Source organism: Taudactylus pleione, unplaced genomic scaffold, assembly GCF_031769625.1.
Source record: "Taudactylus pleione unplaced genomic scaffold, aTauple2 ptg000065l, whole genome shotgun sequence".
Taxonomy (NCBI): Eukaryota; Metazoa; Chordata; class Amphibia; order Anura; family Myobatrachidae; genus Taudactylus; species Taudactylus pleione.
The window spans coordinates 15,462,581-15,534,669 of NW_028284467.1; the positions used below are offsets into that span (position 1 = coordinate 15,462,581).

Below are 72,089 nucleotides of genomic sequence, written 5' to 3' on the forward strand. Positions count from 1 at the left end.
AATGGCAAATGTAAGCCCTGTAATGGTAAACTTAAAAAACGGTAGGCAAGCTCCAAAAATTCCCCAGTACCCACTAAAACAGGAGGTAGAATTAGGGGTGTTTCCAATAATTGAGCGATTGTTACAACAAGGAATTTTAGTCCGTACAGCTAGTGTAGCCAACAGTCCCATCTTTCCAGTGAAGAAGAGTGGTGGGAGGGGCTATAGGCTGGTACAAGACCTTAGAGGTGTTAATAAGGTAGTAGAGAGCCAATTCCACGTAGTGCCAAATCCAGCTGTCATTTTGATGCAGATCCCACCAAATGCAACCCATTTCACTGTCATTGACCTCTGTTCTGCTTTTTTCTCTGTGCCTCTCCATCCTGACTGTCAGTATCTATTCGCATTTACATACAGATGTTTACAATACACATGGACACGATTACCCCAAGGTTTTATAGACAGCCCCAGTATCTTCTCCCAGGCATTGCACGACTGTTTACAATCTTTTCAACCTGCCAATGGATCTGTTCTAATTCAATATGTGGATGATTTATTGCTATGTTCTGACTCGTTTATTTCATGTTTGAATGATACTAAACTTTTATTACTTCATCTCTCACAAACAGGACACAAGGTGGCTAAGGACAAACTACAGCCGTGCCAAACCAGAGTAAAATATTTGGGACACTGCCTAACCCAGGGCTTACGACACCTTACAACAGATAGAATACAAGCCATACAAAACATGACACTGCCGCAGAATCAACAGCAAATTCGTACCTTCTTAGGAATGTGTGGATATTGCCGAATGTGGATCCCAGGTTTTTCTATTTTGGCCTTACCTTTACAGGAATTAGTCTCTTCCTCAAAGCCCGATCGTGTCATACACACAGAGGAATCAGAACAGGCTTTCCTTAATCTTAAGGATAGTCTGACAAGAGCTCCTGCATTGGGAATACCTGATTATGAAAAACCTTTTGATTTGTATTGTACGGAAGCCGATGGTTGTGCTGCAGGTGTCCTTACACAAAAACATGGTGATGCCAGTAGGCCCGTAGCATACTACAGTGCCCAATTGGACATGGTAGCAAGATCACTCCCCACTTGTTTGAGAAGTGTAGCAGCTACCGCTCTATTGGTGAGTAAAAGTGAGGACGTAGTATTGGGCCATGATATGATTGTCTACACTCCCCATGCTGTATCTGCTCTGTTGAACTCAGCTCAAACCAGACACATCTCCTCAGCTAGGTTCACCAAATGGGAACTAGCCCTAATCGCTCCTGCAAATGTTACTGTTAAACGTTGCAGTACGCTGAATCCAGCAACATACCTACCATATGTACAACATGATGTACAAAGGGTGGAAGGAGAAGAGTTGCTGGCGGGAGGTGAGTTCGGCAGACATAATGATACGCACGATTGTATGACATATCTGAATCAGACCTTTACTGCTAGACCTGACATACATGACACACCTTTAGAGAATGTGGATGTAACTTTTTATACGGATGGGAGTTGTCATAGACAAACAGACACAGGTGAGTTATGTACAGGTTATGCTGTTGTAAATGACACAGACATCATGGAAGCTAAACCTCTCGGCCCTCCTCACTCGGCCCAGGTGGCAGAGTTAGTAGCACTGACTAGAGCATGTGAACTGGCAGCAGGCAAATCTGCTAACATTTACACTGATTCGAGGTACGCGTTCGGGGTAGTGCATGATTTTGGGGCTCTATGGCGTCTGAGAAATTTATGACAGCAGCAGGCACACCAGTTGCACACTCCCGACACATAAAACATCTCTTAGAAGCAATCCAACTGCCCAAGGCAGTGGCAGTAATTAAATGTAAAGCCCACACATGTGAGGATGACCCGGTGTCACTGGGCAACAACAGAGCCGATGAAGCTGCAAAATGGGCAGCAGGATTAAAAAAGTTTTCTCCAACTGAAACAATTATGTCATTCCAAACCGTTGACATGCTAAAATTAATTGCGATGCAAAATTTGTGTTCAATTCAGGAAAAATCCATTTGGAAGTCCAAGGGGTGTGGGCAAGAGTCCTCTGGGCTCTGGAGGGACGGACATGGTAAACCAGTAGCCCCCAAGGCATATTACCCCAGCATGGCTGAGGCAGCACACGGTCTGACTCACCTGGGTAAACAGGGTATGTGCAAGTTGGTGAGGGCATACTGGTGCGCACCAGGTTTTTCTTCACAAGCAGAGAAGATAGCAATGTCCTGTCTGACCTGCTTGAGAAAGAACATAGGGAAAGCGATCCCTACCGAACCGTCCCACATTCCACCGACTGATGGACCTTTCCAGGTGATACAAGTTGATTTCATCCAATTACCACCCTGCAGGAACCTTAAGTATGTACTAGTGTGCACAGACGTATTTTCTAACTGGGTTGAGGCCTACCCAGCGGCCACTAATACTGCTGCATTTACTGCCAAGAAAATAGTTCAGGAATTTGTATGCAGGTATGGTATCCCTAGAATCATCGAGAGTGATAGGGGTACCCATTTCAGAGGTGATGTTTTCCAAAATATGTGTAAGCTGATGGGTATTAATAGCCGACTTCACACCCCCTACCGACCGCAAGCCAGTGCCAAGGTAGAGAGGATGAACGGGACTATTAAAAATAAGCGAAGTAAAATCATGGCAGAGACTGGACTAGGATGGCCAGAAGCATTACCCTTGGTCCTACATAGCATAAGGACCACTCCTAGACCTCCTCTGAATCTGTCCCCATTTGAAATATTGTTCGGTAGACAACCTCATTTGATTATAAGTCCACAGGAAGATCTAAAGGGTAACAACGAGGTAACTGTAAAGTATCTTATATCAATGAGTAGGCAGTTAAAGCAACAGCAGCAGAAACTGAAATTGTTGTCTAATGATATGCCTGAAACTAACTGTCATGATGTTGAACCAGGAGAATATGTAATGATCAGAAATTTCTTGCGTTCAGGTTGTTTGACTGACCGGTGGGAAGGTCCATACCAGGTGCTGCTGACGAGTACTACATCTTTGAAGGTGGCCGAGAGAGATACCTGGGTCCATTCGACTCACTGCAAAAAGGTCAATCAACCGGTGGAGAAACAAGTCGGAGACAAGGCTGATAGTGTGAACCTGTCACTCGCGAGCTTGTTCCGGGTGGATTGAAAAGGTCGTAGTGAGATAACTGAACCGAGAGAAATTTTGCAGGACTTGTTGTTAAAATGGACAGGCCTGCTGTGTTAATTTTCATATTCTCTTTTAGAGTGTTCACCATTCTGGTCAGTCCAGGGATATCCAGTGTCTGTGATGGGGGACCGATTGAGGAAATGGGAGCTGATGGCAGTGCCGATGGAGTGGAGACAGGAGGAGTGCAATGCCAATCAGGGGAGTGTCTTTCCAATCTTAGTACTGTTATTGTTAAAAGAGCTATCATTCCGGATACTCGGGGAAGGTGTGGAGGGTTATCGTCTGAGGATTCCTGTATTTGTGAGCTTTGTGGGTCCCTAGTTGATGAGAACTGTATCCAACGGTGCCAACCAAAATATAATCCGTACTGGGGAGGGTATCCTTTAGAGGATTATCACAGCATGGTAGGCAAAGTGTTAAATCAAACCGATTGCTGGGTGTGTTCACATGTGCCACAGGGACAGCATAATGTAGGGTTGGTGCCATTTCCGCTGAATATCACAGAAATTTTAGAATTGCAAAAAGGGAAAACATTGGATGGAAAATTCCTCTCATCCAAACCACCTCATTTCAAACTCTATCAATTCCAAGTAGATAGATCACTTTTGTGTTTGAACATAACCAACCCCAATAAACCCGGAGGTTGGGAAGTGATGGGGAATAATCAGACGATGACCTTCTCACAAAGAGCTGATAATGAGTCCATAAACTATGATCTGCTACGCTCAATTAAATCAAGTGGGAAATATTTTAGGTACCGGTATACATTGAGTTCCACCAAAGAAATGATTGGTAAAGTACCAGATGGTTATTGTGCTAAAATAATACAACCAGAAACTTGCATATACCAGATGGAAGAGCCTGAGATAGGATTGTTTGCAAGAGAAATGTGTTTAATGATAATGATGCATACCATTCCTTATGTTCTCCCTGATAATGTATATTTTATATGTGGAAGAACAGCGTATAAATGGCTCTCCCCGAGTTCCGATGGTTTGTGTTACCTGGGAAGAGTAGTCCCAGAAGTTATGACCCTCACACATGTTGAAATGCTGAGTATACATAAAAACACACCGTCACCATATCTTCACACTCAATATGAACACAGAGGCAAGAGAAATATGATACCTGGTGATATGCATAAAGCCGCTCAGTTAATCAGTGAGACAACTGGCTTCCAAGTTTTAGTCGCCCTGGATCCCACCAGAATTGCAAGGGGTACATTAAATTTTAGATATATCCAAGAACTTGCTAAATTAATAGATAATATCACCGAGATGTACGATGACACATTCAGGTACACAGGGAGAGAATTGCAAGCGTACAAGAAAGAACTGGTGCAACACAGGCTAGTGTTGAATTATTTAACAGCTGTTACTGGAGGGTATTGCATAACATTGGCCACTCAATTTGGAGTAAAATGTTGCACCTATGTCACCAATGATACCAGCGACCCTAAGGAGGTGATAGACCGGAAGATGGATGAAATTCTGCAGCTAAAGTGGGAATTTCGCAAGAACCATAACGCTTCAGTGGCTGAAGTAGGGGAAAAGATAGAAGGATGGGTGTCATGGCTGAACCCAGTGAAATGGTTCTCGGGTCTAGGGGAATGGGTCCAGGAAGTGATCGCCAGCATAGGCAAATTCTTGATCCTTATACTGATTATCATCATAGTAATTGGCATTTGCGTCCGGTGTGTTCCTATTGTGTCGAAGTGTGGAAAATGTAAAAACAGAGTGGAACGAAGGAATGAAACTGTGATGGTGGTTAGAAATGATAATATGTATACCGAGGTAGATACAGAACTGCATTACAACCCTGAGCTAGGAAGTACCATCATTTAAATGTGTAATATTTTAGACATGCATAGAGGATATTATTGAAATGTTATTTATAGAACACCCAGAAAATGTAAAGTCTCAAATTCCCCTTCAAAACTGCTGTTATAAGACTGGTGCATTCCCACACCTGTCACATGATCTCCCAAGATCCATGTGCGTATAATAGTAGTTTTATGTCCCCACCCAGAGACACATTATTGATGGATTAAGAACCACCTTGTGCCATCCCATAATAACACTAAATAATATATAAATGTAAGCCTAAATTAAATCCTAATAGCAGATTGTGATAGCATGTTGTTTGCTATCAAAGGGTGGACTGTCGAAGCTGAATAATTGTCTGAGACAAGTTCAGTTTAAAATTTAATCACAACGACGCCATTTTGCGACTGGCCTCAAGACACCATCTTGTGAATGGCAGCAAGATTCCAATTTAGAAAAGAAAGCTTACACAAGAGCCATTTTGTCAAAAATACATAGTACACAATCCACAGTGCAAAATTGCTAAAAGTAGCAATTTTGCTACTCACAACGCAAAGTTGCTAAAAAGTAGCATGAACAGCTTTTTCACAATCTTCCCCAAACACCTACCGACGGTGTTTAGCAGACATAAAATAACTTTCCAACACATTAAAATCATCACAGACTTATATGTGAAAAGTAGCAAATTAGTGGTGTTTTCCCTGCACTTCATGTTAAACATAGGACAACGCAAAATAGCTATTTAGACGCACAGCCAGCTTTTTAGTGATCTTTCCCAAACCCATACTGGCATGCTCACACACATACACAGAAGCCTTTCCAACTTAGTGCTGGTCGCTAAGTGCCCCACAGACCGTCAAACGCACAACACAATTTAATGTCATTTCTCCCCGCATACACATTTAAAAGCAATGGTCACGCAGCACGAAAGGAATGATTATTATTTGGTTTAATCGCAATGTCAGCATATGAAGAAATGAATGTTTTCTGTAACTATGGTTTAGTAAATGGCAAATGGACCGTGATTGGTGCCGTACTGATCTACTCTTTTCCCACAGCGTTCCGGTGGCATCGGTGAGGAGATCAGAACATGCGGCTATGAAATATGAATGATAGAGAGAATAACTCCTTGAAATGTTGTATGCCATAGTTTAGACTAGATTTATTATGCAGCGGGAAAGTGGACACAATCAGGCTGTTGGAGGCTGGTTTGAGTCTTTGCACTGACCTATGAATTGTACCGTAACGGAAGAAGCAAGAAGAGGAACCAATGAGAACCTTCCAACGTATTCTATTGTATTGCTTATCCCAGTACGGGTATATATGTGAGTGCTCTGAAACGAGATGCCAGTCTGCGGTGGTCCTGTTATGCTGTTTCGACGAAGGTTTCATTACTGATGCCGGTATCTGGTCCCAGAGCGCACGCGTATGTATTGACTGTACCTCATGAACTAAATGTTGTACAATTTAGTTTGCGCTCATTGTTAGATCATAGCGTGGTAACATCTGTACTTTTACCTGAATAATAATCTTTAGCGCGTTGGACCGCTATTCCACTGTCTTAGAGTCTTATTAATGGTATATTTAAAACACAGCGCTAAATAGCGACACCTTATGGTTTTAGGAGGTATAGGCAGGTTTTGTCTTAGAGGTTCTAGGCAGGTTAATCTTAGAGGTTTATAGGCAGGAATGTACTAAAGGTTCAGTTGCACGATTCAACAGGGCATTACTATGTGGCATAATGTGTAAGGGCATTAATACTAGGTGGCATAATTTGTACTACAAATTTTGTATAGGGCATTACTGTGTGGCATCACTTGTAAAGATCATGAAATGTGATAGTGGCTAGAGACAGGTAGAAGAGGTGAGTTAGATGCGGGCAGGCTGTGAGAGAGAAGAAGCTAAGAAGGTGGGAGGCAATGGGGCTGAGGAGAACAGGTTCTGCAATATCGCTCTCAGTGCCCCCAAAGCTGCAGCATGAATGTCATCCCTGTTTTCTGAGAGTGCAGAGGCGAGGGTCTGCGTCTTACGACACAGATTTCCTAGCCCAAGGGCCGTATTTACCCATGGCGGGCCCCTAGGCTTTTAGGTATTTTGGGCCTCCTCTGGCACTTCAATCTTCCACCCCACTACAGCTGACAGCCTGACCCTGGTACGGTAAGTACTAGACCATAGTACATTGCACTATTTCCATTTTGAGAGTCTCCTGAAGAATTCTATTAACAATTTTTTTTAGTTTTTTATTGCACGAGTAGAACTTTTCAAAAAAGCACATTTTGAGGGTATAATTGTTCAATACTGTAATATTTTGAAGTGGATAAATGTTTTTCTAATTTATTAACAAAATGTATTTAATTTATAAACAAAATAATTTATGGATAATTGTATTAATGTAAAAGCCAATTTGTTTCACTGCAATAAGGGATCAGTTAATTGTCTTATTAATAGAGGTTATATAAGAGAACCAATTAATTGTAATTCAAATGGGGTGTTAAAACGAATAAAAGAAAATAAACTAGGAAGCGAAACAAAATTCTTACATATTTGTTTGCGGTATCCTTGTTCTGTACTTGGTGGTGGTTCTCTAGTGGGTCGGCCGGAATCCCCGCAAGTCCTGTGGAATCTTCTGTCCCTGTGTGCGCTGAGGTTCTGGAGGAGAGAGAACTTCCTCCAGGTAGTGGCGGTGACAACAGCTGTGATGGCGGTGGTCACATGTCCTCTCATGGAGGTGTAACAACCCTGACGCAAGTGCACTATTGGTCCCCTGTCTCTCCCCCACCATTGTCTTAAAACAACCTTCAGCTGACTATGAGTGTGCCTTGCAGCTTCTCCCTGTGGGGGCCTTAGGCTTCTGCCTAGTCAGTCTTGTGATTAATATGGCCCTGCCTGCTTAAGCTTACTCAGATGGGTAATGACTACAGCCGTCATGATGGTGATCCGATGCTATGTCTTCGGACACAGCACTCGGATCTGTGATGATGGCAGGAGGTGTCTCTTGTCATCAGGCACCTCCTGCTGCATTAGCATATTTTAGCATTCTCAAAAGCCAAAGCAGCGATGCTAACGCCCAAAATCAGCAGATGGGGAACGAAAGGAGTAAGATGTGGTAAAACGCATGTGGGGTCAGATGGCTGTGTGTGTGGATATAGGGATATAGGATATATAAGAGAAGAGAAGTATGTTTGCTTAGTAAGATAAAGGGCACTGCTGTGAGATGAAAGCATGAATTTATAGTAAAGGACATATGCATACAGTACAGTAGGCAGGGCCGGATTAAGGCCCACATGGGCCTGGAGCTGAAAATGTTCAAGGGCCTATACTGAGAAGGGGAAGAGCTGTGATCGGTGCTTTGTGGGTATGGTCAAAGTCACCTTGGTGTGTACACCCCCTACACTATGAGCCACAATGTCTCCCTAAGTACATAAAAATAGAAAAATTGCATAATTTTTTTTAGGGGGAAAACTAGAAAAACTATTTATGGCCAGTTAGGTAATCATGTTGTCATCTTGATAGGCCTATTTTTATGTGGAGGCCTGGAGCTGTAGCTGTAGTTGTTAATCTGGCCCTGACAGTAGGAGCACGAGTACATGCAGTGACACACAGCACATCATATATAAGACGTTGGTGTTATGTACTTACATTGTTAAAATATGCAGCCAATTTCCTTGAATTCTTATCATAATGGATCATGGAATCTGATTTGACTTGTACAATTTCACAACACATGTGTGGCCATAATGTTCACAGACCACATACTGTATGATTATAATGATCCAACATATTGTAAAATGGGCAGCAGCGGGAGCACTGAGCAAGCCCCCCACATGGCGAGAATGGGGGCATGACACATGATCATGCCCCAAAATGTCATACCCCAGGGGGCATGGCATTACGAACATGAGGTCATGCCCCCTTGAGGCTCTGGGTGGCACCACTCCTAGTGACACCAGTGATGGCAGACAATTTTCCTTTGCATTCTAATAATACTGGACCATTTATACTGAGCTTGGATTAATGCAATTTGATCTTCCATGTATATGGCTAAATTGCTTTCACATCTGTTTGTGATGGTTCTTTACGATTGTTCTTCAGCATCACTGCAATGGGAAAGACGTACCTGCTCTATGGGAAGTAGACATACAGGTAGTGATAAGGTAATGGAGGTTTGCATACATTACATGTTTGGGTTTTCTCTCGCTTAATTTATAAAACAATACTTTAGTAGAGAATAATCCTCATGAAACAGTAATATAGGCAAAAGTATTTGTGGAGACAGGACATTGCCCAAGGACATCAGATTTGTTGCATTTTCAGCACAATAAGGTCCTGGATTAGCACATTGCATTGGGAAAATGCACATTGTAGGCAAAGACTCAGGCTTACAAGCAGACAAACACATATAACTGACCATTATAAACTATCCTACTTAGAGATGAAGCGTTTGTGTATTTTGGGCCTAAGAACATGAACCAATGTCTGTGCACATTGACAAAATGAAAATCATTAACAGGAGTAAACAGCTTTATCAGCTACAGTATTAGACTAATATGAACAAAGGTCTTAAATAATTAACGGAGCAGAGACAATGTATAGCTGTGCAAATTAGCTTACTGCAGCAAGACATATACTTTTGCTGAATAGAGGATGTTGGCACAAATTAACTTTATATAATGATTCCTCTAGACAACTATTTTTTACAGTATCAGCTTTGCTACCTGTATGATAGTGACATGTACTGTATGCATACGTGTAAAATAAATTTTCACAATAATGTATTCTCATTTTTATAGTTAATTTTCCCCATATCACCCATATGTACTATTACTCACCCGCAGGGACAGGGGCTCCGAAAGGACCCCGACCGACCCTACGATATGTAAAAAGTAAAATTATTGCAAGTCAATCATTTCACTTCTACTGCGGGAGCGGGGCCGTTTTGTGCATGCACAATCTGTCCAAAATTTCATTCCCATCCTTTCTATCTGATATATGGTCTATTTAATTGTTAGTGGTGTCTTTTTATTGCCTCTTATTGCAACAATAGAAAACCTTCTACCGCCACTATTATTTAGCACTGCCCAGAGATGCAGGGGCGCCGAGAGGGGGGGGGAGCGGGTACAGATTACCTGGGCCCGGGCTTCCTGAGCAGCCACAGCAGTCTCCTATGCCTGTGGGGGGAAGCGATCATACTGATCACGCCCCCCCTTACTTTGAGCAGGGCTGTAAAGATTTTTTTTTTGGGGAAGGGGGTGTGGCCACGCCTCCCACAATTAGGCCACGCCCCCTGCTACCCAGGCCCGCCACGGCTCCTGGCGGGCCTGCAGAGATGTTGACTCTTTCCGCTTCTTAAATCATTCCTGGTAGCTTTGCTTATTCATGCATTTGCAGTGAACTGGAAGCCCAGTATCCATAAAAATAAAGACAAAGTAAAATAAATACTATAAAAAAGGAAACAACTCTGGTGGGCAGTGGGGCATGTAAGAAAAAAAAGTGGTGTCCAGAGGTGCAGGGAACACTGGTGGGAAAAGCTGGTGGGAAGAGGAATGGGAGGAAAGGCTTTAGGGCAGAGAGGCAAATGAGGGAAAAGTTGGCAGGTAGGTGTGAATTGTTGGGTATTGGATGCCGGTGTTTAAGATACCGGTGGTCAGAATCTCGATGCCGACATCCTGACAGGGTTAGGATACCGACACCTGTCGGTAAGTATCCTAACCCTCTCCGTACCCCTAACCCTCCCTCCCCGCAGCCTAAACATAACATCCCCCCCTCCGCAGCCTTACCCTAACCCTCCCCTCCTGCGGCCTAACCCTAACCCTCCCCCTAGTTCCTAACCCCAATACTAACCGTCGGGATGCTGGCGCCGGGATTCTGACTGTTGTTGGGATTCTGGTGCCGGCATTCTGAGTGCCGGCATCCCGACAGCTGAGATATAAACTACAGCCAGGTGTGATGTCATGTGTATTGCATTATGGGGAGAGGAGAGGTAGGCTTTGCCTAAGGTGTTGAAAGCCATATAGACATGACTTTTATACAGTTTCTCAAACACATTTTCCTGGTTAAATACAGACAATAGGCCACTTTACCATATACTGAATACTGTAATTATGAATCATGCTTCCCTATCTGACACCTCCAATTTATGCTTTCTCATTAATCTCCTACAGTATATTAAACCCTGTTGTAGACCCACTTTCACTTTACCCACTACAGATATAAAAGACCACGCCCATATTTTACAATGATTTTTCTTTTTGTTATCTTGTCTGTGGTTTCTTAATTCTATTGTCTATGTTGGCATACAGGCAGCAGCACTGCCAACGGTTCTCTAAAGGATGTGATGACTGTGGAACGTGCCATCATTTCACAGACCAAAGTCATTTACTTCCACTCTGACATTCTTTTAAAACAGATGTTTAGATTTACACTACACAAACACCCAAACAGTGTCCATTTGGCTTCTTCATGTAGAATACAATTAAGCTAGTGGATAATGATAATTTATATGAAAACCTGCCAAGATGCATGAGAGTATTTGCATTATAAAGTGTGACATTTATAACAAACCCTAAGCTTGGTTTGGCCTTATGAAATATCCTGCAGGTACAGTATATAATTTACTATGCAATGCTAATTTTCACAAATGTAATTAACCTTTTGCAAGACGGTTTAGAATGAATATTCTGGCCTACGGTGATAGCTGTCTGATAGAGCCAAAAGCACTCCAGGGCTTGCGGCAGCGAGACCCTAACGCAAGGGTCTCGTCGCAAGACCATCGTGACCATCATTTTGGCCGCTCGCTATAGCTGTGGGTGGTCACCAACAGCTATGCGAGCGGCCAGGAGTCCGCTCCAAAAGGTAGGAGGGACTGCCCTGATTCAGAGCGAGCACTCTGTCAGAGCGTCCGGCTCTGAATCAGGGCCACAGTCCCGATTGGAGTGGAGTAATCACGCACGGGTACTGCAATGCATGCGCAGAATGCTACAATTGGCCGATTGCGTTCGTGATCGCAGTTGCAATCCTACCTGAATCAGGCCCTAAAGACATTGCACTGGATGCTGGACAAAGCGCGGAAGATGAGATTAGCTTGTGACGTTGTACCTGGTTTCGCATACATTTATATATTTAAAAGTGTAGTATACCAGGTTTTAAGGTGCGCTAGCTGGCGGGTTCACTATCTTCTTCTTGGAACCAGCAGCAGAGGCACACTGTGACAGAGAGGGAAGTTGGTGGGATTTGCCCGTTTGCAGTACAAGGACTGAAAGCAGTAATTCTTCGAAAACAAAGTTGTTTATTTGAAGAATAAAATGTACAAACCCAGAGACGAAAATGATTCAGAGTCAATATTGGCAATTCAGCTGAAAATATATATTCAAGAAATACAGAAGTACATGACCAGTGCTTAAATAAAGGTTATACAGTTTGCACTTTCCAGACTCCAAGCTGAGATGAAAAACTGATTGCTATTCACCACTGGTGTAGCTATAGAGGGTACAAGGGGTGCTCTTGCTATGCAGCCCGGCAGCAAACTTTCACATACATATATATATAGCATAGGATGTCACGGTGGGCATAGATGTACACATAAATACTATTAGACTTCAGCAACAAGTCATCTACAAAATTTCACATACATAAATGATAGTAAGCGCCACAGTGGGCAGAAATAGCAAGTTAAATTGCATAGGGGCCTTCCAGGAAAAAATATACAATTACAAGCTCAGCATTTGCAGGCAAAAGATAATCCAAATACACATTTTAGGCTATGCAAAACCTTCAGGTAAATGGATAATTACAATGGCTGCCCGTAAAAGTAGTTAAGTAATGCACCAGTTAGTGGGATAAATACAATCACTCGATCATTGGGCCTGATTCAGACCAGTTCGCTAAGCTGCGAACTAAGCTGCGAACGCACGCTATGGGCGATTATCGCACATTTGCCCATGCATATGCGTCAAAGTATGCATGCGCGAACCAGTCACTGCGGCCAGGAATTGTGCGCTCGTAGTACACAGACTGGACGCTGCTTTGAGTGACAGATAGCGCCATTTGTGGGTGGTAACAGGGGAAGGTGCTTGTGAACGGGGGAGTGATGCTGTGAACGCAGGCGTGTTTGGCCGTCAAAACAGAGTTTTATGGGCGTGCATAATTAGCAAAGAAGCTTCATTGTACATGTCACTTGGTTGTATTTCAGTCTGCAGTGATCGCAGTGCTTGCGGTGGGGTAGGGTCAACCTCAAGCGCTGTGTGCAGCTCTGATGGCTCTCGATGTCGCCGATTAATCATACACTTCCTGGAGATGACGTGTGCTATGAAAGAAAGGTGGGCGTCTTTATACTCCGGCGTTCGCTCACTGCCGTCACTCTCTAAGGCATAGAGGACATCCTTCCACCAGACAGTGCGATCGCAGCATTTGCATACCACGGCCCCTTTTAGCTGCGTGAGAGCGCAGCTTGGTGTCCGGGTCTGAATGATTGATCATTGGAACTTTAATAAATTACACTCAACAGCTCTCTCCATAAAAGTTATGCAAATACCATGGACCTCAGGGAAATGACATTGAAGCTGGAGCCCCACCTAACATAGCAGGATACTGTAGCTAGCAACAACTTTCTTACCCCTACTAAATACAATAATAGAGGATGGGTAAAGGCTACCCCAGGGATCTCTTTAACTTACAACTTGCTTCCACACTAGGGGGGTCCCTGAGACTTAATTTCTACCTCACCAAACTGCTAACAACCCAGCATAATGAAATTAACCAGGGTTCTCACCCACTGCTGTGGCACTTGTGTCCCTGACATCCAGCGCTGCCCGGGATGTACTCCGTCCAAACCTTGGCAGCTACTGCTGCAGAGTCTGTTGAGCAGTTGCTCTACCCAGCGGCAGTATCCTGACACAGGGTTCCTCTTGTAGAAAGTCCTCTCACAGGGTGCTGGCTGGCTGGGGCTATCCCTCACTCTGACGGTGCAGTTTCCGGGTCCTCTCCAAGGGTCTGGTCAGTGGGGGCTGGTCCTTCTTCTTGGTCCAGCATCGTGTCCTCTGGTCCCTGCAGCGGTCTTCTCCATGAAGTACTCCTATGCCAGTAGGATGCAGCGGCATATGTGGAGTCCTCCGGTCCCAGCAGCAGCTTCCCTCAGTACCGACGAGTCTTCCTGAGAACTGGCAGAAACAGATCCTCTGCTGGGGCTCTTCTCTCTAGGCCCCATAAGTGGCCACCTCTCCTCTCGTCCAATAGTCCTCTGGTAAGTGGGGTCCGTAGGCAGCCTCTAGGTCTTAGAGAGCGATGGCAGTGAGTAAATGCAGGTGTATAAAGATGCTCACTTTCCTTTCTTAGCACACGTCATCTCCAGGAAGTGTATGATTAATCGGTAACATCGAGAAGCATCGGAGCTGCATGCAGCGCTTGTGGTAGACCCTACCCTGCCGCAAGCACTGCGATCAGTGCTGACTGAAATTCAACCAGGTGACGTGTACAATGACGCCTCCATGCTAATTATGCATGCCCTTTAAACGCCATTTTGTCGCCAAGGCACACCTGTGTTCGCAGCATCACTCCCCCATTCACAAGCACCTTCCCCTGTTGTCACTCAAGGTAGCACTCAGTCTTTGTGCTACAAGTGCACAATTCCCAATCACAGTAACTGGCTGATGCACAAGCACTGCGATACATACGCATGCGCACAATGCGAAGCATCGGCAGCTACGAGCTTCTTAGCATCCGGGTCTGAATCAGGCCCACAAATCTGAAGAGATGCAAAGAGCTGTTGACGAAAAAATTGTCAGCTCAAGCAGCACGTGATCAGGGATGTATCCGCCTTCAGTTTCTCCGGATGCTGCCGGAACAAACTCAGCTTCCTAAGAGACCCAGTGGTGGTACAGATGAGTCAACACAACAGTTTAACATCTGGTTGGGTCTAAAAGAATTGTCTAAATTTAGTGATACCTCTACCACAACTCTAACTGATACGTTCACCATTTAAAGAATGGTTGATGATGATTTAATTGATAGCGTCCAAATAGTCTTGCCAGACAATCCGTTTGGCTACTGGCAGGAAAAAAAGGCAACTTGGAGGCCTTTACAGAAACTGACTTTGCTTTACTATACTTAAGCTGCCCAGCCTCCAGTGTGTACTCAGAAAGCATTTTCAGCACAGCCGGGACCCTTTGTTAGCAAACCGCGTAGAGGCTACTTTTTCAAAATGTGGAAAAGATGATTTACAAGTTCCATGAGGAAGACCTTTACCGCCAATTACATCAAAGTCCAGAGGCACCTGTAATGGTGGATTCCAGCTGGGACTAATTAATATTATTGAAAGATGATGTACAGTACACACTGATGAGGGTGAGGATGATAATGGCGATGGCATCTTGCCTCTGTAGAGCCAGTTTATACATAGAGATCATTGTCAACAATGTCAGCTGCCTATTGGTAGCTTGTTCTGTGGGGGCCCAAACAAACCAATCACTTCAGCAATGGCAGTCCCAGTAGATTGGCATGTACTGTTTAATATATACAACATAAAGGTGGGTGGAAGGGCTCAATGTCAATTCCATCTTCCACCTTCTTTTTTTGCATTATGCACTGTTTTTGGCATTGATGTCTATCTTTTTGCTTAGACGACAACATTTTTTATAGTTTATTAAACTGCCATCCTGTCTGCCACTGCAGTGCCACTATGTTTCCTAGATGTGCCATGTTGGAAGTTGAACTGCCACAGCCGATTAAATCTTCGACATGCGGTTGCTGAAAGCCGAAAATGGAGTCATATCTTTTATTAAACTGCCATCCTATCTGCCACTGCAGTGCCACTCTGTTTTAATCGTTTTTTGAAAAATAAAACAGATTCAAAGCCAAAACACGTGAGGGTGGTTTTGGCGAAACCACAACACAAGAAGCTAATACAGATCCAAAACCAAAAGACAAGAGTTGGCGCACATCTCTAATTTTATGGTCTTTATAGAGAATATTTCAGTCATTCACATCAGTCTCTGACACTGTGGAGCTTACTCTATGGGCCTGACTCAGGAGCATATGCAATAGCAATTATGGATACAGTCGAGTGAGTGTTTGCCATTGCGCATGGTACCGATGTTCACACAGAAAAGCGAGATTGGATGGATATGAGAAAGTAGAGGTGGGTATCTTTATGCCGGCTGTGCTTTGGCAGGCATTAGCATATTTTTGCAGCTGTGTTCCATACGAATGAGAACCCTGCTCCTTACACTATTGTATAACTCTCAGACTGTGGTTTCCTGCTGCCTCCATTACCTTACTCACATCATGAGTAATACTGTAATAAATATATGCTTCTGGTAATACTAAATAATTTTGGAGAAACATACAATATATATATATTTTTTTTAATTAGCTTGCTCCAAAGAATGGTTAGCGCTAACCAGGGTCAGAATATCCATCCGTAGAAAGGGCCTGATTCAGAGGCGGACGCTATCAGCCGTTCGCCTGCAGGAGGTACGTCCGTCCAAATGTCAAACCAATCGCTCGCACGAGTGATCGCTTGTAGCGAGTCTTCCGCCCCATATTTCCACTACCCCTCCTCTAGCTAACGAGCGTCCGAAATAGCGAGCGCACTACTCGTTTTTTGAAGAAGTGTTCGCTCGCACAAGTACGACCGGAAGTAGGCCTGTCATTTGTCGATTGCCTTGTTTTTCCTTCGTTAATCATCCCTGAATCGATTGGTGGCAATAATTACCTTAATTGACTTAATTGTTGCTCGAAAGTTTTCAATCTTTTTTTTTTTTTGAATGTCAATAAACTTTATTGTTTGTTTTGTGTTCATTTTGGTCCATAGAATCCGTCCGCTTTTAATGGGAAACTTGTTTTTTTTCAATACAAAGACAGTTTCTGTTATTTTTTCTTAGCTTTTAATTTGTTTTAAAATTATGAAATTGTTTGATTTCCAGCTTGTTGCTAACGCATCCAAATGCAGCAAGCCAATCATAAGTCACAATATATTTTTAGGGGTTGTTCACATGACTCACACATTAACCAATAGAATGCTTCATATTATTTATGAAAGTACATTAGCCAATCAAAATTTAGGGGTCCCTGTAGTAAAACCGAATTGTGTAAAATAAAAAACCATTGCCATCATGAGAGCCAGTGCTTTCACACGGCTGGAGCTACTGGTGCTTACAGAAATAATCGATCGCCGTATAACGGACATGCCACCCCCCATCACCAACCAAAGCATGTGCCACGCGTACGCGGAGGTGCGGCGCAGGCTGCGGGCAATTGGCTTTCGTCGGACCATCGGACAATTGGAACGCCGGTGGTCCGATTTACGACGCCGGTCCCCACACCTGCTTGCGCATCTTCGGATGAGGAGAGGCGTAAGTGGATATTTGAATGTTTATATATCTATGACAATCTGTTGTTACTTTTAGTCTTTCCTAATGTAAATTTGCAATAATGCATGTGCATGTGTGCATTAAGCGTTTTTTTAGGCCTAAATGACACCTTTTTTTTTTTGGTTTTATCACGATTAATATTTTCTTTTGGGTTCATGTTTTAGCTTTAAAATCTTTTTGGGTAAACATATTTCCTAATATTACAAAATATACATAATTTAGGTCAGGATCGGATACGGAGGCATAGAAGGAGGCCTGCCCGACCCCTCTCCCCAACTCCCACCATCTCCTCCCCTGCCCACTCCTCCCAAATTTCCCCACCCTCCCCTGACCTGCTCATCCCTATTTCCCCTCCCTCTCCTGCTCCCCAAATACAAATAACCCCTCCCTCCCCTGTCCTACCCATCCACATTCCCACACCCTCCCCTGATGCACCCACTCCTCAATCCAAACCCTCCCCTTTATCCCCCATGGACATTTCTCCTCCGTCGACACCCATCCAGTGGCCCACCTCAGAGGAAGAGGATCTGAGCCAACCTGGCCCACAACCTGCCGGTATTTTGTTTGTGATGTTTTCATTTTTAGTGTTAAAATGTGCCCTATTTGCATACACTGTTGTATCCCTGATTAAAATCTAAGGGCAGTCGTTTTTTTTTTTTTTTTAATAGAGGTTTTTTTTTATTTTTCTAATTTTATTTTTTTTTGTCTAAATTTTTGGCCCAATTTATTCCTGTTTCCAAAAAAACAAAAATACAAAAATAAACATATGCCAGAGCCAAATACAAGCTTCATTTGATGTTTAAAATTTATACACTAAAATCAAGATACAAATGGTGTAAGGATTATTTAAGTTCCCAAAGTGATTGTTTGAACCACTCTTCTCATGTCCCTGTTTTTTGGGGGGGGCTTTTTGTGATAATTTGTATTTTTTGGAAATTTTTGATAACACTATAGTTTTGCATCCAAATTAGCATGGTATTAAAATTTAATTTAAGTGTCAATAATCCTGTTTTTCTGGTATGTATTTGTTTGACAAATCACATTTAATTTAAATACATATTTGTCTTTCTACAGACCCCAGGATGCATGATCGTGCCATTTTGGGGCATATACTGCAAATGCGAGGACATTTGGTGCAGCTCCTGGTTGCAATGGACCATTTGCTTGTTTTGATGCGACAATACATTTTAAGATATTTTCTATTATGTTAATAAAAGTTTTTTGTTTAAACCAATCTCATTTATTGACTCCAAAATTAGCTCACATGGTCATTTTGATGTATTTTTATGGTGTAAACATTTGGGTTTATGGTTTTGGCATAGGAAAATGCAAACAATGTGGCATACCAAATTCAGGGAGTATGTAATCTTTTAAAGTCACACTTTTCACACAAAACAAGTGGTTTCCTAGACTTTAAATATATATTTTTACATTCCCAAAATTTTTCCAATTGACATTAAATCCATAATGTTTTTTGAAAAATACCTTATATAATTATTATAGTTAATCCAAAAAATCTGTGCAACTCCCAAAACTTTAAAATAACAATGTGTAAAGGTAGGCCCACTATGCAAACCTGTGAATTGTTATGTGTTTTTTTTTATTTGTTAACAACCCCAAAAATAATTTAAAAATAAAAAATAAAAAAACCCAATTAAGTTAAAAGTTAATGTACATTTGCTGGTTTTTCAGGTAACAAAAAGAAACATTTTTTAAAAGTAGTTTATTAAACAATATATGACAAAAAAAATATACACAAAGAATGGCAAAAAAAAATCAAGAACTGTTTGAAGATGGTGCATGCCAACATGTTGTCCCAAAATCAGGTAAGAAACACATTTGTCCAGGTGTAAAGGTCATTTTGGAGGCATTAATGTCACAGGTGAGCATTTTCAGGAAGTAAGAAGGTTGTTGTTTGGATTTTGAATAAAAAAAAACAAAAACAACAAAAAGGTTAAAATTTGAAACATAGGATAGTAAACACACATAATTTTCAGTCTTCACAATGTCAACACATGTAAAGCCAATACCTGAAAAAGTGGGAAATGACAACATCAGGCAAGGCATCCTCTGGCTGCATTGGGACACCACTCCTTATGGTGATGTTATGAAATATCCCACACAAGACCACAATTTTGGAAACCATAGCCGGCAAATACATGAGGTTGCCACCAGAGCGGTGGAGGCATCGAAATCAGCCATTTAAAAGCCCAATACAATGCTCCACCACCTGCCTGGTGGCAGTAAGTGTGGAATTATATTGAGTTTGTGGCCCTGGTGTGGGAACCAAATAAGGAGTGAGCAGCCAGGGTGTGCAAGGGTAACCACTGTCTTCTGTGAAAAAAAAAGCATTCAGTACCATTTCTAAGTCTACAGTGTTTGCTTAAAATGTTAGGGGTACCACTTACCTAGAAGTCACGTGTCACCAGCTTGTAGGTTGTTTAATTTGTGCCAAAGCCCTGATTGCCGGATGACAAATGAATCACTTCCAGGATATTTAGCTTTCAGGGACAGGATCTGGAGGGAGGCATCACATACCACCATTACATTCATCGAATGAAAGTGCTTATGGTTCCTAAATATGGCCTCCAGCGCTGCTGGAGGCTGAAGTGGTATGTGAGTGCCATCCACAACCCCTATGATATGTGGGAAGCCAGCAATTTGGTAAAAATTTTGCTTCACCACATTAAGGGAACCCATATCCAATGGCATCTTAATAAAATGATGTAGGTGCTTAAACAGGGCATCCATGACCGCCCTCAGGATCCTTGAAAAGGAGGATTGGGAAATGCCTGCAACAATCCCAACTGTGGTCTGGAAGGATCCTGAGGTGCAAAAATGTAACACCGACATTAACTGCGTAAGTGGTGGTATTGCTGTTGGATTGTTAATTTGCCTTTCAAGATCACTCTCTATTAATGAAAGTGTCTAGGATGATTTGGGGTGGTAGGCGATACCGCCGTAAAACCACATCATCAGGCATTCCAAAAAGGGTGACACGTGTTCTAAATATCTGGGGCCTTGCACGCCTACGATGCCTACGCCTAGGAGGATGTTCAGGTTGGTCAGGGTCGTGGGCCATTGCCACTATAATTCGCCCAACATCAATCGGAAATGTTAGACAATGTAGTGAATTTTTTAAAATCTAAAAACAAGAAAATATACTTATCTTTTTGACACATTAAGAAGAATCTTACAGGGTTCGGTAGTGACATCTTGAAGAAAACCTACAAATTAGAATTCACATAAATAAAAACAACAAATTATAAAAATAAAAGCCTAAGCCCAAAATATAAAGAATGCATGCACTACACAGATGTTGTTAGTGTCTGATTTTATTCTATGAATCCAATGTTCGCTAATGCCACAGACAGGAGATGTGCAAAATATACGCAATAGAGGGCAAAAAAGACAGCTAAATGGTACGCTAACGCCACAGACAGGAGATGTGCAAAATATACGCAATAGAGGGCAAAAAAGAACGCTAAATGGTACGCTAACGCCACAGACAGGAGATTTGCAAAATATATGCAAGAAATTTCGCATTTTTGATGGACAAATAATTATTTGGGCAAAAATAAAAAAAATGCATAATGAGCTCCATTAAAAAAACATGATAAATGTTAACAATAAACAGGGTCTAATGTATCTCAATAAACACTTACCGTACAAAGATGAGCCCGAAACTAGAAATGTAGTCCACCAAACGAAAGGAGATAAATGGGAAAGCAAAAAAACTGAAATATAAAACAAAAAAAATATTAAAATAAAAAAATATACAAATTTGGTCAAAAAATAAAATAAAAAAAGCGAACTTATCTCAAAAACAAAAAAAAGGATTAGTACCAAAACGCAAAAATGCGAGCCGAAAAAATAACTCTTGACAACTCAGCAACTCTCCACAACACCTTCACAAACAACTCCTCAACTCCAACATCCACCAACCACTTTTATCAACCCACCCCAAAACAAGGCCACAAATAAGCCTTAAATAGACCTAACTTTCCCGCTCAAATCAATGACGCTCAATAGATGTGCCCGTATAATGCACACGCATCTATAAAAATGTCACGAGAGCACACAATGGGTCTGCTGAATTCAAGGATTGAATCATGTCCACAGAACAGCAGCAAAGGCAAAATCCCGGACAACAAAGTAAATAGCTCCAAAATGAAAGTTAGCAACCCCAAAAAAAAAAAAAGTAGAAATTAAATTTTTTATTTTTTTTGTAAGGTGTGGAGACTGACAATGCAGGGCCTAGTACCCAGGCCAGGAGTAAAAGAAAACGGCAGCCGCAATTCACAAGAAAGGAGATGGAGGTTTTGGTGCAAAACTGTATTGACAACCTGGCACAGGTGCCACGAAATATGGGTGCAAGCCAGAGATGGAAACTGTGGGAGGACATAGCATGTTCTGTCAATGGGGTTGGTGACTTTGTCCGTTCAACCAAAGAGGTCAAACGCCGGTACGTAAATGCTCTCACCTAAGTCCCAAAATGTGGAGGAACATTTCTACTCTAAAATTATTTTTTTACCAACAGATGGAGTGACTTCAAATATCGGCTAAAGCAAAAGTTGGCTGATAGGGCTAGGCATGCAGGGGGGACAGGTGGTGGGCCAACCCCTGTGTCACTGGAGCTGACCGATTTGGAGGAGCTGGCACAGGGGTGTGTGCAGGAAGAGGAGGTGTTTGGCATGTCCGACATGGACACAGACTTGCCAGACTTTGCGGATCCACATGTTCACGCTGGTCATTGAGATAAAACTGTTTAATTTTTTTGGTTTTTGAAAACTTAAAAATGGACTAATATTTGTATGATCTCTCTTTTTCACACAGGCACAGAAGAGGACGAGTGTGCTCCAGAACTGAGTTTTGGCCGCTGTAGATCTGCTGGCTCCACAGGGGAGGAAGCAGTATTTCCGTCTGGGGACCCTGTGGCGGATAGTCCAGGGCCTTCCCACTCGCAGGCAGTGGCCCTTCTCTCAGATCTCAATGAGAAAATGGATCACAACACCGAGATTCTGAGGAGTATGGACGCCAAACTGCTACGGCTGGCGGATGCCCTGGAGGAAAACGCTGCGGCCAATGTCAGACTAGCTAATGCCCTGGAGCAGCTCGTCCGCCTGCGCATGTTGGAGCCGGCCTCCCTTCCTGCCGGAACATCAGGGCCCTCCACCTCTGGCACAACATCGGCCAACCCTCCAAATGTGCCTAGCCCTAAGCCTAGGCCAGAGGAAACACCAGCTACCTCTGGCCAGGCAAGGCGTTCGACCAGACGGACAAAGTCATGCTCCCTCCAACATCAAGCCAAGCGGGGGAGAAGGCGTTGACAGCACTGGCAAATTTCCCCACATTCCATCTCTGTGTTTGCTCCATATTTTTGCCCCTCAAAACCTCCCTCTCCTTTTTTTGATTTTTGTATCATTACTTTATATATTTGAAGTCCCATAAAAAATATTGGGACTGCAAAATTATAATTTTATTTTTTAAAAATGTGAACATTTATTTATTTTTCAAATAAAAAACAATAACCCCAGAAAAATTGTCTAATTCATTATGAAATGGCTAAAAGGGACTGTAACAAACATAATTAAATACTTAACAAAGGTCATATACTTAAAAAAATGTTTAAGATAAAAAAACAAAACGTAACAGGTAAGTAAACAATAACACAAGCCAAGCAATTAGTAGCTGATTGTCTTTCTGGCTTTTACAAAAAATGTAAATAAAAAAAAAAAAAAAAAAGGTGTTGGGCTTTTTAAAAAAAAAAAAAAGGTGTGCTTTTTTTAAAAACAAACAAATAAGGTGTTAGGCTTTTTAAAACCATAAAAATATCTGACAACAACATGCGTACGGAATACAAGAAAAACATCTAACATTTTTACCTTTATTAAAACATTTATTTTGGGATTGCTGTGATTTCTAAAAACAAACAAATAGGAACACAACATGCGTTCCAAATTTAGCTAATATAGCCTGGCCATTGCAAATCACCTTCTCGCAAGTGATCCAATTATTAGGTGATTGGTCTTGTGCCTTGTAAAGGAGAATAGCAATACATCGATTAGCTATGGGAGCTACGAAGAGACCATCGTCTTTGCGAGATCCAATACCCTACCACAAGCTGAACGAGCAGTCATAATGGAAACTGGATCACACAGTGATGTGTACAAAATAGCGTCCACATTGGACGTTCGCACAAGATAATACATGTACGCCCAAAAATCGGCTTGCCACGCCTGCGTTTTCTCATCTCTACCCCCGTTACCACCCATAAACGGAACATTCTGTCAATCAAATGACATAGGTCACTTCCTGTTCGCTGTGTATACGAGCGAACGAAAAATGACCGCAATGATCCGGCCGCACATGCGCAATGAGAACCGGACTCTTGCGTGGTTTAAAACAATCTAATGCGTACGAGCGAACGGCTGATAGCGTCCGGCTCTGAATCAGGCCCAAAGGTCAATAGAAGCCAAGTCAGAGCCAAAATATCTGTCCATAGAATGGTGAGAGCCAGCCAAGGCCAGAGCCAGAATATCCTTCTGCAGAGTGGTCAATACTAGCCAAGGTCAAATTCTGAAGCAAACATGGGCCAGAGCGGCACAGCAGCTGTTAACACTAGCACTCGAATGAGAGTCCAAAACCTAGATAAAGGGTTATTGAACCTCATTCAGAGCCGCTCGCTCTGAATGAGGGCGGCCGCATCTAAAAAATTATCCGGCCTCCTGGCCGCTCGATAGGCTGTGGGTTACCACCCACAGCCTTAACGAGAGGCCAGGATGATGGTCGCTATGGGCAAGACCATCTCGACCATCGGCGCTTGCGATGAGACCCTTGTGGTTGGGTCTCGTCTGCCGAAAGCCCCAGAGAGCTTTTGGCTCTAATAGAGCCGGAAGCTTTCCCACTGACATCACTGGTGATGTCAGTGGGGTCGCCCACAAACAGCAGGCGTTCGCTTGGGAATGCCTCCGTTTGTGAAGCCTACCCCTCGCCACGCTTACAAAACGGGTCGAGCCACCCCTTTTGTAGTGAGCCACAGAGCGAGAGAATTTCTCTCTCGCTCCGGGGCTTGCGCACGTGCAGTGCGGCCGCTGCGCATGCTCATAGCCAAACATCGACCTGCTTGCGAGAGCTCGGGCGCTTGCGAGCGGGTCTGAATGAGACCCATTGTCCAATAAAAAGGCTGCAATAAACTGACTGGATGATCATGTGTGTCATGTTTAGATCTGAGTCATGACCCTGGTATTGGATGCTGATTAGCAATGGTAATCAGGACTTGGTATGAGACGCTGAGTGACGATAGTAATCGATAGTCGGTATGAAATGCTGAGTGACGATGGTAGTCAGCACTTGGAATGAGACACTGAAAATCGATGGTAATCGATAGTTGGTATGAGATGCTGAGTGGAGATGGTAATTGATAGTTGGTATAAGATGCTGAGTGGTGATGGTAGCCAGCACTTGGTATAAGACACTGAGAATCGATGGTAGTCAGCACTTGGAATGAGACACTGATAATCAATGCTAAGTGATAGTTGGTATGAGATGCTTGCTGAGTGGCATTGGTAGCCAGCACTTGATATGAAACACTGGGAATCAATGGTAGTCAGCACTTGGTATGAAACACTGAGAATTGATGGTAGTCAGTACTTTATATGAAATGCTGAGAATCGGTGGTAGTCAGCACTTGGAATGAGGCACTGAGAATCGATGGTGATCGATAGTTGGTATAAGATGCTGAGTGGTGTGGGTAGTCAGCACTTAGTATCAGGCTTGGTGACAGGGGGGACTACGGGTACACCCGTACCGGGCCCCGAGGTCCAGCGGGGCCCCGTGGACTGGATGGGCACAACACAAGGCCACCTTGTTCTTACTGGGCCACGGCTTCCGGGACCCATAATCACCGGCCGCCAAGCCTCAGCCCCGTTTCCCTAGTAGCCTGGCCCGGGCAGCTCTGGGTTCTCCCAGGTGGCTCAGCCACTACCTGTCCTCACAGCTGACGTCCGGATGCTTAGGAACCTGAAGACGCCATCGCAGACGTGAGTAACGGCCAATCCCAGGCTGCATCCTGACAAGTGGTGGAACCAGTGTTTGAGAACTCAGGGGATTTAGTATTCCCTGAGTATTCCCTCAGCAGCGCTCTCATTGGTGGTCCCCGTGTTGTGCGGTCCTGCACTGCATTAGCAACAGGGCAGACAGACGTGGCGGTCTTTCTTCATTTTTTTTTGTTTATTAGATTTGCAAAAATCTCAAAAAAACTTTTTACAAGTTGTCATTATAGGGTATTGTGTGTAGAATTTTGAGGACAAAAATGTATTTATTCCATTTTGGATTAAGGCTGTAACAAAATGTGGAAAAAGTGAAGCGTTGTGAATACATTCCGGATGCACTGTATGTTACCTGCTAAGCAATATTGCACTATTAAATGTGATAAGTATTCTATGTTTGTTAGGAAATGTATGTATACTGATTAAGCATCATTGTATAAGAAACAGATCCTGATTATAGGCTACTCTCCTGGTAGGCCAAATTTTAGGAAATACTGAAAACATGCATTATCTGCTACAGACAATCTTTTGTGAGCTAAATGGCATGCCCATACCTGGGAAATACTGAACATATGCTTGTGATTTATCTGTGACTCACAATTGTAATATAGTATGCACAAACCTGGGATATACTGAACACATGCTTTATTTGTATACATTTGCTCCTATGTGGTTTAGCAGTAAATAATAAGCACTCTGTTTAGATACGGACCCTCATTACAGGCTATTCTTTGGTATGCTTAAACCTAGGATATACTGAATAGATACTCTACCTACAACATATGGGCCCTGATTCAGAGCCGGACTCTCTGACCAGAGCGCTCGCTCTGAATCAGGGCCCACCTCCATTAAAATGGAGCGTTCTCCTGGACGCTCGTATAGCTGTGGGTCACCACCCACAGCATATACGAGCGTCCAACAAGATGGTCGCGATGGTCTTGATCATCGCGACCATCGGACTTGCGAGTGAAACCCTGTGGTCGGGTTTCTCAACCGCAAGGCCAGGAGTGATTTTGGCTCTATCAGAGCCAAAATCACTCCCACTGACATCACTAGTGATGTCAGTGGGGCCGGCTTCAGACGGTAGGCGTTCCCATAGGAACGCCTCCGTCTGGCAGGCACGCCCCCGGAACGCCCACCAAAGGGGGCGTGCTGTCAATCAACATCGACAGCACGCCCCCTTTGGTGCGAGACCCGGCGTGATGGAAAGTCCTTCGCTCGCCGGGTCTCGCGCATGCACACGACGGAGCTCCCTCCGTCGTGCGCATGCGCAGTGGGGACCATCGACCCACTTGCGAGCGTACTGCCGCTCGCGAGTGGGTCTGAATGACCCCCATGGTTTTCTGTGATTCTTTTATAATTCACATGATGTAATAGTATATGCTTAGACCTGGTATATTCTGAATACATGCCTCATGATTTTCCTATGATTCACAGGACTAAATATGGTATTGTCAAACTTGGGATATATACCGATTATATCCTCTATTTGCAACAAAGAAGATGTTTATAAGTTATAAATATCCTTTGTATTATTCTAATCATATTTGTATAAAATCTCAGGAGTATGACAGGGGAGGCTCTGTCTGCCCTGTCTACCCTGACTGCACGTCCCTGATCTTACTGAGTGTGATAACCCATCAGAACTTTGGTCTTTCTTTTCTATGTTTGTCTGTTATTAGTGTACTGTAGGTCAAAACAATCATTTAATACAATTTAATGTTATATTCCTTGTAATATACTGTGATGTTGTGTGTGCCCCGCTTCAGTAGCACCTGTCACCCCTATGTGTTTTTATGTGTATGTATCTGTTTGGCTTCTGGGAGCACCTGGCCTGTTTATATACTCTCTGAAATCTACGTAAGGTGGTAGACATAATACCCTTTAACAGTGCTAGTACCACCTCCCGCCATACAACTCAGGAGACAGGACAGCGAGTAATTCAGGTAATCGGTAGCTTGTCTGTAATCCGCTAACAGATGCTGCAGACTGATTATCGGAGCTGGGTGACCGGAGCTTCAATCCTGAAGGAGGATTAGGAGCCTAGGTCCAGCACCCAGCTCCCAACAACCAGAATGAACACTGTAGCAGAAATTCGGCACAACCCCCAACACTCTAGGAGAGGACCAACATAGCGACAACCACCTTCGATAGATGGTATAGTGAGTAGTGAGCACCAAAGTAGGTCAGGAGACGCAATTCTGATTATAGCTAATGTAATGAATTACAGAAGTAAACTGTAGTATAGTGAGGATAAAGTCCACTTGAACCTGCAATGAGCAGGAGAGATGTACTCAGGGGACTTGCTAGTAGATGAGGTCACTGTAGCAGAAGACTTGGTACTAGAAGCACTAGGAATGTCTTTATAATGACCAGGAGACTTCAGATTACCACAGTCTGGAATCATAGAGTAACTCACAGACTTGGACGATAGATGAATCGGCTAACAACTGGATGTTGCAGATGTGGAACCAGAATGGTGAAAAAGATACTGCACGCCCAATTCATGGAACCGGAGGCTTGAACTGGACTGGGACCAGAGGTAACAGCAGAGTGGCTGGAACTGGAAACTTGAACAGGGCTGGGACCGGAGAGAGCAGCAACCAGCCGGAGTGGAACCACAGGCTTTAACTGGAGTAGGACCAGAGAGAGCAGCAGCCAGGGTGGAGCCGCAGGCTTGAACCGAAATGGGACCGGAGATACTGTAGCAGCAGCTAGCTGGAGTGGGACTGTAGGCTTGAACTGGAGTGGGTCCGGTCAGAGTAACAGTAGTTGAGCCAGACTGGGACCAGTGTTTGATCACAGGCTGGTAGGTGCAGGCTCGAAGCAGCATACAGTGCAGTACTGCAGAGTGGATGGAGTACATTCAGAGGCAGCAGCTTGCAGGACTCCAGTAGCGCAGGTTCAGGCAGTGGATCGGAGGTAGCACTTACTCCTAGTGAGTGATACCACTGGAAGGTAAAGAAGCACATTGTCAGGGATAAGAGGAGGTGGTCATGCGAGCACAGGAGATAGGTAGAGGGTGTACACTGGTGCTCACCTGATCAGAGACAACATGGCTGTGCGCATGAACCTCAGGGAATGAATGATAGCGCACTGGAACAGAATGTTCCACTTTGGTAAAGCACCAGCAGACAGGGTAAGAGTGACCAAACCAGCCAGAGGTGAGTGACCAGGATGTCTCTGGCTGGTGGTAACACCTTTGTTCTTCATGGGTCCCTGCCACCAGCTGTTACACATCTGGCTTGGGCTGCCTATGGTCTTCCTTTGTCTCTGCATAGAAGAGCCCAGTATACAGAGCAGCTGCTACCTGGACTGTGGCAAAGATGACATATATGTAGGGTCCCAGCGAGTCCTGCGGAAAAAATAGTAATAATGAAAGTGGGGTTATGCTCTACACTACACACATCACTTACTTACACTTGGGAGTATAAATGTATCTATAAAGCATAGGTTCCATCTTTAGCAAATAACAACTGACAGCTCTACTGGGAAATACTCAATTATAATACATGTGACCAATGGCAGCAAAATTAGTAATAGAAAAAGTTTTTATGCATAAAAATGTAATATCAAAGTTACAAATACGGTAACTTGAATAGGCTGCACAATGTTACAAATAAATTGCGTAGCCATCCGACAGACTGTAACCCCAGCACGGCTTGGAAACAGCGTATATCTGGGCCTGCAGGTACGGGACAAAGAAGGTTCTGCTGGTTCTGCACTTCCACCAGAAAGGAATATAATATAGAGCTTTGCATGTAGAATTAGGGATCTAATTGGTTTTACCCATATGTACATTTGTTATTATATTTTTACACATTAAAGCTATTTTATAACTAATTTCACTTCTCCCATTTTGTATTACCCTGGACGGCAGATCCACACAGTTGTAGCCACGGTAACAGGTCACTATACAGCATGGAAAAGCTGGCATGTAAAGGTCTATCAGTAGGAGGACTCACCTCCAGAGACCTGAGAGTTTGACTCTCCATAGAACAAACACATCTGTGACACAGGCTCACTTATACCCCTTTTCCAGCAAACAAATAACCTGGGTTACTGCTGAGGCAACCTGGGTTTGTTTGGTATAAAAGGGTCTAAGAAAAATAATCCGGTTCTAGTTACTTGGCAATCTGACCCTGGTAGCTACCAGGGTCAAATCCGGGAAGTAGGTGTGAATGACATGGCACTACATTATATCATCTCCAAGCATCCACTGAAACGCCAGAAGAGCCAGGTCCGGTGTGAATGGCTGGACCCAGAAATAACTGAGTTCAGCCGCTGGTGTGAAAAAGGTAAAATCCGGCTCCGACCAGTGCTCATTGTCCCGGGTTGGAGCTGGGTTTTTGGTGGAAAAGGGGTATTACTTACCATGAGGCTTTGGAAGCTAATGACTATAATGAACTTCATGAGCCAAGTCCAGCTGCTGGTCACCGCCATGGCCATAGGGCGTACGGCTGGGATGAATAGTTCTGCTGCTATGTACGATGATATGGGCCCTGGTCCTATTTGGTAGGCGAATACCAGAAGGTACAATGCCACTAGCAGCAGGTATTTCATCCAGCTTAGACTTGACTGTGAGAGAAAAAAAAGAATTAAACTAAGTTATAATAACTACTATCTATCTTCATCTATTAATGATTTTTTTGTTTCTACGTTTGAATTTAATGCTTCATATTCACTATTCCCCTCCTCAAATCATGTCGCTGTGGTCCTATCCTCACTGACACGTCACTCATCTCCTGATATAATCTGTGCTGCTGTGGGACCTGCTCCTTACACTATATAACTCTCAGTCTATGGCTTTCTGATGGCTCCATTCCACACCTCACATCATGTCACTGGCCCTGTCACATGCAGCCCTGTCCTCACTAACACATCAATCATCTCCTGATATTCTCTGTGCTGCTGAGGGACCCTGCCCCTGTCACATACAGCCCTGTCCTCACTAACATATTACTCATTTCCTGATATACTCTGTGCTTCCGGGGACCCTGCTCCTTCCACTATATAACTCACAGCTGTGGCTTCCTGCTGCCTCCATTCCCCTCCTCACATCATGTCACTGCCTGTGTCACATGCAACTCAGTCCTCACTAACACATCACTCATCTCCTGATATACTCTGTGCTTCAAGGAAACCCTGCTCTTTCCATTATATAACTTTCATGTGTCTTTGCTGAAAAAAAGGTGATTTTTAGTGGTAATTTGAGGCCACTTTAAAATTTTATCATATAAATGTAAAAAAATTATTAAAAAGCTATTATTTTTTATTTAAGAAAATATTTGAATTAAATTTGGGGTGCCTAAACTAACAAAAAAGTTGATTTGGGGGTAATTTGAGGCAATTTTTTGTTTAACGCCCAAAAATGACATGTATTTTTTGGGCCAATTGAGCTACTTGAAAACTTTCAAATGCCTAATTATTCATTGGGGGGGGGATGTCCAAATAGTACTGCACTGTTTCGTGACTTTGTACCTTAATATGAAGGTACCCTACCTTTTTATACCCTCATGGTGGTACACACAAAAAACGTGAATTTCCTCTGGAAAAGCAATGCGTGTTTGGAATTAAAATGCACCAGCATTTTGCAATGTGAGTTTGCCATGAAAACAGCTCGCACAAGCAAACTCGCACCTAATTGTATTGACCCTATAGTCTACCATGTAACCTCCTCCTGTAATAATGTGACTCTTACAGCTTCTATTGTACTATACTGTCCTCGGTCGGCAATATATGATGTGTTCTCCTCTATGCTATAACTCACCAATGTGGCTCCTGATACCACCAGCATGATATTACAGGCAGCCAGGGCAACCTGCCCGACCATGAGCAGGGTCTTCCTTCCTGCCTTCTTCACCAGAAGAGCCTAAATAAAGACAACAAATATGTTTTGCATGTTCTGAAGAAATGTCCTTCTTGATGAAATACTGGTCACCCCAAGGTTATCTCTGTAGCGTAATCTGGCCCTGATCTGATTTGTGTCATTTTAGTTTGCCCATGAATTCAGGAAAACCAGAATCATGCCAACAGCTGGAGAGAGTGAATGACATGCATGTTCTACTGCAGGAAACATGGTTCCCTTGTACCTGTGGTCCCCTTTAGTACATTGTACCAGCCCGTGGTCCCCTTTAGCACTCTGTACCAGTCCATGGCCCCCTTGAGCACTCTGTATCAGCCAATGGCCCCTTTAGCACTTCGGGAAAGCCTATAAGCCCTTTAGCACTATTTACCAGCCAGTGACCCCCTTTAGCACTCTATAGTAGCCTTTGGCCCCCTTTAGCGCTCTGTACCAGCCTGTGGTCCCCTTTAGCACTCTGTACCAGCCTGTTCACCATTTAGCACTCTGTATAAGGCTGTGGACCCTTTAGCACTCTGTACCAGCCTGTGCACCCTTTAGCTCTGTGTATAAGCCTATGACTTCTTTAGCACTCTGTATAAGCCTTTGACTCCTTTAGCACTCTGTACCATCCCATGGCCCCCTGTAGCACTCTGTATAAGCCCGTGGACCCTTTAGCACTCTGTTCCAGCCTGTGGACCCTTTAGCACTCTGTATAGGCAATCATATGACTCCTTTAGTACTCTGTACCAGCCTGTGGACCATTTGGCACTCTGTACAGCCTGTGGCCCCCTTTAGCACTCTGTATAAGCCTATGACTCCTTTAGCACTCTGTACCAGCCTGTGGACACTTTAGCACAGAAACAGGGGAAAAGAAGATATGAAAAAGTGTAGGCCAATTCAGTTAGGGTGTGTTTGAGGCTAAATCAGAGGTGGACACATCTGCAGGTATTGGTGTTGTCCAGATATACTAACAATCTGGTAATAAAATCATATGTTCCCACAGGATGTAGTTTGGAAGCCGATGGTCTAAATGCCGACCGCCGGCTTCCAGACTTTCTAATCCCGACGTGGTACTAATGACAGGTGGCGAAAACTCGATGCCTGTCATTAACCATACGCTGGAAGACCGACGCCCGGCATACCGAACGAAGGTAAGCCGGGCGCCGGGTGCAGACAGTCGCAGGGGGGAGGGTTAGGTTTAGGGCTCCTGGGGGGACTTAGGGTTAGGCACCCCCCCAGGAGTGTTAGGTTTAGGCTAGGGGAAGGGGGCGTTAGGGTTAGGCACCCCCTGGGGGAGGTTAGGGTCAGGCACCCCCCCAGGGGACTTGGGGGTTAGGTTTAGGCATTTAGAGGGGGGATTAGGGTTAGGCACTTGGCGGGAGATTATGGTTAGGCACCCCTAAGGGAGGGTTAGGGTTAGGGGGGGGATTAGGTTAGTGATACTTGGGACGATCAGGATCTTCACCCTTGTTGGGCTGCCGCTGTTGGGATTTGAACCACCATACCTACTACACCCCCACATTACAGGGTCTGTTCCATATATGGCACATACAATGCGGCCAGGTACTTCCTCAGGACAATACCCCTGTGTGTTTATATTGAGGGATCAGGAGAACTGGTACCCCAGCACTTACACATAAGATGATTGCAATTATGTTGATGAGACCCAATGACAAAGCAATCTCCTGGGCATGAGGGAGGCCAGCGCTGTGCAGCATCTTAGTGGAGTAGTAATTAATCTGAAAGAACAAGATGACAAATAAAAGGACTATGAGTACACAGACCTCCCAAAATGAAGATCAATCGAATGTGCAGGAACTGAGATGCCTACTTCTAGCGACCGTGCACTCTGTAATATGGATTGGTGCATCCTTAAACACCACCATCAGTTGCACCATGGAAACTTGCAGCAAGCCTATTGCAGGTGCACTGTCTCTATCTGCCTATGGCCTTCTATGCCTGCCGCTGTGCGTTTGGTAACGCAGCCACTTGCATTGACACATCGGCGACACTCCCATAATGCACCCACTGAACGGACCATTGTTGTGTCCATTATTAGCCACCTCCCAGTCACCGCTTAGGGATGCCTGTCACTCCTGCACCACATTTCTGATACCGTCTTTCCCGACCACAACTGTGCATTTGTGCATACATTCTGTGTAACACATGTGCCATTGGGGTTTTCAGAAATTTTAGTACACCTGCAGCTGCAAAAATCGCTCAGCTACGTGAACATCGGTGATGCTTGCAGATTGCGTGCTATAATGGACTTGGCCAAATTAGGAGTTATGAAATATACTGTCCTTAATTTGGGTCTGTGACTCCAAATAACTACTATTAATCTATTTCTCCAATCAAAATGGGCATTGTGTGACTACTTCCCATCAGTACAGTATCTAGGAGTCACCACCCCCTGGCAAAGTGGAGACTAAGGGGAGTATGTAATATTCTGCAGATTGCAAGTCCTGTGTAAGACTGTCCAGTGTTTTAAAGAAGCAGTCATTTACAAGGTAAAATCAACCTGATTTTGCCTTTTAAATGACTAATTTAAAAAACATTGACCAGTATTACACAGCACTCAGCAATGCCTGCAGTCCACAGGCTATTACGTATACCCAAACTCTACTCAGCTGCACTTTTGGGCCAACACATCATAGAGGCTCCAAGATGGAACCATGAGCCAGGAGCTTGGGTACAAAATGTCGAAGCTGAATAATTGGCTGAGACAAGTTCAGTTTAAAATGTAATCGCGGCGACGCCATCTTGCAAATGGCCGCAAGACGCCATCTTGAAAATGAGATCGCAAGACGCCATTTTGCGAATGGCCGTCTAAGCACCATTTTAGATAAACTCACATTTTAGTACATGTGGCGATAATACTAATAGCACCATGCATTTGCATCTTTCACCATTTCTCATACACACATTAATACACACAATTGCGCTGTTAACTAGTCGCATATTAGCGAATGCATAGGACTTTGTATGAAACCACTGTTTTATTAGCTTTATGCGCACGCATCTGCCCCAAGTTAACTAGCGTCCTTATATCAAACCCTGAATACCCACACATTACATATTCACACATAAGGTTCAATACGCTTTAAAGTGTATGATTTAAGTTGGTTCAGTTAGTTTAAATACTGAGAAATAAAGATATTTGATAACTAAGGTATTATACATGCTAAACAAGTCGTGTTTGGAGTTGTACTGATGGTTACTCTTTTTACAGTATTCCGGTGTTATCGGTGGGGAGATCGCATCATGCATTCTCGAGTTATGGATCGCAGAACCTAGTAGCAACAAAATGTATATTTTAGGAACAACTGTCAGGATGTTGCAGGGGGCGTGAAGAGGAAGATCCCCAGCTGTTAGAGGCAGGGAGAGTCTATTTGAACTAGCCTGTTAAATGTGCTGTAACAGATGCTTCTCCCCTGGGAACCAATGACACCAGCAACAAACTAACCTATTGTTCTGTTTATTCTGGGGGGGTATAAATATGTGTGCACGAACACTGGTCCTCAGTCTTCGTGCTGTACGCTGTATGACTAGGGGTCTCTTGCTGATGCCTATCTCCGGGTCAGGAAGTGCCTGCGTATGTATACTGTACTTGGGTCTGTATAATTTTCCTTTTGCGCCTAAATTGTGTCTTGATCAATTGCGTGTAACTGTCTGAACTTTTACCAGAATTACACTTGTGCTTTGGAACCACAGATTCCACGTCTAAGTCTTTATTTATGGTATGACTGCATACGCAAATTAGCGTCATCCTTAGAGGTTTATAGGAAGGGTTTTAGAAGGTACAGGCAGGGGTATATAGAGGTTCTGATCCAGTATCGTTAAAAAACAAGACCAGGGTAATATCAGAAAGCCTTCCCTAGCATCAGGTGGCCTTTGGTGCTCACTGGCTAAAATCTGTGGGTGCCCCCTCCTCTACCGTGCCCCAGCAAGTGCCATCCTGAGCAGTCGTTACAGCCCAGCTTCCTGTTACCCCCATAATGATGACATATCCCATTTCTTTATCTATTCCTCATCCCCACTATAGCAATTATCCTAGCACTTACTCCACTACAGCCAGATAACTGTGTGCAGGCAGTGATGATGAAGGCCCTGGAGACTGGCTTTTTGTACTGAGTGAACAGCTGGCACAAGGTCACTTCCTGTTTCCTCATTATCTGGGTCACCTCATTCCACAGATCTTCCACCTCTTCCCAGACATCTGAAGTCCCCCGGAGTCTCTGCAGCCCTGAGAGACAAGAACAGCTTCTGGTCACTGTGTCACAATGTTACAGTACATGGTTTATCACAATAAACAGCTGTATTATGCTACATAGCAATGTTCCACACACGTATGTGTCATTGTATTATTATTATGATACACATTAAATAAAGTAGCTCTCTATCCCACTGCATAGTTATCTCTTATGATGCATAGCTGGAGGCTGCACAGACCTGTGGTTACTATATATAGTTACAGACAGACCCACGTAGCAGGTGCAGGTATGTTTTATGGAGGAGACCATAGGAATCCTACTGAATGGCTGACTTCCACCCTTTCTCACTATCACACCACACAGCTATATGTCCCCATATCACCCTACATGGACATCTTTAATGACTAGTAGCTTCTGTATTACCCATTACTGCTTCTGCTTCTCTCTTGCAGTTGATGAATAGATAATGGGGACTTTCAGGACACAAGGGGAGGGTCACAATCTGCACAATGCCTGGAACTGCTGACATGCTAAGCATTAAAGGCCACCACTTCTCTGTGCCCAAAACGCTTTCCAGACTTGTCACCTGCATGAAAGGAGAGTTCTCAGCTAATCAGACAACAGGGAACATAACACAAGATATGTAATGATCAGGAGATAATTATACATTGCATACAAAGATCAGTACTGAATGACAAACTTTCTTAGATGAGGTTCCACCAACATTACAGTATGTACATGATGTCAGTACTTCCATTATAACACACCAGACATGTACACAGACTATACAGTGTGACATAAAGTATCTTCCTCAGTTATTATAGAATGTGCATTACCTGCCCAATGCAAATGCCAATGGTGAAGGCCAATGGATGGATGGTGGAGAAGGCCCCTCGGAGGCGAGTGGGTGACAACTCCTGTATGTATAGAGGTGTCAGGGTCATTGTTAGGCCACAGAAGAGGCCCATTAAGAAGCGACCCAGAATGAGCATCTCAATGGAGTTTACTGCCTTGCAGGATCCCATCAGCAGTGCAGATGTCAGCGAGAACGCGTTGGTCACCACAATGGACGTCCGTCTAAATTCAGCCATAAAATAAAGAATATAAGAAGAAATGAGAAGAGGGCGCTGCACCAGAAACAGGACACACGACAAGTTTTTCCCTCACATTTACATATATACGACACAATTTACATATGTACTATATAAGGGCACTCACTGTGCACCGGACAGCATTGTATAAGATCACACAGACAGCACGGAGTAACATCACACAAACATGAGTGAGATCAAACAGGGGCCCATTTACCATTAAATATATGCTGCATATTCCAGGAAAACAGGTGTTTTTGAGGGATACCCACACATATTAAGTAGCCAGCAGATGTATTATGGAGGGACTGTAGTGGTCCCTCCATTTCCGACAGCAGCCACAGCCCCCATAGGTTTCTCTGGGGGAAGCAATGCTGTCAGATTTACCAAGCTCCGGAATGCGAGATGGCATTGTGCTGCTGTAGCATATGGGCTATACATCACAAAAATTACTGGGAGAGTGTTCAGGAGGAAGCCCTCTGGCAATAGCCGCTGTGCATGTGTGGTCTGTAGACCGCTCGTACGCTGCAGTCCTGGCACAGGAGGAAAGAGACCGCTGATACGGTCACTTCACTCTGAGCACATCACAGGGACAGAACCCCTTTCCTTCTGGGGGGCTATATAATACATCCAACCGCTATAATCACATACTGCAATGTGATCATGGGTACTAATATTGTGCCCAGATCGCATGAGTATGCGAATGTTGATAAATGGGCCCCTCAGTGAGATCACAAAGACAGCACTGAGTAAGGTCACACAGACAGCACACAGACAGCACTGAGTAAGGTCACACAGACAGCACTGAGTAACACCACACAGACAACACTGAGTAACATCACACATACAGCACTGAGTAACATTACACAGACAGCACTGAGTAACATTACGCAGACAGCACTGAGTAAGGTCACACAGACAGCACACAGACAGCACTGAGTAAGGTCACACAGACAGCACTGAGTAACACCACACAGACAGCACTGAGTAACATTACACAGACAGCACTGAGTAACATTACGCAGACAGCACTGAGTAAGGTCACAAAGACAGCACTGAGTAAGGTCACACAGACAGCACTGAGTAACATCACACAGATGGTATGCAGTCGGAAAGCCGGCAGACCTAATTCCGAAAGCCGGCATCCCGACTGCTTTATCCCTGCGAGGGTTAAATGACAGGCATCTAAATCTAGACGCCTGTCATTTTACCGATGCCGGTAGACCGGCGCCCGGCATCCCGCCGGCATCCCGATCAAAGGGATGCCGGGCGCCGAGCGCAGACAGCCGCGGGGGGGAGGGTTAAGTTTAGGGTTCCCGGTGGGGACTTAGGTTTAGGCACCCCCCCGGGAGGTTAGGGTTAGGCTAGGGGGAGGGAGGGTTAGGGTTAGGCACCCCCGGGGGGACTTAGGGTTAGGCAGCCCCCCGTGGGACTTAGGTTTAGGTGGTGGGGAAGGGGGGGTTAGGTTTAGGCACTTAGAGGGGAGATTAGGGTTAGGCACTGGGGGAAAGGTTAGGGTTAGGCACCCGTAAGGAGGGTTAGGGTTAGGGGAGGGAATTAGGTTAGTCTATACTTACCTTAGAGACGATCAGAATTTTCACCCATGTCGGGCAGCCGCTGCTGGGATTCCAACCACCGGACTTGCGTCTGGCGGTAAATTATACTGATTCCACACAGACAGCACTAAGTAAGATCCAGTTAAAATAAAATACTAATGACTTACAAGAGAGTAGAACTTACCTTCCAAATTTATTTGCCATTCGAGAAGCAAAGTGAGCTGATATAAAGGCCCCAAAGTATAAAATGCTGACTGTCACGGACCACAGTATAGTCAGGGTTTGCGGTGAAATATTCTTCCCATAACGCGTCCAGCATGAGCCAATAAAGAATTGCTCAAATAGCTGGGGAGAAAGATTCTATTATTCTGTGGAACCAAACAGCAATACATGCACATATCCCATTTATTATAGCTTGATATCAATTCTATGTGGATCCCAACTATGTAGTAACAGATACCACCCAATGTGCCCTGCAGACAGTGGGAACACGTCTGTCTATGGCAAAGGTTCTCCTGTGTGAGATTAGAGACTAGAGTCCCAGGAAGGAATCCAATAGTAACAGTTACAATTAAAAGTTATTTATATTAATTATTCCGATTGGAGTTTTTCCTCTTTTTTTACTTTAACATAAGAACCATTTTTGTGTTTTGTAAATTCATGCCGGCTTTTACCCAGGATTTACTGTGTAACTGCAGATACACCATGGGCCTGATTCAGAGCCGGACGCTCTTACCAGAATCAGGGCCCTAATACCTGAGAATGGAGCGGCCTCTTGGACGCTCGCATAGCTGTGGGTGACCACCCACAGCTATAGCGAGCGTCCATGATGATGGTCACGATGGTCAAGACCAACGCGACCATCGGGCTTGCGACGGAGACCCTGCAGTAGGGTCTTGCTGCCGCAAGCCCTGGAGTGATTTTGGCTCTATCAGAGCCAAAATCACTCCCACTGACATCACTACTGATGTCAGTGGGGCTGGCTTCAGATGGTAGGCGTTCCCATGAGAACGCCTCCGTCTGGCAGCCACGCCCCCGGCACACCCACCAAAGGGGGCGTGCTGTCAATCAACATCGACAGCACGCCCCCTTTGGTGCGAGACCCGGAGCAACGGAGAGCCAGTCGCTAGCCGGGTCTTGCGCATGCGCACGACGGAGCTCCCTCCATCGTGCGCATGCGCAGTAGGGCACCATCGACCCGCTTGCAAGCGTCCTGCACTCGCGAGCGGGTCTGAATGACCCCCTATGTTCCTAGGCATTGCAATCCCTACTTAATTATTCTAGTATCAGAGTAATTAGTATTTTAGGTTATCAACAAGTTTTGGAATGTACTAACCATTCAGGTCTGATACCCAGGATCGTAGAGGGGTATAATCCACCCAGTGCAGAGAAACCATTGATGATTTCACTCACCAATTGTCATCCCTGCTTTATTACTAGCTGGCAGTGGGCCAATCAGAGGTGGGGCTGAGGATTTCCAAGTTGTGTCAGAGGTAAAGCTAGGTTCTGTGTCTCGGCGCCAAGCAGAAAGAAAAACACCCATTGAGGGCTCTGAACCATTGGTTCTCCATCATTGATGGCAAAACCATCTACCATCGGTGATTAACCATCGATGATTGATGACCATCCCTATCCTAAGGACATTTGAAACAGCTCTGCCACAGCTCTATAGGCTGCAGGGTGCCATTCCAGGCCACATGCAGGTGGGAGTCGGTATGAAATACCGATGGACGGGATGTCGGCTGTCAGTACACTGACAGCAGCAACTTGAAGGTTCAAATACCGACAGGGGAATGGTAAGTACTGTTCCCCTGTCCTATTTACCCCTTAACCCTCCTTTCCTTTACCCTAATACTAACCCTCCTTACCCTGCACCCTAACCCCCCCAGTAAGTGCCTAAACTTTACCCTCCCCCTCAGTGCCTAACCCTAACCCACCTCCCTTAGTGCCTAACCCTAAACACCCCAGTTGGTGCATGAACCTAACCCCCCCTGCCCAGAACCTAACCCTAACCTCCCCCCTCCCACAACACCTAAACCTAAGTCTTACCGTGGCTGTTACTCATCTTTCCGCGATGTCCTTATGATCGGGATGCCATCTGCTGGGATCCCGACATCAGCATCCCGAGTCGTGTCAGGATTTTGGCGCCTGTGTTGTCTCAGCGTTCTGGATTCCGATGCCAGGGTTCCGGCAGATGGCATCTCACATATCGGGATGCTTACCACATCCCTGCAGGTGCCATGGGTCAGTGATGTTGCTGCCCCCAGGCACTGTTGGTGCCATGGGTCAGCAATGTTGCTGCCCCCAGGCTACATTGCTGATACCTACCCACAATCTTAACCAACATACAATAGTAATAATTTGTAAATATAAACCCCATATGATTTTCTACATATTAAATCTTCCATATGCTGGCTCCAATTACATTTATCATAATTCCTGATTAACACAAGAAAAACAGAAAGAACCAGTGATTGTGCTGTTTTCTCACCGAATGTGGGGAGTTGAGGTTTCCTGAGTGGTATCCAACCTGCAACGATCCCAATACTGCACAGATCACGGAACTGACCAGCATCCACGTGACTCTATGCTGAGGAGGAAAAGGACAATTGTCATAGCAGCCATGACAGGAGATATTACACAGGGAGGAAATCTGGTACAACTATTCCACGTTAATATGCATTTTGCAGCAGTAATACAATAAAATAAAATGGGTGTCCTGATGCCGCCAATTTGGAATGCTACAGTGGTAATTTTCACGAAGTACAGTAATATGAAGTTGGATTATGAAGATTAGATGAACTAGGTGCAACCATTAATCTGACCCTATATATATTGTGAATCATACATAGACAGTACCCAAGGAAGGAAACCTCAAAAACAACTATTACACTGATATTGATGGAAATCTGCATGGTGCCCTCTCCCACATGGGCGCCGGGAGGGAGTGGGAGCGGGTACTAATTACTAGTGTGCTATCTCTTTTTTTCCCATGGAGTGTAACAACACCTCTTGGATTTGGCCACTCCCCCTTCTATACCCAGGCCCCGTGGCTGTCTCAGTGGCCCTGCCCCTACATTCATATATATGGGTCGCTGGCTAGTAATACTGTTATTTACACATCCTATTGGGTCCCCAACAGTCCTATTTCAATCTGGTTGCTGAGAGTGAGAGGCGACTAACACATTGCAGAACACAGGTACCTGTAAGCCTGGAGATTTCTCCTCCATCTCTCCTGATAATTAGTGTCTCCTCCGCTCTTCTCCCTGTTACACAATGGAAATTTGTAGTCACATAAGTGATTAGTTGTTGCACTCAAATTCTTCCAGGTTTACCACATACAGATAGATTTATATAAGAGCTTGTGATAGATGAAATAATGACAAATAATATAAATACACGGATTGGTTATAGCAGGAAACGTAATATGACAATTTCTCAGGCTATAACCAAGACCCCCCATCCCCCACCCCCCACAGCTACCACTCACCTTACTGAGCGCAGCAGCGATGCTGGATGCTGAGCTGATATGTGCCTGGATCAGATTCTGCACCGGAGGATATAATATGTCGCCTTTACCTTCTATAGAATAATAGAGGACAAAGCTAAACGCCAATAGTAACAAATCTGGTGAGAGACAAATTAATGCCTCTGATCAGTCTGAGCAACTAGATCACCAGTGATTCTGGGTAGTGTCAGACAATGTCTGTGTAACAGCCAGAGCCACTGTGATGTCATGCACATGACATCACTGGTGCTCACCTAAGCAGGGGCCCCTGTCTGCTGTATAGAGAAGGGAAATATACAGAGCTTAGTTTGGGTTTATATCTCTATGTGATTTATATAATACATGTAGGAATAATTATACTGTATTCTGCAGAGAACCTAATGTCCTACAACAATACTTATTGCTGGGGGGACACATATCACAGCGACTGTTACGTTTAAAAGAATTACGTTTCATAGATTTCCAACTGGAAAATAGGGACAAATGAGGACACACATCCATTATTATGTAGCAATAATATTTTAATCAAGTAGGTTTATTGATTTTCCAAATTTCACAAATACAAACTAAAAGGTCAAATAAAACCACATAAACAAGAAACAACAAAAGAAAAAATAGTATATAAGGGAGCACATGTGCACATAAACATTATAGAATGGCATGTGAGCAGTATATACATAAAATAGACACTGAAATCGGACAGAAAGAAATGACAGCATGAAACAATAGCACTAAAAGTATATATAATATAATATAATGTAGCAATAATATTTAATTAATATATTAAGGGGATAAATTCATGAGTAATTAGATTAATAGGCCAATATTATGTATTAATTATATTAAGTTGCCAATATGAAATAATTGCTATCAGAGCCAGTAAGAATGTAGTTATGATGGGGGAGATAATTAATACTTTATGGACTTGGTTATGAGTCACACATAATGTGGTCGCCTTTCCAGCCGCGTCCAATGATCTGACATCTATGAGAACATGCGCCTGTATGCTGAGTCAGCAATATCTATCATGATGACCTATCACAGTGTCCATCCAGCCTGGAAAGCCCCTAACCTAGCAGTCCTTGTGTGCACTGTGAGGAAGGCCTATTAGAGATTGTCTAGCTTGAATGTGATCTGTCCGGGAAACGTTTGAATAGAATGAGTAAGTGTACTGTTGGGGCCCTTTTATATATCATTTGTAGTGAGAACAATCCTATTATCTGACCAAATCTGCTGAGCACATGATAGGATACACCGCTGACTCAATTCAGCATACACTTTGCTGTGCTAGCGGGTCTTTTTGGATGGCGTCTCTCACTTACTTCTGCACAGGCGCTGGCTGTCCGGCCCAAGGCAGTATGGGATTTGTAGTGCCATTAGTGATTTTTCTCTTATTAGTTTCTCAAATATTACCATCTGCATTTGCTCTGTCTATATGTTATGACTCTGATGTATATGGGTTTTTATTTGCAGTAACCCCTTTCTTATATTGGGTGAAGCAAAAAAGAGACCTTTTGCCATTTGAAAAATAGGCCTGTATATACCTGTATCTTATACTCTTTTATTTATTTTTGTTGACACAGATTTGGGTATTACATTCCACTTATTTAAAAAAAGAAAAGTTTAAATATAGACACAATTTATTGAAAAAATGCATTACTTGTCCCACCCATGTCAAGAGACTTACGTCACCCATGATAGTAGTGCAATCATACTTACCTACTCTCCCGTAATGTCCCGGAAACTCCCGAATCTCGGTTGGTCCTCTCGGACGCCAGGAAGGCTAGTGACACGATTAAGTCATTGTGGCCTCTCCCCCCTGCTCTGGAATGCCGGAAATCATGACTTTGTATAGTGGGGGTGGGAACCACAATATCGCACTGGCATCACTATGGTCCTGAGCCTCCCACCTGGCTGTCGCCTCCTGGAAGGAGCAGCCGAAATGTCAGGAGGTATGAGTGTAGTCTCTGGCAGTAACTCTTTCATGTACATGGTGAAATAGAAATCAATGCCTTCCAGGGATGGACTAATGCCCTGGTAGGGCCAGATCTGCAGTCCGGATGCAGAGTTTGGATGCTTATCCACAGTTTGCAAGAGAAATTTGGACTTTGAATTCACAATACTATTTCCGGCCTGGGACTCGTGCAATGCACCATTATTACTTCTGGCAGGCAAGAAGCATAATAATTATAACTGGGGCTAACCACAGTGTGCAAGAGTAACAGGACATGCGGCTATAGCTAGAACACAGTATGTTGTGTCTATGAGGCTCTTCCGTGTTTGTATAGCTAAAATAACTATATGTATAACAATACGCATTTTTTAATACATTTTAAAAAATATACATCTCAGTTTTAAATAGAGATGAGCTGTTCAGTTTTACTCGGATATGTTCAGATCTCAAAAACAGCATTTTATTGGCTATCCGGCTATCACATGGATAACCAATAAAATAAACCCAAACTAATCCGAACTTGCGCTAAATGGATCCGCACATCTCTAGTTTTAAAGTTATAGTTGTTGGTTTTTCTCTTTTTAAAACCCCTCTGAGCCTCTAAAAACCGAATCGGCCACAAATCATTACCTGCTGTCTTTTTGTTTCAAAAGGAACAATTGTATCTCTGTATTGTCACATCAATATAATAAACTGACAGATACAATTTGTGTTCTGATCTTTTTACATCCGCTTGTCACACCTGCCAGAATCTGAAGTTGGGAGATAAGGTCACTGAGGGGCTGGCAGCGACAAAGATGGCATGTCATGGTCACATCATTTTGGCATTAAATCATCCCCTTAGGGAGAGACTTTAGCATTTTGAAACATAAAGAAAACCCAAACCCCCTGACATCCTTAAACAAACATAAAGAACATATATTCCCATTCCCACCAATAGCAGCTAATAGGGGACCCATCTTCCAACAGTCCCAGCAAATGGAGCAAAGGCCCAGAGTGTCGGGACGATGGGGCAGTCCTGTGGAATTGGAAACCTGGGACGTATGCATTGTTTTTAACCAGTTTAAGGGATCTACAGTATTTATTATCCCAAAAATGTGGTCAGTCCTGTTCAGAGGATTGGTACATTTCTGAGATCTCTCTAGTACTGCTCACCAGCTAGGTCTTGCTACTCCTGGTTCACACTAGGCAGACTGTAATACACCAAGGACCTGGTTCTGAGTCAGACACAGTGTCGATGTTGAACACGCAGGAGCGATGTTTTCTGTGCATACATCTGAGTCACACTGCGCATGCATCCCGATGGTGTTTACACAGAGACACAGTACAGATTCGGACGCATGCAAGAAGAAGCGCATAGGTGAAGAAAGGCGACTAGGAGGTAACAGAGAAGTGTCAAAAAAGAGGCATGCAGAGGTAGCATCTTACAGAGCGTTGCAGGTGTGTCGCTGAAAGCTACCCTATTTCCCTATAAAGACACTGAACCGTTCACATAGGAGGCCACATTCACATGGATAATCTGCACCTACCATAGGGCTGATATAACTGAACGAGCATCTAAATATGCACTGGGCGGGAATGCAGTCTATAGACACTGACAGTGGGCGTCTGAGTCCTTGCACATTCGGACGCATGATGCACACCAGAGAAGGGCTTTGTAGCAGCATTGCCATAAACTCACAGATGCAACCAATGGCAGCTACAGAGACTGCAGCGCAGTCCAAAATTCAAATAGGGGAGCCACACCAACTGCCACCCCATACATCATCGGCCGGGGCTCACTGGCAGCTGGTATGGCTCCTCTATTTGATTTTAGGACTGCGCTGCAGCTCCACTTCTAGGGCCGCGCACATCTAACACATTAACAGATCTCATTATGAATTGTAGTTTAATTGCACCTCAATGTCACCAATCTGAATGTTGGTATATTCACAGCAGTGCATAGTATTTCAGCACTGGCATCCCCATCATGTTTATGTGTGAAGTAGGAGGAGCTAAGCTAATATCATGTAACCAATCACCAATCATAGCATTTAAAAGTTAATAACAGATAGGGGCCTAACTTCTGTGGCATCATCAGTCCATGCAGCTGCTTTGGGGCCCCACAGAGAGTGGGAAGCCCAAGGATATGTATCATTTTACCCTGTTAGGACTAGGGGTGTGCACCGGCCACTTTTCGTGTTTTGTGTTTTGGTCTTGTATTTGGACCTTTCTCCGTGTTTTGGGTTCTGGTTTTTGTGTTTTGGATCTGTATTTTTTTTTAAAAAAGCATAAAAACAGCTAAAATCACAGAATTTGTGGTTTTTCCTGCTCCTATGCTATTATTAACCTCAATAACCTTAATTTCCACTCATTTCCAGTCTATTCTGAACACCTCACACCTCACAATAGTGTTTTTATGTCCAAAAGGTTGCACCGAGGTAGCTGGATGAGTATGCTAAGAGATACGAGTGGGCGGCACAAACACGTGGCCCATCTAGGAGTGACACTGCAGTGGCAGACAGGATGGCAGTTTGATAAACTAGGCCCCAAACAGTACATAATGCAAAGAAAAAAAAGAGGTGCGAGATGGAATTGTCCTTGGGCCCTCCCACCCACCCTTATGTTGTATAAACAGGACATGCACACTTTAACAAACCAATCATTTCAGCGCCAGGATCTGCAACACGAATGTGGCTGAAATGATTGGTTCGTTTGGGCCCCCACAAAACAAGCTTGCAATTAATCTGTCCCTGCACAAACTGGCTCTACGGAGGCAAGATGTCGTCCTCATCCTCCTCATCCACTGATTCCTCAGCCTCTTCAGTGTTGTGTACATCCTCATCCTCACAGAGTATTAACTCGTCCCCGCTGGAATCCACCACCACAGGTCCCTCTGTACGTTATGAAGGCTGGTCTCCCTGGAAGAGTTGATAATTAATTTTTATGAACATCATCTTCTCCACATTTTGTGGAAGCAACCTCCTACGCCTTTCGCTGACAAGGTTCCCGGCTGCACTAAACACTCTTTCGGAGTACACACTGGAGGGGAGGCAACTCAGGTAAAATAGAGCCAGTTTGTACAGGGGCCTCCAAATTGCCTCTTTTTCCTGCCAGTACAGGTACGGACTGTCTGACATGCCTACTTGGATGCTGTCACCGATGTAATCCTCCACCATTCTGTCAATGGTGACAGTATCATATGCAGTGACAGTAGACATGTCAGAAATTGTTGCCAGGTCCTTCAGTCCGGACCAGATGTCCAAACTTGTTCCTGCCTGCCCTGTATCACCGCCAGCGGGTTGCTTAGGATACCTAAGCTTTTCCTGGCAGCCCCAGTTGCGGGAGAAAATGAAGAAGGAGCTGTTGACGTGTCACGTTCCACTTCAGCTGACAGTGTTTTCACCAGCAGGTCTTTGCAGGCTTGTGTCGGCCGGAAAGAGAGACACCACATAGGCTTTAAACCTGGGATCGAGCACGGTGGCCAAAATGTAGTGGTGTGATTCCAACAGATTGACCACCCTGGAATCCTGGCAAAGTGAATGAAGGGCTTCATCCTCAAGTCCCACATGCCGAGCGGAATCGCTCCGTCTTAGCTCCTCCTTCACTTTCTCCAGCTGCTTCTGCAAAAGCCTGATGAGGGGAATGACCTGACTCAAGCTGGCAGCGTCTGAACTGACTTCACGTGTGGCAAGTTCGAAGGGCTGGAGAACCTTGCACAAAACGGAAATCATTCTCCACTGCTTTTGCTGCTCCTCCATCCTCTGAAGCATATAGAGGGTTGAGTTCCACCGCGTCACAACCTCTTGCTTCAGGTGATGGCGGGGCAGGTTCAAGAGTGTTTACTGGCGCTCCAGTCTTCGGCACACAGTCGCTGAATGGCGAAAGTGGCAACAAATTTTTTGGGCCACCCAAAGCGTCTCCTGCACGCCCCTGTCGCTTTTCAGAAAATTCTGCACCACCAAGTTAATTGTGTGAGCAAAACATGGGACATGCTGGAATTTGCCTAGATGTAATGCCCGTACAATATTGGTGGCATTGTCAGATATCACAAATCCCCAGGAGAGTCTAAGTGGGGTAAGCCACTGGGCGATGATTTCCCTCAAGAGGTTGTCGGCGGTGTGCCTCTTACTGAAACCGGTGATACACAGCGTAGCCTGCCTTGGAACGAGCTGGCATTTCTGAGATGCTGCTACTGGTGACGCTGCTGTTGTTGCTGCATAAGGTGATACATCTACCCAGTGGGCTGTCACAGTCATATAGTCCTTAGTCTGCCCTGTTCCACTTGTCCACATGTCCGTGGTTAAGTGGACATTGGGTACAACTGCATTTTTCAGGACACTGAGGACACTTTTTCTGACATTTCTGTACAGTCTCGGTATCGCTTGCCTAGTGAAGTGGAATCTAGACAGAATTTGGAACCGGGGACACACTACCTCCATCAATTGTCTAAATCCCACTGCACTAATGGCGGATACCGGACGCACGTCTAACATCAACATACTGTAGCAGTCAAGGCCTCAGTTATACGGTTTGCTTCAGGATGACTGCTGTCGTACTTCATCCTCCTCGCTAAGGACTGTTGGAGGGTCAATTGTTTAGTAAAAGTAGTGGTGTTCCTACTTCCTCCCTGGGATGATGAACGACTCCCAGCAGCAGCAACAGCAGCAGTGGCAGCAGGAGGTGTAGCAATGCAGGATCCTCCGGAGGAATCCCAGATAGGAGAGTCAGTCATGACAGTGACATGGCCTGCAGGACTACTTCCGATCCTGACTAAGGAGGAAATTGACGAGGATGGAGTTGACGGCGTGGTTTGCAGGCGATTGGATACAACAAGACAACGGGATTTAGGTGTCCCTGGACTGCTTACGGTCTTAGCCAAAGTTTCTGAACTTGACAGAAACTTTTTATGAACGCGCTGCAGGTGCCGTATAAGGAAGGATGTTCCTAGGTGGTTATCGTCCCTACCCCTACTTATTTCACCTTTACATATGGTACATATGGCAAGACAGTTGTTGTCCGGATTTGGATAGAAATATTGCCAGACCAAAGAGGTGGAATGTTTGGTCTTATGCCCAGGCATGACCGTGATGGGCTTTTTCATCCCACGGACAACAACTGTCTCCCCCGGAGCCTGATTTAAACAAACCACATCACCATCAGAATCCTCCTCGCCAACTTCCTCCTCAGCGCCAGCTACACCAGTATCCTCATCCTGTTTTGCTTCAACAGTGACATCTTCAATTTGCATATCAGCAAGTGGACTGTGGGTGCTCCTTTCAGCACTTGCAGTGGGCATGCAAATGGTGGATAGAGCCACCTCTTCCCGTCCAGTGCTGGGAAGGTCAGGCATCGCAACCGCCACCACACTTGGACTCTCCTTGGGGATTTGTGATATCTTCTTAGAATGCACAGTTCTTCGCTGTGCTTTTGCCAGCTTAACTCGTTTCATTTTTTTAGCGGGAGGAGGGCTTCCATCGTCATGTGAACCTGAACCACTAGTCATGAACATAGGCAAATCCCTTAGCCGTTCCTTGCCACTCCGTGTCGTAAATGGCATATTGGCAAGTTTACGTTTCTCTTCAGATGATTTAAATGTTTTTTTCAAGGTCATTTTCCTGAACTTTGTCATTTGGGATTGTATGTGCCCTCTACTATGTCATTGGGCATCGGCATTGGCAGACGACGTTGATGGCATGTTATCGTCTATGTCATGACTAGTGGCAGCAGCTTCAGCACTAGGAGGAAGTGGTTCTTGGTCTTTCCCTATTTTATTTTTATCGGAGAAAGTTTGGTCCTCCATTTATGTTATATTGATATATACGTGTGGCTAAGGCGCACACAAACACAGAAAATAAAATTTTATTTTTGTTGGAGACTAGTGCACTTTGTGGGTTACACCACCCTTTAAGAAATGAGCCAGCCAGCTCTTTACTTATGGGACACAGGCACACGCTTGGCGCTGCTCCTTTGTTGATGCACGTGCAGCTACAGCCCACACAATTCACAAAGACAGAAAAAAAAGAAGAATTTTTTATTCTTTGTGGAGTGCACTTTGGGGGTTACACCACCCTTTAACAGACAGACGCACACTTGGCGCTGCTGCTTTGAGGATGCACGTACAGTGCAGACAATTCACAAACACAGAAGAAAATGTAAAATTTTTGTTGTAGTGCACTTTGGGGGTTACACCACCCTTTAACAGACAGACGCACGCTTGGCGCTGCTCCTTTGTTGATGCACGTGCAGCCACAGTGCACACAATTCACAAACACAGAAAATATATTTTTATTTTGTTTGGAGTGCACTTTGGGGGTTACAGCACCCTTTAACAGTCAAGCCAGCCGGCCCTTTACTTAAGACACAGGCGCACGCTTGGCACTACTTTGTTGATGCACGTGCGGCTACTGCACACACAATTCACAAACACAAAAAAATATATATTTTTATTTTGTTTGGAGTGCCCTTTAGGGGTTACAGCACCCTTTAACGGACAAGCCAGCCGGCCCTTTACTTATGGGACACAGGCGCACGCTTGGCGCTGCTCCTTTGTTGATGCACGTGCAGCCACAGTGCACACAATTCACAAACACAGAAAATATTTTAATATTTTGTTTGGAGTGCACTTTGGGGGTTACAGCACCCTTTAATGGTCAAGCCAGCTGGCCCTTTACTTATGACACAGACGCACGCTGGGCACTACTTTGTTGATGCACGTGCGGCTACTGCGCACACAATTCACAAACACACAAAAAAATATATATTTTTATTTTATTTGGAGTGCACTTTGTGGGTTACAGCACCCTTTAACGGTCAAGCCAGCCAGCCCTATGCCTATGATACAGGTGTACGCTTGGCATTACTTTGTTGATGTACGTGCGGCTACTGCGAACACAATTCACAAACACAAAAAAATCTATTTTTTTATTTTGTTTGGAGTGCCCTTTGGGGGTTACAGCACCCTTTAATGGACAAACCAGCCGGCCCTTTACTTATGGGACACAGGCGCACGCTTGGCGCTGCTCCTTTGTTGATGCACGTGCAGCCACAGTGCACACAATTCACAAACACAGAAAATATATTTTTATTTTGTTTGGAGTGCACTTTGGGGGTTACAGCACCCTTTAACGGTCAAGCCAGCCGGCCCTTTACTTATGACACAGGCGCACGCTTGGCACTACTTTGTTGATGCACGTGCGGCTACTGCGCACACAATTCACAAACACAGAAATTTTTTTTTTTTTTTTGCACCCCTGATGGACAGAGCACCCCCTGGACAACACTAGAGCACCCCTTTAGGACTGGGACACTGCACAGGACTTTGGAGTGGACAGCCGCTCGCGAGTGGGTCTGAATGACCCCCAGTGTGCGCAGTAGCCACACGTGCATCAACAAAGTAGTGCCAAGCGTGCGCCTGTGTCATAAGTAAAGGGCCGGCTGGCTTGACCGTTAAAGGGTGCTGTAACCCCAAAGTACACTCCAAACCGAATAAAAAATATTATCTGTGTTTGTGAATTGGGCGTGCAGTAGCCGCACGTGCATCAACAAAGTAGTGCCAAGCGTGCGCCTGTGTCATAAGTAAAGGGCCGGCTGGCTTGACCGTTAAAGGGTACTGTAACCCCCAAAGTACACTCCAAACCAAATGAAAAAATATTTTCTGTGTTTGTGAATTGTGTGCACAGTAGCCGCACGTGCATCCACAAAGTAGTGCCAAGCGTGCGCCTGTGTCATAAGTAAAGGTCCGGCTGGCTTGACCATTGAAGGGTGCTGTAACCCCCAAAGTACACTCCAAACCAAATAAAAAAGCCGCACGTGCATCAACAAAGGAGCAGCGCCAAGCGTGCACCTGTGTCCCATAAGTAAAGGGCCGGCTGGCTCATTTCTTAAAGAGTAGTGTAACCCACAAAGTGCACTACTCTCCAGCAAAAATAAAAAAATATTTTCTGTGTTTGTGTGCGCCTTAGCCGCACGTATATATCAATATAACATAAATGGAGGACCAAACTTTCTCCGATAAAAATAAAATAGGGAAAGATCAAGAACCACTTCCTCCTAGTGCTGAAGCTGCTGCCACTAGTCATGGCATAGACGATAACATGCCATCAACGTCGTCTGCCAAGGCCGATGCCCAATGTTATAGTAGAGGGCACATACAATCCCAAATGTCAAAGTTCAGGAAAATGACCTTGAAAAAAACATTTAAATCATCTGAAGAGAAACGTAAACTTGCCAATATGCCATTTACGACACGGAGTGGCAAGGAATGGCTAAGGTCTTTCCCTATGTTCATGACTAGTGGTTCAGCTTCACATGACGATGGAAGCCCTCCTCCCGCTAAAAAAATCAAACGAGTTAAGCTGGCAAAAGCACAGCGAAGAACTGTGCGTTCTAAGAAGATATCACAAATCCCCAAGGAGAGTCCAAGTGTGGTGGCGGTTGCGATGCCTGACCTTCCCAGGACTGGACGGGAAGAGGTGGCTCTTTCCAACATTTGCACGCCCCCTGCAAGTGCTGAAAGGAGCACCCACAGTCCACTTGCTGATATGCAAATTGAAGATGTCACTGTTGAAGTACAACAGAATGAGGATACTGGTGTAGCTGGCACTGAGGAGGAATTTGGCGAGGAGGATTGTGATGGTGATGTGGTTTGTTTAAATCAGGCTCCGGGGGAGACAGTTGTTGTCCGTGGGATGAAAAAGCGCATCACGGTCATGCCTGGGCAGAAGACCAAACATTCCACCTCTTTGGTCTGGCAATATTTCTATCCAAATCCGGACAACAACTGTCTTGCCATATGTACCATATGTAAAGGTGAAATAAGTAGGGGTAGGGACGTTAACCACCTAGGAACATCCTCCCTTATACGGCACCTGCAGCGCGTTCATAAAAAGTTACTGTCAAGTTCAGAAACTTTGGCTAAGACCGTAAGCAGTCCAGGGACACCTAAATCCCTTTTTCCTGTTTTATCCAAGGAATCGGTGGATGAGGAGGATGAGGACGACATCTTGCCTCCGTAGAGCCAGTTTGTGCAGGGACACATTAATTGCCAGCTTGTTTTGTGGGGGCCCAAACGAACCAATCATTTCAGCCACAGTCATGTGGCAGACCCTGGCGCTGAAATGATTGGTTTGTTAAAGTGTGCATGTCCTATTTATACAACATAAGGGTGGGTGGGAGGGCCGAAGGACAATTCCATCTTGCACCTCTTTTTTTTCTTTGCAGTATGTACTGTTTGGGGCCTAGTTTTTCAAACTGCCATCCTGTCTGCCACTGCAGTGTCACTCCTAGATGGGCCACGTGTTTGTGCCGCCCACCCGTGTTGCTTAGCATAGTCATCCAGCTACCTTGGTGCAATCTTTTGGCCATAAAAACAATATTGTGAGGTGTGAGGTGTTCAGAATAGACTGGAAATGAGTGGAAATGAAGGTTATTGAGGTTAATAATTGCATAGGAACAGAAAAACCCTCAAATTCTGTGATTTAAGCTGTTTTTATGCTTTTTTTCAAAAAAATACAGATCCAAAACACAAAACCCAGAACCCAAAACACGGAAGGGTGGTTTTGGCAAAACCAATCCAGATCTAAAACACGAAGAAAGATCCAGATCCAAAACCAAAACACAAAACACGAAAAGTGGCCGATGCACACCCCTAATACATATGTGTGTATGCATGGCCGTAACTAACATATGTGTAAGGGGTGCAGCTGCTATGGGGCCCAGAGATTCAGGGAGCTCATCTGCCTTGTCAGAGTTACATGGGTGGTACATAGGGGCCCTTACAAACTTTTGCTCTGGAGCCCTCAAATGTACATATTACATATATGTGTGTATGTATACTACAGATGAGTGGGTCCGGATCTCCGGGAAGTGAACCCACCCAAATTTCGGGGATCAGGGGGATCCGAGACACAGCTTGGATTTCCCTGCCTGCCCCGGATCCTTTATCGAGGCAAAACCTGCTGTCAGATCACAAGGTTTTGCATCGAGCGGGCTTAACGCATATTGGCTGAGAGAGCCATCTGTCATGGCTCTCAGACAAGCAGCATTAAGCCCAGTGAATATGGGCATAGGAGGAATTTAGAAAGATACCGCCCACCCATCCCCCGCTGCCTAACACCGCTGGCACCCCCCGCTGCTGACACCGCTGGCACCCCCTGCTGCGGACCCCACTGCCGGCACTATGCACTCAGGACACTGTCAGGACCCCCACTCTGGCAACACCGCCACACTGCCAACACCGCCGGCACTTTCGCATTGAGAACACCACTGGAACTCTCGCCTTGAGGACACCGCCACCACCCTGCACTGCCTGTCACAGTAAGTGCACTATTGGTGTGTCCAACCCACACTGTATAACACACTGTATCCGTGGTGGAAGCTGAACTGCCACATGTTAGTGTCGCCCACTGCTGTCGCTTAACTTAGTCAGCCAGCTAGCTGGATGCAACCTTTGGGCCCTAAACTAGATGAAAAAAATAAATATTGTGAGGTAGTCAAAATTGATTAGAAATGACTGGAAATAAATATTATTGAGGTTAATAATACTGTAGGAACAAAAACAGGCCCAAATTATGTGATTTTAGCTGTTTTTATGATTCTTTTAGAAAAAATACAGATGCAAAAGCAAAAAAACACAACACGCAAGGGCGGTTTTGGCAAAACCAATCCAGATCCAAAACAAGAGGATATATAGATCCAAAACCAAAACCAAAACACAGGGGTCAGCACACATCTCTAGTGTATACTAGAGATGAGTGGGTCCGGTTCTCAGAGAACCGGACCCACCCGAACTTCCAGATTCGAGGCGTGAACTGAGTTTGGCTCTGGTTTTCCTGCCTTACTTGGATCTCAAAACTAGGCAAAACGTCATCCTCCCGCTGTTGGATTCTCGTGGGTTTTGGACTCTATAAAGGTCTCGGTGATCGGTGCCAGTTTTACTCCGGGTGTGGATGGTGAACTGAACAGACGTGTTGCTATCACTGTCTGTATCAGCGTGTTGTCCAACTTGTCCTGTCAGTGTCTGGGGCTGAAGGCAGCTGCTGTGTTGTCCATAAATGGGCTGGTGTTGTGGTATATAAAGGGGGGCTTCAGTGGGGCTGCTGCTGTGTTGTTGTCCTGCACATCAAGGGGCTAGGGATACAGTCTATAAAGGGGTGCTCTGTCAATCAGGAGTGCACTTCCCTGGTGTAAAAATAAATAAAAGTGAAATAAAATTAATATTATCAATCCACAAAAAAAAAAATATATATATATTTTCTGTATGTGCGTTAGCAACTTAGCTGCACTATTATTGTTTGGTGACATTGCCAGCCAGACCGCAGTTTCTCGTCCACGTATTTGTGACTCTGCAGGTGGTGTGTCCGACCTCGGCAGATGTGCTTTCTTGTCCTTAAAGAAGGGGTGCTATCTGTGTTGTTCATCAAGAAGCTGCTGCCTCGTTCAAGGGTGCTCTACCCCATTGTAAAAAACAATAAAAGTTAAATAAAATGAATATAATCAATCCACTTAAAATAAAACAAAAGACATATCTTTTTTTTTGTGTGTGTGCGTTAGCAACTTAGCTGCGCTATTATTGATGGTTATACTGACGGCCAGACCGCAGTTTATCATCCACGTATTTGTGACTTTGCACTGCAGGTGGTCCGTCCGCACTCGGCAGGGGTGCTTTGTTGTCCATAAAGAAGTCATACTGTCTGTGTTGTTCATCAAGGAGCTGCTGCCTCATTCAGGGGTGCTCTTCCCCATTGTAAAAAACAATAAAAGGGAAATAAAATTAATATAATCAATCCACAAAAAATTAAACAAATACATATATTTTTTGTGTGTTTGTGCATTAGCAACTTAGCTGCACTTTTATTGTTTGGTGACACTGCTGGCCAGACCGCAGTTTCTCGTCCACGTATTTGTGACTCTGCACTGCAGGTGGTCTGTCTTCACTCGGCAGGGGTGCTTTGTTTTCAATAAAGGGAAGCTCTTTCCCAGTGTTAAAAAAATATATTGTTCGATGACACTGCCGGTCAGAAAGCAGTGTTAGTTTACTGATATGGAGGACGATCAAATTAGAGGAAAGCAGAAAGCACATATCTTGCAGTTGCTGCCAGCAGTCATGATGATGACGATGCAAGGCAATCAATGCCATCTACGAAGGCTGATGCCCAGGGGCTTGAGTCAGGGATTTTAAAATCAAACAAGCAATGGTTTACAGTGTTAAAGAAAAAAAATTAAAAGCTATGATTGCTGCAGAGAAACAAAAAATTGACAATATGCCATATACTACACAAAGTGGCAAGGAAAGGATAAGGCCTTGGCCTTTATTTATGACTCCTTTATTTATGACTGATGGTTCTGCATCTTTTGATGATGTAAGCCCTTCTCCCTGTAGAAGTGTCAAAAAAATGAAAATCTCTAAGGCACATGAACCAACTGTGTGCTCAGAAAAGTCACAGATCCCAGAGGAGAGTCCAAGTGTGTCCACGGTTGCCATGTGTCAGGATCCGGACTGTCAGACTATGGCTGAGGTCGCAGGCGACTGTGCTCCACGTTTCCAGATTCAGGTGTCCTCTTTGACATGCCCACTCTCCCTGCAGCCATGAGCAGCGTCGGGCATGTGAAGTAATCTAAACACTGCCTGAGTATTTAAACGGCCACTCCTGCTACCCAGTGGTTCCTACTCACCTGCATCGCAATGTTCCATGGTGTCCACAAGTGCCTCTCTGGTCCTGGGACGTGGCCATCTTGGTTTGATCATATGGTTCTACAGTTACCAATCCTAACTCTCTCCTAGGATCAGCTGTTCCTATGTGGCCAACCTGCAGCAGGCACTGGGTATATAAGTCCATCCTGGACACTCAATCAGTGTCTGTGCAACATCTCCCAAAGGTTTCATTTTGGCTCCTGCCGGATCTTCGTTTGTTCCTGACTCAGTACACTTACTGGCTCAAAGAACTTCTGCTATTTACTGAGTATAGCTCAGCTCCTTGCTCTAAAAACTTGTGCTTATTACTGAACACAGTTCTTACTGAACACAGTTCAGCACCTTGCTCTAAGAACCTTATGCTTATTGCTGAACACAGGGGGTCATTCAGACCCGCTCGCGAGCGCAGGATGCTCGCAAGCGGGTCGATGTTGCCCCACTGCGCATGCGCACGACGGAGGGAGTCAATGTTGATTGACAGCACGCCCCTTTGGTGGGCGTGCCGGGGGCATGGCTGCCAGATGGAGGTGTTCCCATGGGAACGCCTACCGTCTGAAGCCGGCCCCACTGACATCACTAGTGATGTCAGTGGGAGTGATTTTGGCAGGGTCTCCGTCGCAAGCCGGGTGGTCGTGATGGTCTTGACCATCACGACCATCATCATGGACGCTCGCTATAGCTGTGGGTGGTCACCCACAGCTATGCGAGCATCCAGGAGGACGCTCCATTTTTATGGAGGAGGGCCCTGATTCAGAGCGAGCGCTCTGGTCAGAGCGTTCGGCTCTGAATCAGGCCCACAGTTCAGCACCTTGCTCCAAGAACTTCTGCTAATTACTGAACACTGCTCAGCACCTGGCTCTAAGAACTCTTGTTAACCACTGAGCCCAGTTCAGCACCTGGCTCCAAGTACTCTTGCTATTACTGAGCATAGCTCAGCACTTTGCACCTAGAACTCTGGGGCTGATTCAGACCAGTACGCTAAGCCGCGTTTGCATGCTATGGACAATAGTCGCCTGTCTGCGCATGCATATGCGCCGCAGTGCATGTGCACAAGCCAGTCACAGCGATGTGGGAATTGTGTGCTCATAGCACAAAGTCTGAGCGCTACTATGAGTTACAGATAGTGTCATTTGTGGGTGGTAACAAGGTGCTTGTGAATGGGGGAGTGGTGCTGCGAATGCAGGCGTGTCTGGGCTTCAAAACGGTCCATAATTAGCATGGAGGCATCATTGTACATGTGACTTGGTTGTATTTCAGCCTGCAGTGCTTGTGGTGGGGTAGGGTCTACCTCAAGCGCTCGTGCAGCTCCAATGGCTCTCAATGTTACTGATTAATCATACACTTCCTGGAGATGATGTGTGCTAAGAAAGAAAAGTGGGCGTCATTACACCAGCGTACGCTCACTCTGCTGTCGCTCTCTAAGACATAGAGGGCGTCCTTAAGCCAGACAGTACGATCGCGGAATTTGCATACCCGGCTTCTGACGACTGCGAGAGAGCGCAGCTTAGTGTCCGGGTCTGAATCGCCCCATTTGTCTTTTACCTGGGCTCACCTCAGTGCTTCAGCATACAGTCTACAGTCATTCACGGATCATTTCAAGCATCTGTCTAGCGGTACAGTATATTACTACGTATTACCTGGACTGGTTCTGTGCTTGTACCACTCTTCCCTCCAACCATTCTTGTCAACATTAAAGTTCTATTCTTCTGATCTACTTGTGTCTTGTGCCGTCATATGAGGAAAACATATCTAAGACCTCCTCAGTTTGTGCTGCCGGTATCACTACCAGTTACGTCTTCTGACCCTGAGTCATTTCGATGGCAATCCCAAGCTTTGTCGTGGGTTCCTCAATCAATGTGAGGTCCACTTTGAATTACTTCCACAGAACTTTCCGTCTCCCAGAGCTAAAATGGCATATGTCATCTCCCTCTTGGCAGGTTCTACTTTGGATTGGGTGTCTCCACTTTGGGAGAGAAAGATCCACTGGTTTCCAACTATCAAGAATTTATCCACTCTTTCAAGATAATTTTTGATGAACCTGGAAGGTCGGTAGCGGCATCAGTCGATATTCTGCAATCAAGACAAGGCTCGAGTCTTGTGGGGCAGTATGTTGTCCAGTTCCAAACTGTTGCAGTCGAGTTACTATGGAATAATGAGGCTCTGAAAGCTGCCTACTGGAATAGCCTTTCTGATAAACTTAAGGACAAGTTAGTCACACGGGATCTTCCTGAGAACCTAGACGATATGATATCTCTTAGCAGTAAGATTGATCTTCGGATGCGTGAACGTGGTGTTGAAAAGAACCGTAGTGATTGCTATAAAACTTGCCCTCTACCACAGTCCCGTGTCTCTCATTCTGTACTCGATGAACCCATGCAAATGAATCGTTCTAAGTTAACAGAAGAAGAGAAGCAGCGCAGAAGACAATTGAACTTATGTCACTATTGTGCATCTTCTGTTCATTTTTTAAACAAATGTCCTTTGAGGCCAGGAAACACACAAACCTAGTCTGAAGAGGGGAAGTCAGACTAGGGGTTCTTGCTACATCTTCCCCAAATCAAGATTGTCTAATTCCTGTCTTTGTCATTGGGATGGAGTCCCAGTATCATGAGTTCTCTGCCCTGCTTGATTCTGGAGCTGCTGGTAACTTTATTTCCTCATCTATAGTTCAACAACTACAGATTCCTATTGGTCTTTTGCCCCATCCTATTACCCTCACTGCTGTGAAAGGTACTCTCATAGAATATGGAACAGTCACTCATCTTACAGAAGCCCTCAAGGTGAAGATTGGAGCTTTACATGAAGAATTCATAAAGTTCTTAGTGGTTCCAGCCTTTACTCATGAATTTGTCTTGGGATTACTGTGGCTGCGTCGACACAATCCTCATATCGATTGGTCCAACGCTCAGGTTTTGTCTTGGGGCTCCTATTGTAAGCAGCATTGCTTAGCTCGAGTTGTCCGACTCCCAGACACCATGATTGATTCCTTGGACTCTCTTCCTCAGCCATATCAAGAATTTGCAGATGTCTTCTCTGAAATAGCAGCAGATATACTCCTGCCTCATCGACTGTGGTACTGTCCGATTCATTTGATACCTGGTAAAGTCCATCCCAGAGGGCGCATCTATCCCATCTTGGTTCCTGAGACTCAATCAATGTCTGAGCATGTTCAAGAGAATCTACTGAATGGGTTCATTCGGCCTTCTTCGTCGCCTGCTGGAGCAGGGGTTTTTTTTGTAAAGAAAAAATACGGTGGACTACGTCCTTGTATTGATTTTCGGGGCTTAAACGAGATAACTGTCAAGAATAAATACCCATTGCCCCTCTTTGACAGAGTCAGGGGTGCCAACATCTTCACCAAGCTTGACCTTAGTGGCGCCTACAACTTAATAAGAATCAAGGAGGGGGACGAGTGGAAAACTGCGTGATGGACAATATGGAAATCTTGTGATGCCCTTCGGCCTATGTAATGCTCCAGCGGTGTTCCAAGAGTTCGTAAATTAGATTTCTCGTGACATCCAGTATTAGTATGTTATAGTCTATCTGGATGATATTTAGATTTTTTTCACGTGACCTCAACAATCATCGACAACATGTCAAAGAAGTATTACTTTGTGTTTGTGCTAATAAGCTCTATGGAAAAATATCAAAGTGTGTATTTGAAGTTCCAACCATCTCTTTTTTAGGATATGTGATCTCCGGTTCTGAGTTACACATGGATCCTGAGAAACTCAAGGCCATTCAAGAATGAGCATTACCTACATCTTTGAAAGTTATCCAAAGATTCCTGGGATTTTCCAATTACTAAAGGAAATGTATCAAGTCGTTCTCCACCACAGTGGTTCCCATCACAGCAATGACCAAAAAAGGGGCTAATTGGTCTCCAGAAGCTCTCTCCGCTTTCCATATGCTTAAACACGCCTTCTCTATGGCTCTTATTCATGTACATCCTGACTTGGAGAAACCATACATGCTGGAGGTTGATGTCTCAATGTTTGGAGTAGGAGCAGTCTTGTCACAAACATCTTCTGATGGGAGGTTCGTGTCCTGTTGATTCTTTTCTCATAGGTTTTCTGCTGCCAAAAGAATTATTCCATCAGGGATCAAGAATTGTTGGCCATCAAGCTTGCCCTGGAAGAGTGGAGGTATTTATTAGGAGCAAAACATCCTATAGCAATTTATACTGACCACAAAAATCTTTTATACCTGAAGTCCGTCCACTGCTTAAACCCTCGTCAGGCTCGCTGGGCCCTTTTCTTTTCTCATTTTGATTTTGTTCTTAGGTATCGACCTGGTTCTTTGAATGGAAAAGCCGTTGCTCTCTCTAGATCCATGCTGGAAGAGACAGAACAAACAGTGGAACAAAAGTATCCAATCATTAATCCTCTGGCTTTCTCCTCGACATCTACAACTCCTAGTCTTCCTCAAGGTAAAACCTTTGTCGCACTGGAATTGCGGGATAAGTTGTTGTGGGCTCATGATTCTCATTTTTCTGATCACTCTGGTGTTTCTAAGACTTACTCTTTTCTCCAACTGTGGTTATTGGTGGCCCTCAATGAAGAAATTCGTTCTAGCCCCAAGTGCGCACAGCATAAGACCTCTCAACAATCTGCTGCTGGTTTACTCGATACTTTGGCGATCCCTATCAAACCCTGGACCCATCTTTCTATGGACTTCATCACAGATCTTCCAGAATCCAAAGGACACACAGTCATCTGGGTAGTAGAAGTGGATCGATTCACTAAAATGGCTCATTTTTCTCCATTGCCACGTGTTCCTTCAGCCACCAAGCTGGCATATATTTTTATTCAGGAAATATTTTGTATTCATGGACTTCCTCAGGAAATAGTCTCTGACTGGGTGGTCCAATTTGTAGCCCGTTTTAAGAGGTCCCTATGTTCTGCCTTGCAAATTAAGTTAGTTTTCATCAGCCTATCATCCCCAATCTAGCAGCCAGGCTGAGAGAGTCAATCAAGATTTAGAGATGTTCCTCAGGATTTATTTGTGTCCCTCTCAGGATAACTGGGCCGACCTTTTGCCATGGGCCGAGTTCGCCCATGACTTTCATTATCATTATGCTACAGGAGAGAGTCCTTTTTTCACTAATTATGGTCTACACCCACGCATTCCAGAATTTCAGTCTTCACCTTTGGTGGAAGTGCCAGAGGCCAGTGTTACGCTCCAGCACATTTCACAAATTTGGAAACAAATTCATTGATCCTTAAAGAAGGCTTCCCATAACTACAAGGTATTCGTGGATAAGAAACATTTTGCTGTGCCCAAATTCGCTCCTGGAGATCGTGTCAGGCTGTCTACAAAAGAAATCTAAAACTTAAAGTGCCCACCATGAATTTCACCCCCGTGGGTATATCAGTCCTTTCGGATCAAACGAGTCATCAATCCTGTGGCCTGCAAATTACATCTACCACCCAATATGTGGATTCCAAACTCATTTCATGTCTCTTTGCTTAAACCAAGATACTTAACCGCTTCCATGTCAAGTTATTCAAGATTCCACCAGTTCAGACTTCTCTTGGAGTGGAGTTTCGAGATTGAGAAGATGTTGGACACTCACTGGCATCAAGGTCATTTACAGTATCTGGTAGACTGGAAGGATACGGCCCAGAGGAAAGATCTTGGTCAAGGGCTTCTGATGTTCATGCTCCCAGATTGGTACAAAACTTCCACCTGAAATTTCCTCAGAAACCTAGTGGGTGTCTGGAGACCACCCAAAAAGGATGGGGTACTGTCAGGACCCAGACTGTCAGACTACGGCTGAGGTCCCGGACGACTGTGCTCCATGTGTCTAGATTCAGGTGTCCTCTCTGGCATCCCCACTCTCTCCGCAGCCATGCATGGTGGTGGCCGCATGAAGTAATCTAAACACTGCCTGAGTATCTAAACATCCACTCCCGCTACCCAATGGTTCTCACTCACCTGCATGGCGATGTTCCTTGGTGTCCACGAGTGCCTCTCCGGTCCATGGGTGCGGCCATCTTGATTTGATCATATGGTCCTATCCTAAGTCTCTCCTAGGATCAGCTGTGCATATGTGGCCCACCAGCAGCAGGCACTGGGTATATAAGTCCATTCTGGACACTCAGTCAATGTCTGTGCAACCTCTCCCAAAGGTTTCCTTATGGCTCCTGCCGGATCTTCATTTGTTCCTGACTCAGTATACTTACTGGCTCCAAGAACTTCTGCTATTTACTGAGTATAGCTCAGCACCTTGCTCTAAGAACTTTATGCTTATTACTGAACACAGGCCCTGATTCAGAGGTGCTCGCAAAAAGCGAGGGCTTGCTCTGAATCAGGGCGGGCACTTTTTTTTTTAGTTGTGGCCTCCTGGCTGCTCGCATAGCTGTGGGTTACTACCCACAGCTTATGCGAGCAGCCAGGTGATGGTCGCGAAGCTCAAGACCATCTCGACCATTGGGCTTGTGATGAGACCCTTGCGGTAGGGTCTCATTGCCGCCAGCCCCAGTGGACTTCCTGCTCTAATAGAGCAGAAGTCCACCTACTGACATCACGAGTGATGGTCCTTACCTCACGAGTGATGGTCCTCACGAGTGATGTCAGTTGGGCCGCCCACAAACCTCAGGCGTTCCTGCAGGAGCGCCTCCGTTTGCCCAGCCACCCCCCCGCCCCACCTTCCAAACGGGGTGAGCTGTCGATCAACATCGACAGCCGCCCCTTTTGGATGTGGGTGCTTTATATGCTCACTCAGGGGCTCACGTGCGCACTGCCTAACAATTGAACCGCTTGCGAGCGCATAGCGCTTGCGAGCGGGTCTGAATCAGGCCCACAGTTCAGCACCTTGCTCCAAGAACTTCTGCTAATTCCTGAACACAACTCAGCCCCTGGCTCCAAGAACTCTTGCTAATTACTGAACACTGCTCAGCACCTGGCTCCAAGGACTCTTGCTAACCACTGAGCACAGCCCCTGGCTCCAAGTCCTCTTGCTATTACTGAGCATAGCTCATCACTTTGCTCCTAGAACTCTCTTTTACCTGGGCTTAACCCCGTGCTTCAGCATACAGTCTTCAGTCATTCACGGATCGTTTCAAGCATCTGTCTAGTGGTATATTACTATGTATTACTGGGACTGGTTCTGTGCTTGTACCACTATTCCCTCCAACCATTCTTGTCATCATTAAAGTTCTATTCTTCTGATCTACTTGTGTCTTGTGCCGTCATATGAGGAAAACATATCTAAGACCTCCTCAGTTTGTGCTGCCGGTATAACTGCCTGCAAAGCCTGTTCCATCATTGAAGGCCAATTTCCCCAGAGTCGGGACACCATGTGTGAGACTGACCTTTCTAATACTGTACTTGAAGAGGATCATCCTTCCACCATTTGTGTGCCCTCTGCAAATGTGGAAATGAGCAGCACAAGTCAACATGCTGACATAGAAATCAAGGATTCTTCTGTGAAATTGCACCAAGGGGATGAGGAGGATATTTCTGTAGTTGGCGCTAACAAGGATGATGAGAATGTTGATGATGATGATGTTGATGCCAAGGATGTTGTTTGTGTAAATCAGGCAACAGTTGTTGCCCATGGTATGAAAAAGCCCATTGTAATGCAGGGGCAAAATACAAAAAATCCACTTCTCGTGCTTGGAATTGTTTCCACCCAAATCCGGACAACAGTTGTCAAGCCATCTGTAACATTTGCCAAGCAACAGTGAGTAGAGGTAAGGACCTTAACTATCTAGGAACCTCCTCCCTGTTACATCACTTGCAGTGCATTCATCAAATTCCAAAGTGTTTGCAAAATTCAAAAACTTTGGCTAAAAATTTAACAATTAGTCCAGAGTCACCTAGCTGCTCCCTTCTCTCTGTTAGATCCAAGTGCCTGCAATCTCCACCACCAACACCTGCATCATCAACATCCTCAATTGTGATCAGAAGTAGTCCTGCTGCATCCAATTTCATAAGCATGACTGACTCCTCTCCTATCCATGATTCCTTAGAAGAATCCTTGAGTGCTACACCTGTTGTTGCTGCTGCTGCTGTGAGTGGATCTTCATCCCAGAAGGGGACCAGGAAGAAGACTACTTTTAGTAGTTTAACAAAACAATTGACTGTCAAACAATCCTTTGCTAGGTGGAACAAGTATGAGAGCAGTCACCCAGTTGCACAGAGGATTACTGACACCATAATAGTTATGCTGGTATTATATAATAATAATAATAATTTTATTTATATAGCGCTTTTCTCCTAAAGGACTCAAAGTGCTTTACATTTACAGTACAAAATACAAAATAAGCTTAAACAAGGGACATTAGTGAAATGCTTGGGTGAATAGGTGAGTCTTGAGTCTATTTTTGAAGGATTCTAGAGTGGAGGCCTCTCGAACTGTGCGGGGAAGTGAGTTCCAAAAGGTTGGAGCCACAAAACTGAAAGCTCGACCCCCAGACGAATTCCGTGAGATTCTAGGTACTGTTAATAGTCCTTCGTCAACGTATCGCAGTAATCGAGTGGGACAGTAAGGAATCAGAAGCTGCTTCAGGTACCCTGGGCCATGGTCATGAAGGGCTTTGTAAGTTATTAATCCAATCTTGAAAGCAATTTGCCATCTGACAGGCAGCCAGTGAAGGGAGTAGAGAATGGGTGTTATGTGGCTGGAATGGGGCTGGTTGGTTAATAGCCTGGCAGCTGCGTTTTGTACCATCTGCAAGCCGTGTAATTCTTTTGCTGGGAGACCCGAGATAGAGGGCGTTGCAGTTGTCTAGGCGTGATGATATAAATGCATGTATGACTTTAGGCAGATCTTCTGAGGGAATTATATATATAGAAACCCCCCCCCCATAAAAATCCCGCGTTTGCCCCTGTCACCCGTTCAGACTAAGCAAAATCCTGAGTTGCTGCATGTTCACGTGTAATAATAACTAGGGATTTTGTTGCTCTTTCTTGCTGTATTCTCAACTCAGAATCACTCCCCATGGGCCTGATGCAGAGTTGTACGCTAATGCCGCTGCTGCATCTGTGTGCGCAACTGCTGTGCCAAAATATGCAAATGTTGCAGATGCTGAGGAAAGTTCTGAGTTGCCCCAGCATCTGCATACAAAGATGCAGCATCAGTAGTAGATCCTTTGATTATAGTCTTCTGAGTAACCATAAGGTCATGCAGGATGGTGGTGGGAACTGAGATGCCGGAGACATTTTTCTTGCATATGGAATAACAGACACAGGATGTGACACGCCCCTGGAACAGTCATGACATGCCTGCATACTTTGTCGCCACACCCCGTTCCTACCCCCAAATGCTCACTGACTCTCAATCACTCCTTGATTAAATAGTCGTTGTGAGCTATTGTTTGCATGTGAGTGTACCTCTTGGAATCTGGTAGCCTGATGTAGCCACATGAATGAATCCAAGATTGCAGCACCATGCTCTGCCTCTGCAGGTACAACCAGATGGTATTTGTCTGACCCACATGGATACAGTATGTGCCAGCCAGAGTCTCAGGAATGTCAGGAGCAACCAGGAGTGGCATGAATGGCATGACACTGCTGGACCTGGTAACAGGGGTTATGACCCCGATATGTGACATTATGTGTCTGTGTGTTATATATGTAACTGGTAATAATAACTAAATAAATAATGATGTCATCATTAGAAAATAGTACAATGCCTCACATTTGTAATGAAATAGATTGAAATTGATCAGTATCCCCTAGATATTAAACAAATAATTGATTAGAAACATATTTTATTCTATTAACTTCAATCTGTCAATGAAACAAAATAATCAATGTGCACGGTATGTGAACTATGGAGACTCACAGTTATGCTGCATACACACGGTACAACCTGCACAACCAAACATATCGCTGATAGATTTCCCTCCAACTTTCTGTGTTGCAGGGCAAACGATTTTGGGTGCACACACTGATAGATATCTATTGGAGGGTATACACGGTCAGATTTTCTGAAACGATAATCATTGTACAAATCGTTAAATCGTTCATATCGTTGACCTGTTTGACATGCTTCGACGAATGATGCACGTGCCCGAATGTCAGACAACGATATCTGACATCGACTGTGTTTGCAGTGAGATTTGGACGATTTCATTCATTTAAATACTGTCAGAAATCGTTCATCATTCATGAGATCATTGGTAAAATCGTTCAAATCATTCAAATCATTCATCGTTCATCTAGCAAGTCTGACCGTGTGTATGCACCATATAATAGATATCTATGATAGATATGTCAGTGAAGTCATGTCTTTACAGGCAAATCTTGACAAAATCGTCCAAGTTGGCCTGCATGTACGGTCGACCATAGATATCGTTATCGTTCATGCAAGAACGCGCATCGTTGGTCAATCGTTCACTGCATAAAAATAAATGATATGAACGATATTGTTATCATTCAGGAATATCGTACTGTGTGTATGCAGCATAAGCCTTTCACTTGTATCTAGGGATGAGCGGGTTCGGTTCCCTGAGAACCGAACCCACCCGAACTTCGGGGATCCGGGGCGATCCGAGCCCAAGCTCGGATCTCCCTGTCTGCCCCGGATCCCTCTCCCGAGGCAAAACCTCGAGATCTGCTGTCGGATCTCGAGGTTTTGCCTCGAGCGGCCATTTAAAAAAAAATGCCTTTGCCTTTAATGGGCAAAGTGCTGATTGGCTGACAGAGCCGTCTGTCACGGCTCTCAGCCAATCAGCATTATGGTGCTCATTTGCATGTAGCACGGACTCGTGAGATCCGTGCTACATGCATCTGTGTGATTGACAGTGACACAGAGCACAGATGGGTCAGTGAGACCCGTCTGTGCTGCTGTGTATTTCAATGACACAGATGCACGCACGGACCAGGAGATCCGTGCTACTTGCATCTGTGTCATTGACACAGAGCACTAACGGGTCCGTGAGACCCGTCTGTGCTGCTGTGGTAAATAATAAAAAAAAAACCTGTGTAAAAAGAGAAAAAAATGGCGTCCTCCCCCCCAAAAAAAGAGCAACCAGCCCCGGGCATTAGTGACCCAGTGCTGGGTGTGCTTAAATACAGGGGACAAACGACATAGGGGTCCCCTGTACTTAAACACAACCAGCACCGGGCTAGTCAGCACCTACTTTGGAACGAAGAGGACAGAACCTCGCATAGGAGATGGTGAGTATGTTTTTTTTCACAGGTCCCCTAGGGATACTTTACCGGACAAGTGGACCGATGCTACAGGGTTACATAGGTGAGTATGTGTACATGTGTGTGTGTGTGTGTGTGTGTATGTATGTTTAATAAACTTATACTGTCACGGCTGGGGGGCCCGGTGAAAGGGCTCCCCTGGCTGTGGCATCAGCCCCCCGCTAGAAAAAGTCCAGTGCTGGTTCTGGAACATACAGGGGAACCCTACTCATTTTTTGTCCCCTATATTTCCAGAACCAGGACCGGATCAGAGCCCAGAGCTGGTTGCGCAGAATACAGGGGACCCCTACGTCGTTTGTCCCCCGTATTTTGGCAACCAGCGCTGGTTCTGACTAGCCCGGTGCTGGTTGTGCTTAAGTACAGGGGACCCCTACGTCGTTTGTCCCCTGTATTTAAGCACACCCAGCACTGGGTCACTAATGCCCGGGGCTGGTTGCTCTTTTTTGGGGGGGTGCACGCCATTTTTTTCTTTTTTTACACAGGTTTTTTTTTTTTACCACAGCAGCACAGACGGGTCTCACGGACCTGTCATTGCTCTGTGCCAATCACACAGATGCATGTAGCACGGATCTCCCGGGTTCGTGCTACATGCAAATGGGCACCATAACGCTGATTGGCTTCCTGTCTGCCACTGCAGTGCCACTCCTAGATGGGCCACGTGTTTGTGCCGCCCCCTTGTGTCGCTTAGCATAGTCATCCAGCTTCCTCGGTACAACCTTTTGGCCTAAAAACAATATTGTGAGGTGTGAGGTGTTCAGAATAGAGTGGAAATGAGTGGAAATTAATGTTATTGGGGTTATTAATAGCGTAGGAACAAAAAAAGGCCCATTTATGTGATTTTAGCGGGTTTTTTTTATTTTTTAAGAAAAAATCCAGATCCAAAACACAAAACCCAGAACCCAAAACACGGAAGGGTGGTTTTGGCAAAACCAATCCAGATCCAAAACACGAAGAAAGATCCAGATCCAAAACCAAAACACAAAACACGAAAAGTGTCCGGTGCACACCCCTACTTGTATCCTGGTACTAGGCTGTGACATACCCGCTCTGATAAAAAGGGTTCCCAGTGTTTTATTTGTGGTAGGGAATTTAGTCTGTGGGCTCCAGTGGGGCATGGACTGATGTGAATGTTGCATTACTCTCTGGAATGTGTCGTGGAATGTAGTGGTGTTATACATATAAACATTAATAGTAATATAATAATTACATTACTTGAGCGCAGTTTTTATTTCACTGTCTACCCATTTGTTGGACTTTAATGTTTTTCTCCTTCTCTTTGAGCGTCTCTGTATAGGATTACAGCTTGGACTCACAGAATCACAGATAAACCTTGCATTTAATGTAGGTGTAATACTGGAATAAGGGCCTGATTCAGAGATGGACGTTATTGCACAGTTGCAGGCAGGGGTGTAACTAGAACTGTTTGGGCCCCATAGCAACATTTTTAAGGGGCCCCCCTAACTTAGGTCTTACACAATGCCCATAGTAGTTCCCCTAAAACATTAAATGCCCACTGTAATGGTGCCCCTTATGCAATGCCCACTGTAATGGTGCCCCTTACGCAGTGCCCCCAGTAGTAATAATACCCCCAATAGTAATGCACCTGGTAACAATGCCCCCTGGAAATAATGTACCTAAATGTAATGCCCCCAGTAGAAATGCCGCCTGCAGTGCCACCAATAGTAAGGGCCCCTGTAGTGCCCCCAGTAATAATGCTCCCTGTAATGCCCCTTGAAGTGCCCCCAATAGTAAGGGCACCTGTAGTGCCCCCAGTTGTAATGCTCCCAATAGTGCCCCCAGTAGTAAGGCCCCTGTAGTGCCCCCATATGATGCCCCCAGGAGTAAGGCCCCTGTAGTGCCCCATATGATGCCCCCAGGAGTAAGGCCCCTGTAATGCCCCCATATGATACCCCCAGTAGTAAGGCCCCTGTAATGCCCCTATATTATGCCCCGAGTAGTAAGGCAGGCCCCTGTAATGCCCCCAGTAGTGCCCTCATATTATACCCCCAGTAGTAAGGCAGGCCCCTGTAATGCCCCCCTGTAATGCCCCCATATCATGCCCCAGTAGTAAGGCAGGCTGCTGTAATGCCCCCCTGTAGTGCCCTCATATTATGCCCCCAGTAGTAAGGCAGGCCCCTGTAATGCCCCCCTGTAGTGCCCCCATATTATGCCCCCAGTAGTAATGCAGGCCCCTGAAATGCCCCCCTGTAGTGCCCCCATATTATGCCCCCAGTAGTAAGGCAGGCCCCTGTAATGCCCCCTGTAGTGCCCCCATATCATGCCCCCAGTAGTAAGGCAGGCCCCTGTAATGCCCTCTGTAGTGCCCCCATATCATGCCCCCAGTAGTAAGGCAGGCCCCTGTAATGCCCCCATATTATGCCTCCAATAGTAAGCACCCCGCCGCACACCGACATACACACACAAAAAAAAAACAATACTTACCTTAAACCAGCTCCAGTGCCTGCTGCTGTCCGTCCGTCCCCGGCGCCCGCTCCTTGGAACTATGGGGCGCCCGCTCCTTGGAACTATGGGAGTGACGTCATGACGTCACTCCCACAGTGCACTGCGGTGACCCGGAAGCCGGAGCTCTCGGGAGTGAGCTCCATCCTCCGGCTGCTGCTGCTGTTGGCGCCGGGGGGGGGAGAAGAGAAACAGCCAGGCACCCGCTGGTAACACAATCTCAGCGGGCGCCCGGCAAATGGAGGGTGCAGGGAGTGCGATCGCTGGGCCAGCGGGCCCCTTAAGCCAGCCGGGCCCCATAGCAACCGCACCCCCTGCACCCTCCATAGTTATGCCACTGGTTGCAAGGAAGCGGCTGTGCAATAACATCCAACTAATATGCTAATGCAGCATGAGGTGTCTATAGGAATAGACACTTCCTGCATACATCTGCGATCCGAGTGTTGCATCCGTAGATGCTGCCTTGGATCATTGTCATGACCAGTGGTGTCACAAGGGTGGTGCGGGCCGCACCCGGGTGTCACCCGCCGAGGGGTGACACAAAGGTGCAGACTCCCCCTCAGTGACAGGAACCAGGCGCTGCACTGTAGCATTAAGTAGGGATGTGCGTCGACCCCCGTGTTTTGTTTTTGTTTTTGGATCTGTACCTCCTTGATGTTTTGGATCTGGATCTGGTTTTGCAAAACCACCCTTGCGTGTTTTGGTTTTGGTTTTGGATCTTGATCTTTTTTCAAAAAATTATAAAAACAGGTAAAATCACATAAAATGGGCCTGTTTTTGTTCCTACAGTATAATTAACCTCAATAACATTTATTTCCAGTAATTTCCAATCAATTTTGACCACCTCACAATATTATTTGCTTCATCTAGTTAAGGCCAAAATGTTGCATCCAGCTAGCTGGCTGACTAAACTAAGCAACAGCAGTGGGCGGCACTAACATGTGGCCATTTTTTTAAAAAGAAAGGGGCATACAGGAGATGCTGAGTGTGGCCATTATAATTTCTGGACATTCATAAACAATCAAATTCAAAATGTCAGACCAACAATGCCCCAAACAGCACATAATACAGAGAAAAGATGTGCAGGATGGAATAGTCCTTGGGCCCTCCCAGCCACCCTTATGTTGTATACGAAAGAGGACATTCACAGTTTAACAAACCAATCATTTCAGTGACAGGGACTGCCAATTGTGGCTGAAATGATTGGTTTGTTTGGACCCCCGTAAACCAATCTGCCAATGTGCATTGGACAAGGAAATGATCCCATACACAAACTGGCTTTACATTACAACATCAGATGTTGTCGTCGTCATCGTCATCGTCATCATCATCCCCATCAGTGTGTACATCGTCTTCTTCACACAATATTAATTCGTCCCCGCTGGAATCCACCATAGGCGCCTCTGTATTTTTTTTATGTAATTGTTGATCGAGGTCTTCCTTGTGGAATTTGTACTTCATTTTAATGAACATCATCTTTTCCACATTTTGAGGAAGTCACCCCCTGCGCAAGGTTCCCGGCTGCACTGAAAACTTTTTCAGTGCACACTGGAGGGTGGGCAACTTAAGTAAAGCAAAGCCCGTTTGTAAAAGGGACTCCAAATTGAATCTTTTTCCTGCCAGTACTGAAAGGGACTGTCTGACATGTCTATTTGGATGTTATCCCTAAAATCGTCATCCACCATTCTGTGAATGGTGACCGTATCAGACATAGTCACGGTAGACATGTCATTATTAGTAGGAAGTTCTCTCAGACCCGACCAGATGTCATTTTTTGGTGACTGATCTGCATGACCAGTAGGAATTCTGTAGGGAAGATTTAGTTTTTTCCTGGCAGCCGCAGAAACTGAAGGAGGAGATGATGGCGTGTCACGTGCCGCTTCAATTTTTTTACCAACAGCTCTTTGCATCTTTTCAGATTTATGTTCATTGGAAAAAAAACACAAGGTATGACTTAAACCTAGGATCAAGTATGGTCGCCAAAATATATTGATCTGATTTCAAGCGATTGACGACCCTTGGATCCTTGAGAAGCGAATCATGGGCTTGATCCACCAAGTCCGACATAGTTAGCGGACTTGCTCCGTTTCAGCTCCTCTTTCAGTTTCTCCAGCTGTTTTTTCAAAAGTTTGATGAGGGGAATGACCTGACTCAAGCTGCCAGTGTATGAACTAACTTCACGTGTGGCAAGTTCAAAGGGTTTGAGAACCTTGCGCAA

General features: G+C 44.9%; 1 protein-coding gene across 1 annotated transcript; it reads right to left on the minus strand.

The window, feature by feature from the left end:
• Nucleotides 1–28,639: 28,639 nt before the first annotated feature.
• Nucleotides 28,640–56,288, minus strand: LOC148534713 (solute carrier family 2, facilitated glucose transporter member 1-like). Its single transcript, XM_088465880.1, has 11 exons — nucleotides 56,230–56,288; nucleotides 43,532–43,785; nucleotides 41,604–41,740; nucleotides 40,605–40,703; nucleotides 36,303–36,593; nucleotides 35,890–36,052; nucleotides 35,317–35,498; nucleotides 32,887–32,991; nucleotides 31,178–31,279; nucleotides 29,782–29,985; nucleotides 28,640–28,762 (listed from the first exon to the last, which is right to left on the minus strand). The coding sequence occupies exons 1-11, from the start codon at nucleotides 56,286–56,288 to the stop codon at nucleotides 28,640–28,642; spliced, it is 1,719 nt and encodes a 572-aa protein (XP_088322006.1).
• Between the last annotated feature and the right edge of the window lie 15,801 nt (nucleotides 56,289–72,089).

What these genes read in the sequence shown, in the direction of transcription:
- LOC148534713 (XM_088465880.1), bottom strand. Translation starts at nt 56,288, where the DNA reads ATGGCCACGTCCCAGGACCAGAGAGGCACTTGTGGACACCATGGAACA. An exon ending in CATGGAACATTGCGATGCAG is followed by an intron (nt 43,786 to 56,229) that starts GTGAGTAGGAAC and finishes CTTGCCTGCCAG; the next exon opens with AAGTAATAATGGTGCATTGC. An exon ending in TTAGCTTCCAAAGCCTCATG is followed by an intron (nt 28,763 to 29,781) that starts GTAAGTAATACC and finishes TTTTTTCCGCAG; the next exon opens with GACTCGCTGGGACCCTACAT.